Below are 52,638 nucleotides of genomic sequence, written 5' to 3' on the forward strand. Positions count from 1 at the left end.
AGGAAGCTATGGCTTTGCCCATCTCTCTCCCCTGTGTTGAAATGGAAACACTGAGGCTGAGCGGGTGGAGGTCATTTGCTCAAGGTCCTCAGCATAAAGCAGGAGCTAGGCTGGCGTGAACCCAGCTCTCTTTTCCCTGAGCCTCCCCTCTGTGAGACAAGGCTGGTCAGGGCTTGGTGTGAGGCAGAGGTACAGTCCCTCCTGATGGGATCCAGAACACGCTACACCAAAATCTGGCATCTTGGCATATGGAATATCTTTTTCTTAAATAAAGAGTAATTTTAATAGTGATAATAACAAAAAAAATATGGAATATCTTAAGCTTGAAGGAACTGAAGTAAATGGTAAGTGGGAAGGTTACTCTGATCTTCCCCCACCTCTCTTTCCTGAAAGCAGGAGATAAATCTCCCACCTGAAACGTCCCCTCCCTCTCACGGACCTGTAAACATTTAATAAAATGTGCACGCTTTTCTCCTGTTCATCTGTTTGTTGGCTTCATTTTCAGACCCAGCCAGGACCCTAAGAGACTTGATGAAAACCTTACCCCTCCTTTACTCCTCACCGCAAGAGTCTGCATGCCCTTCTCATCCCACACGTACCTTGACCTCTTTCTCCAGGTAGTCACACAGCAGAATCTGAGGGTCGATGAGATAGTCAGGGGGGTAAAGGGGCATCGAGTGTAGGGGCCGGCGACTCACACTGGTCCGAAAGGCAGCCCGGCGCGCGGCCTTGGGGAACACCAGCCTCCGGATGGGGGATACAAAGCCCTGGGAAAGGGGGTGGGGGGGTGGGGGACAGGGAGATGTGGGGGAAAACAACAGTAACCACTGCAACTGGCTTTCTCCGAACACTTCCCCACTGGACATTTGACTTCTTTACATAGTACCTAATTTAATTCTCATAGGCTCTGCAGAAGCGGTACCTTTGTGATCCCCCTTTTACAGATGGAGGAACTAAGCCTCAGAGAGGGAACTAGCTGATAAGGTCACCAGCTAGTGGTGGTAGAATCATGAGTGCAGTCTGGCTCTAAAACCTCCATTCTAAACACCCAGGGGAGGGTGGAGGGCCTAGTAAGGCCCACGTCCAGGCTGAAGGAGTGGGTCTAGGCTGGAGCAAGTAAGAAAAATATTAAGATGCAATGTGGCTGAGTGGCGAGTGCATAGATATTTGTCACGCTATTCTGTGTGCTTTCTGCCAAATTAGAAATGGCTAATAAGTACATTTCAGGAGAATCCACAGACACCTGCATAAAAAATGACCTATAGCAAGGCTCAAGAAGCCAGTTCTGGGCTCCAGCACAGCCCAATGGAATCTAAATCTCACAGTCAAGAGTGAGGCCCTCTTTAGAGCAGTTCTCAGTGAGTGTGGGTCCTGGATCAGCAGCAGCAGCACGAAGGAACTTAAGAGAAATGCACATTCTCCCATTCTATTCTAGATCTACTGGATCAGAGCTTGTGGGTGAGACCCAATGATCTATGTTTTAACAAGCGCTCTAGGTGATTCTGATACAGGCACAGCTCGTATCTTAAAACCAGTATCTTGGAGCCTAGATGAAGTATCTGGACGTTCTGAGAAATGAGAACCAATGATCTGGGAAAGGGCGTTCCAGGCGGAGGGCTTAGCATGTGTAAACCCCCGGGGCTGGCTGAGTGTGAGCCTGGAGATGTGTGAGGTCTATTGCAGCTGAATGAGGAGATGAGCGAACCCTTTAGACCAGCCTGATCTGGGTTTCTTGGAGGAAGAGGGCTGGGTGGGGGGTGGGAGTGGGAATCTGAGGGACCCCCTGAATGGCAAAGACAGCCAGGTGAGGCGCCCAGGGAACCAGACTAGAAAACTTCTGACAGTAAGGAGGGGTGAGGATCTAGAGGGTGAGGAGGAGGAGGACCCTCAGGCTGAGGCCTTCAGAACAGAGCTATCCTGACATAAAGAGGGGGAGGGGGCAGGCTAGGCTGGAACCCAGCAGGGGAGCAGGTAGGTATCTCAACCTCCATAGCCAGTCTGGTAGCACAGAATTGCCCTGGCTGAGGTCCTTCTGTTTGGGGAGGTGAGGAGCAGAGGAATGGGTCTGTTGGTCTGTTTCCTCGGTCTGAGGAAACCCCAGGAAAGCCCTGGAAGCAGGTTGGGAGTATTTCCCAACAATCTGGCTGGCTGGGTTTCCCTGGAAGGTATCTGTCTGTCTGTTCCAGGGAGGGCAGGCGCCACTTGAGAGTAGGGGAGACAGGGTAGGGAGCTTGAGCCCAAAGGTCCGACGGCCCAAGGGTTGGAAGGACAGTCTTTTCAGATGAGAAGAAAAGACTCTACCCATGCCAGTCCCTGCCCACCCCAGGCCTCCCACTTTACCAGCTCCAGGGGCATTTCTCTACCCTGCATCCCTCCCAAACTCCCACCTACCTTTTTCCCTTTCTTGACTTCATATTCCATGGCGAAGCGTCCCCTCCGATCTTGCCACCCTCCTGACCATCCCTTCCACCCCCAACCCCCCCCCCCGCCCCGCCCCATGAAGTTCCTTTGTTCTTTTTCCTGCCTGGTCGGAAACTCCACCAGCCCTGGAGTTCCTGCCCCTCCTGTCTGATAGTGAGCAGAGGTGGGGGGCCGGAGGCAGTGGGTGGAGGACTCCGGCTTGGGCCCCTCCAGCTGAAGAGTGGAAGGAAGCCCAGCCAGAGCAACTGACCAGGGAGAATGCCTCCAGCCTCCCTCCAGAAGGTTTGCTGTTGAAGGGGCTTGGGAATCTAGTAAGGCTGGGGAAGAATCCCCCAATTTGGAGTCCAAGAATCCCAAATTCCAACCCTACTTCTGCCACTGACCTTGTTGTGTGACCTTGGCAAGGCAAGGCAGTTCCCTCTTGCACCGTTTCGGTTGCCCCCTCCTCTCTATGAGGTAGAAATAAACATTGCCTCCCTCTCTGGCTGCTGTGGTGAGAGATAAATGCACAAGTGGAGAGGGAAATGCTTTCTAAACTATGGAATACTGTGTCCAGGCAAGTTAAGGACAGCAGTATAAATGGGCTTTGAGGATGAGCTGCCTGAGTTTGAATCCTGATTTTGTCACTTACTAGGGTGATGACCTTGGGCAAGTCCCTTATCCACTTGTTTCCCTATCTATAAAATGGGCATAATAGCAGTCTGACCTCATGGTAACCTTGTAAGGATTAAATGCACTTGGAAGAGCTCCTGACACACATGAAATGTTCAGTAAATATGAACTATTTAGCTATCTATGTGTCCTTGTGTCCTGGGCTGTTTTACTGTCTCTTGGGAGAATATTAGCAAGGCAAGTTTCTCTTTGTGTGCTGAGCACTTTACATACATACATACTTTCCATACCTCATCTCTCCCATTCCTTACAATATTGGGTATCCTTATACTATTATATAGATCGAAAAATCAGGCTCAGCTGCAGAGGCTGACCCAAAAAAAGTCATCAAGTTTATAAGAGGGGGACCTGGGATTTCTGGTCAGTCTGAATCTGAAGCCTGGTTCCCTACCTTTAGGGCCAGCATGCTCAGCAGGTCCCACCCAGGACAGTTGAGAAGTTCCCAAAGGACCCATCCACGCCTTGCCATGTACCTGGGTCCTGGAAGCCCCAGTTCTGGGCTGATTTGCTGTATGATCTAGGGCAGTTTGCTTATTTTAACCTCTTTGAGCCTCAACTTCCTCATCTTTCCAATGAGAACAATGATCCCAAATGCCCTGCCCTTTAGTCAGAGGTGTGGTGAGAAAGATACCAGACTGTGAATGAGAAAGCAGTTGGGAATCGGGAAGTGCAGGGGCCCAGGCACTGGATTGTTTTGAAAGTTTCTTCTGGGGGTGCCTGGGTGGCTCAGTGTGTTAAAGCCTTTGCCTTCGGCTCAGGTCATGATCCCAGGGTCTTGGGAGGGAGCTAGGGTCTTGGGATCAAGCCCCGCATTGGGCTCTCTGTTCAGCGGGGTGCCTGCTTCCTCCTCTCTCTCTGCCTGCCTGCCTACTTGTGATCTATCTGTCCAAAAAAAAAAAAAAAAAAAAAAAAAAAAACTTAAAAAAAATTTTTTTTAAAAAAGCAAATTTCTTCTGGGGTCGCCTGGGTGGCTAAGTCGTTAAGCATCTGCCTTCGGCTCAGTTCATGATCCCAGTGTCCTGGGATGGAGCCCCACATCTAGCTCCCTGCTCTGCAAGAGGCTGGCTTCTCCCTCTTCCATTCCCCCGCTTTGTTCCCTTCTCACTGTGTCTCTCTCTGTCAAATAAATAAATAAAATATTTTTTTTAAAAAAAGAAAGTTTCTTCTGAAATCATAAGTGTACAGAAAGAAGGAAGGAAGAAAGAAAAGAAGGAAGAAAGAGAGAAAGAAAGAATGAATGAAAGAAAGAGAGAGAGAGAAAGAAGCATAATTGTGCCAATTCAGTGCCCATTGGAGGGAGAAAGAGCTCCCCACTACCTCTGGGAGTGGGGGGCACTGGAACCTCCAACCACTTGCCTTCCCCCACTTGTCTTCCCCCTTCCCTCCCTCTGGGGGAGGGGAAATGATCCAAGCTGCTTAGCACTAGCTCACAGAGTCACTCCCTCCTGCTCCCCTGTATCCGGCTGGCTGTCCTGTCCCAACAGCAGGAAGTGAGCTCTCCACAGCCTGCTAGGCCAACAGGAAGAGACCCGGATGTGCAACCCAATTCCTGTCTGCTCCAGACACCAATACTCCCACTTAACTCCTTGAGCAAGTGCCAAAATCCTCAGTGTCCTTATCTGTAAAACAAGGACTTCTGTTCCTCCTGAACGAACTCCAGGTTCCCCGAAATGTTGGGAATATCAAATAGGACAAGAAGCATTCTGAATGCTGCTAGAAATAGCAAACTCTCTTTGCATAGCCTGCGATGCCCACACCAGGGCCACGAACAGGTCAAGCGCTTAGTAAATGTCGATGGAAGTTGGCACAGACAGGTGGACCTAGGTTCAAACGTGTATGACCTTGAACAGGTGATTTCTTGGAGCCCCAGAGTTTCATGTGTCAAAAGCAAGATGATGATGGTGCTTGTCTCATAAGGTTGCTGCAGGGATTAAATGGGAATAGAAGCATATATGATGGGAACATTGATGATTACAATTGGCTTGTGAGGATAAAGAAGAAGTTGTATATATGTGTATGTACATATGTATACACACAGACACACACAGTGGAATATTACTCAGCCATAAAAAAGGAACAAGCCCTTGCTGTTTGCAACAACGTGGGTGGAACTAGAGGGTATTGTGCTAAGTGAAATAAGTTAGTCAGAGAAAGGCAAATACCATATGCTTTCACTCGTGTGGAATTTCAGAAACAAAAGAGATGAACATAGGGGAAAGGAAAAAAGAGAGGGAGGCAAACCATAAGAGACTCCTTTCTTTTAAATATTTATTTGTTCAAGGGGTGCCTGGGCGGCTCAGTTGGTTAAACATCTGCCTTCAGCTCAGGACATGATCCCAGGGTGCTGAGATCGAGTCCCAGATCAGGCTCCTTGCTCGGTGGGAATCCTGCTTCTCCCTTTCCCACTCCTCTTAATTGTGTTTCCACGCTCGTCCCTCTCTCTGTCAAACAGTTATACAAAAATCTTCAAAAAAAAAAAAGATTTATTTGAGAGAGCATGTGCACTCATGCACGAGTGGGGTACGGGGCCGAGGGGGGAGAGATAATCCTGACTGGACTACCCACGGAGTGTGGAGTCAGAGGAAGGGTTTAATCCCATAGCCCACAACCTTGAGATCATGGTCTGAGCTGAAATCCAGAGTCAGATGCCTCATGGACTGAGCCACCGGGGCACTCCAAGAGACTCTTAACTATAGAGAACAAACTGAGGGTTGCTGGAGGGGAGTGGGAGGTGGTAGCCTAATGGTGGATGGGTATTAAGGAAGGCATTTGTGATGAGCACTGGGTGTTACATGTAAGTGACAAATCACTATATTCTACTCCTGAAACTAATATTACAAATGTGTTAACTAATTAGAATTTCAATAAAAACTTAAAAAATTAAAAAAAAATTAGAGGCACCTGGCTGTCTCAGTTGGGGGTGGGTGGGTGTGACTCTTGATCTCCAGGTTGTGGGTTCGAGCCTCACATTGTATGTGGAAATTACATAAAAATAAAATCTTAAAAAACTAACTTTTGAATCAAAAAAGATGAGTAAATCAAAATCTTTGCTCTCAAAGACTGAACAGTTGTGGCAAATAGGATTTCTTTCTTTGGAGCTTCATTCAGCGGATTGGCAGGGGCTGCCTACAGCTCTATGTAGAAGATTATAAAAACCAGATCTACTCTCAGCAGGAAAAAGGGATTGAGTATCAATGCCTGCCATGGGACTAGAGGCGGGAATGTGGCAGCAGGTGGACAGCATATATGCTGACCCCAATCAGGCTAGCGGGAAAGACACATAAGCAAAATCTTGGAGACAGGCCAAGTGACTTGTCTGGGGAAGGCAGAATCAGGAGCCATTCACCAAGCCCCGTTATATCCAAGCCAAGCCTTGAAGGACATATGGAAGGAAGGTCACTGTAGACAGAGGACGCAGCCTGAGCAAACACACAGTGCCTGGGTTTGATGCTTTTGGCTGCAGAGATTAGACTGCCCAATCAAAGGGCTTTGACCATAAGGAAAATACATTACCTCTCAAGACAAGAAGTCCAAAGGTAAGTGATTTCAGGGCTAGCTAACTGAGCAGCCCAAAATGGCATCAAGTCCCATACATTTAAAAAAAAAAAAAGATTTTATTTATTTATTTATTTGACAGAGAGGGAGAGAGATCATACGTAGTCAGAGAGGCAGGCAGAGAGAGAGGGGGAAGTAGGCATACTGCCTAGCAGAGAGCCAGATGTGGACCTTGATCCCAGGACCCTGAGATCATGGCCTGGGCCGAAGGCAGAGGCTTAACCCACTGAGCCACCCAGGCACCCGAGTCCCATACATTTTTTACTGTGCTGCTGTTATGGGCTAAATTATGTCCCCCTAATTTATAAGTTGAAACCCTAATACCTAGTACCTCAGAATGTGGCTGTTTTTGGAAATAAGGCCTTTAAAGTGGTAAATAAATTTTTTTTTTAAGATTTTTATTTATTTATTTGACAGAGAGAGATCACAAGTAGGCAGAGAGGCAGGCAGAGAGAGAGAGACAGAGAGAGAGGAGGAAACAGGCTCCCTGCTGAGCAGAGAGCCCGATGCAGGACTCGATCCCAAGACCCTGAGATCATGACCTGAGCCGAAGGCAGTGGCTTAACCCACTGAGCCACCCAGGCGCCCCAGTGGTAAATAAATTTAAATGAGACTGTCGAGTGGGCTCTAATCTAATCTGACCGGTATCCTGAGAAGAGGAAATTTGAACACACAGAGAGGTACCAGGGGCACATACACACAGAGGAAAACCCACACAAGGACAGAGTGAGAAGGCAGTCATCTACAAGCCAATGTGAGAAGCCTCAGGAGAAACCAACCCTGCCGACACCTTGATCTCAGCTTCTTGCCCCCAGAACAGTGAGAAAATACATTTCTGCTGTTTAAGTCCCCGGGCTGTGACATTTTGTTATGGGAGCCCTAACAAACATGATGTCATTCATCATTATCCTGCTTTTGATGCCATCAACCCTTGATGAGACTGAAGGGTTTCCCCGTCTTGAGTGTCTTTTTATTGTGAAGGAATGCCTGTTCCACAGATGCTTCAAAAGACTTCCCTTAGGAGTCTAGGAGCCAGATGTATTAGCCAGGATATATTTTGGGTGCAAAACAAAGACACAAATAACAGTGGCTTAAACATAATAGAAGTTTTTCTCTTCTAGTCCCCTAAGCGGTTCAGGGCAGCATACCTAGGACTGCTGGGTCTGGGATCCAGGGTCTTGTTGCTGTGCCACACTAGGATTTTGTTCTCACCTTCAACACAGCTACAGTCCAGCCAACAGGGTAAACCCAGCTGGGGAGAGCACAAACCCCACTCTCCCTTTAAAGGGATGATAGATAAGTAGTACAAAATTCTACTGCTCAAATCCCACTGACTGCCACTTGTTTCCTTGGCCACACCCAACTGCAAAGGAGGCTGGGAAATATAGTCTTCTATTCCAGGGGGCCACAGGGCACAGCTAAAACTTCCTTTAAGACAAAGGGAAGCATGGATACTGGGGACCATCAAAGCTGTCTTTGCCTCACAGAATTGAGTCACGTGCCCCTGCCCCCCACCAACCCTAGGTCAGAGAAATGATCTTGGACTAGTGGTTCTCAAACTTGAGTGAGCATCAGAGTCACTTGAAGGGCTTATAAAAATATGTGGCTCTCCACCTAATCCCACGGATGGCTGATAAGGTGGTCTGGGTCTGGCCTGAGAATCAACATTTCTAACCAAATTCCTGGTAATGTTGGTCTAGGGACCGCGTTTTGATAACCGAGGTCTTGGGCTAATTGTGACTTGGCTCCTGGAGCCAGGTGGGGGCTACATTCCCTGAGCACTTGGGATGGGGGTCCCTAGGAATGGGGCTCCACCTGCAGGAGAGACTAGTGAGAAAGGCTACTGGATGGCAGGCAGGAGAGGCTCACAAAAATGGGAAGATGAATGGTTTGGAGAAGCTAGGAGGGCCAGGTGGGGTAATGTTGAAGATAAGGACCAAGAAGTATTGGGGGGTCCAGGAGTGAAAAGCCAGCCTCACGCAAAGGTTTCAATCTTTATCCTGAAGGCCCTGGGGAACCATGGACATTCTAAAGCAAGGAACTGTCGTGATAGAATTTGTAAGTGGATAAAGATGCCTGAAAGCGGTGGCCCCCAAAGTGAGGTTCTCAAACCCCTTGTAGCAGAATGCCTTGGAGAACCTTTACAATGCAGGCTTCCAGGCACCACCTCTCTTCAGGAGATGGAAACCCCCTCTACTTCAAGTGATTCTGTGCACTTCGAAATTTGAGAACCACTGGATAAGAGGGTGGAAACCCTGGAGGCAAGGGAGATCTTTTAGGGGCAAAACTCACTAGAAATTAAGCTTTATGAGGGTGGGGATCATGCTTGTATTATTATTATTATTTTTAATTTAAAAATGATCCTATTTATTTATTTGACAGACAAGAAACTCAAGCAAGGGGAGTGGGAGAGGGAGAAGCAGATTCTCCTGCTGAGCGAGGAGCCCGATTTGGGGCTGGATCCTGGGACCCGGGGATCATGACCTGAGCTGAAGGCATTCAGATGCTTAACGACTGACGAGGCGCCAGCCATGCTTGTTTTATCTTTCCTGTTCACAGTACCTTGAAGAGGGCCTGGGACATAGTAGGTGCTGAACAAATATCTGGTTTAGTGCCGTTAGGTACTTCAGTCTGGGTTTGTCTCGGATTCATTCTGGGACCCCTGGCAAGTCTGCCCCCAGCCGCATCTTTTCCCCCCTTATCTGTAAAACGAAGAGATTGGAGATAGTCCCTAAAAACGTGGTGGGGAAGGACATTCTTGTTGATTGATTGAGGCACTGTCCAATCAACAGGGACTTCTGTGTATTCTCCTATTCTGGTCCCAACCAAATGCTTTGGTCTCTTTAGGGATTCTCCCTCCTTCCTCTAGCCCAGAGCAACCAAAGCAATAGAACACAAGCAGCACGTACTGAAATGACTTTTAATATCTCATGTCGCAGCAAAATTAAAAATATACAAAAAGTTTGTGGTGTACAAAAGAGTCTCAGTACAGAAGCCCCAGCTTGGGGTCTCCTCCCTCTCCTGGGGGAAGCGCGGAGGGGGGAGTGGGGGCGGGGGACTAAGGATGGCACAGATGTAGTAAATACCAGGAAGTGGGACCAGGAATGGGAAACAGGGGTGGGCAAGGTTGGGGGCCGGTTAGGGAGGAAAGAAAGAACCTGGAGGAGACAATCACCCGGAATTGTGCTGAGGGAGGGAAATCAGCCCCTCAGTCATGGCTAGTGGTTCCTGGAGTTGGAGTCAGAGTGGAAGGGGAAATTAGTGCTGGGAATGTTCTGGTGGGATCCCGAAGGACCCGGGCTCTGGTCCCACCCTGCCACCAACTGGCCCAGTGACTTTGGGCTGGCTACCTCTGTGGGTGTTCCCCCTTCAGTAAAACAGGACGCTGGATGAGTAAACCAGATTCCCAACTTGGGATCCCTAAGGATCAGTGAAGGCAGGCATGGGGGCCCAGGAGTGCTCTTGAAAACTGTGTATTAGACGCTCCAATATAATACAGATATCCCATCAACCTCAAGCCCTAAATCCTAACTTTAGGCCTTGGTAGCATTTATCTATGATCAGAAGCTCAGCTTGAGTTAATTTAATGTGGGAAGATGAATTATTCTTCAAGAAGTGAGGGCTTGTTTGGAAGAAAAGACTCCCAGACTACAGGATCCTCAGGGGTGAAAATCAGAAGAGGGCTCTGGGAATCATTCAGGTTCTTTCTAGCTATTTTACTAGTTTGCAAAACCTAGTTGGTTGGTTGGGGGTTGTGTTTATCTGAGCGCACCCTCCTTCCCCCTGCCGAGTTCGGTGGGTTAGCCCAGGAGAGACGGGCCTGGTTTGGGTTCTAGGATATTCCGGTGAGAGAAATGGGGGAATGTTCTCCACCCCCCACCTCCTGCCCTTCTCCTCTGCTTTTGTCTCAGGCTACGCTCCAAGGGCCTCCCCTGCTTCTGCCTGGCCTGCGGGTCCCCTTAACAATGATTGTGCATAGAAAAAAGGCCAGGATTGCTGGGGAGAGGGCAGCGCCTACCTTGCTATGATCAGGGAAGGGTGGATGGGGCCAGGCATTAGAGGACCAGCCTTCCCCCCACTGGGGAGTTTTCTGCCTCCAGGAACCAGGCCATTCCTGAAAGGGGTGTTCCTTTCCCACTGCAACTATTTCCTGCTCTTCTTCCCCTTGACCCAGGAATGTCCTAGCCCCTCCCACCCAGAATGGCACATTATAGTCCCTTGGCCCCACCCCAGGCCCAGGGTCTTGTTAGGGAGAAGGGGCTCAGTCACCATGCCCGCTGCTGCCCTGGTGGCTTGGTACTCATCCAGTCCCTTTCAATGAGACCTCAAAAGCATACCAATATGGAAATTTGTGGTTCCTCCTCCTGCAGGCCCTACCTCCAGCTTATGTGGGAGGGAGACAAGTGCCAAAGGGTGACAGGGGCCAGCATGTGATGGGCGCATCTGGGTCTCAGTTTTCCTTATCCCCGCCCTGGACTCCTCCTTCACACACCGCAGGTTCCTCCTGACTGGGGGCCACAAACCCTGGAGAAGACCCCGGCTTCTAAATTGCTCCCTTCATGCATGGAGGGGCCTCTAGGCCTTATCAGATGATGTTTCCCCAGGCAGGGACCCTGTGAAGGCCCAGGGCTTTCCACAAGGGTTTTCCCCCCCTTTCCACTTCTCAGGGGAAGGGGGAAGGACGGACAGCTCTCAGGGGGTCAGTTGGTGGGGGATTTAAAAATTCTCAGAGGGAGCCAGGGCCTCTGTCCTTGAGTTCCCCAGAGGGGTTATCAGACTCTGCGTGGTTTCCTAGAAACTTCTCAATATTTTGAACCAGAGATTTCAAACTGGTGGCCCGTGGGCCAAATCTGAGATTAGTTTGGCCAGCACAGCCTTCTTCAAAAATGTCAGTTTTAGGTCCTATCGGCAGGGGCAGGCACTGCCCTGTTTTCCAGAGTCCTCACCACTCCCTATGGCATATCGCTTGTTCTTCCTTCATTTTCATTACCTGAAGGCATTTGAACTTGAAACCCATACACCCCTGTCTAGGAAAACCTCCTCACTACCTAAGGTTTCTGTGAACTCCAAGCCCAAGTGAGTTCCAGGCCCTGAGGGACTTTAGGCCTTGGGCTGCAAGGTAAAAATCTTCCCTAGTACTTCCAGCCCGTTCGCCAGGTCTCGCCCTCTCCGGCCTCTGCTTTCCCTGACTCTTATGGTGACACACCTCTGTGGGACTCAGAGGGGCAGGGAGATGGCTGGGGGTAAGGCAGATCTGGGGGGAGTCACCAGGGTGGGACAGATGAGAGGAGGGGACCAAGAAAGCCTTCCTTGTTGGGGAACCCCTGCTGGGAGGGGTGGAGGTCTGTGCTGTCCAGTCGGGATGACAGTTACAAGGCACATGGTTTATCAGTGCATGGAGGTGTGATGAGGGGTGTGTGGTGCCTGGAGAGGTTTGGGGAGCACAGTCAACAAGTTGGGGGATCAGCTCAAGAAAACTGGGAGACAGAAGTCCACCCTGAAAACGGGGGAAATGTCCCCTGCGGGTAGAGACAGTGAGGGCAAATTTGTACTCAGTGTCCTGTTTTCTTCCTGGCAAAATTAAGACGGACCTAACTACTGCTCAGCGTAACTCTCCCACGGACTTTCTTTGTGATCTTGGCCAAGTCCCTGGCTCTCTCTGGGCCTCTGTTTCTCCTCTATAATAGATGGTGAGGGTAGGTAGCTTAGGGGACCTCAAGGGTCTGGAATATTCTCTCACTGCAAGGACTCTGTAGGTATTCTGGGAAGGACTAAGCAGCCAGGCTGGGGTGCAGGACAGAGAATGGGGGAGCAGGAGGCAGGGACCCAAGGGGTCCAATTCTGGCAGGGAGGAGAGGGATTGGCTGAGGTAGATTGTGTCACAGGAAAAAAAAAAAATGAAAAGAACCATGAATGAGATGGTGCCCCTTCTCCACTGTGACTCCTCTATCCCAGTGAAACAAAAGGATTGACAGGGACTAGATGAAATGGGTGACAGGCCAGCAGACTAAAAGGACAGGAACGGATGGAGTCCTGACGCACCTGGCCATATAGGAGTGGTGGGAGGGTGGTGGTCCTTGGAGGCTAAGCTCTTTCCTGGGAGTGAAAAGCAGGAGAAGGTGTCTGTGGCCTCTCTGAGGGCCCTTGACTGTGGCCCTTTCTAGGGCTCGGTTGTCCCCAGAAGGGACAGAGGCCCTGAAGGTGGGTTTTGTGGGAGAGAAATACAGAAGGTGGGGATGGAGGAAGGTCAAAAATGTGGCCCTGGTTCCTCTGAGAACCTTGTACCACATTTTGGCACTGCTGGCTCATTCCTATATCCTGGTTCTCGGGTGCCTTCTGGAGCTGTGAGGACTCCCAACTCCCAGACAGGGTATTTCTAACTTTTCCTTCTAGGATGCTGGCTAATGGTGCAGCCAGATGGGCCATTTGAGGATGCTGGGGAGTAAAATTTGCCCAGGCTGACCCTCATGTCACTTCTCTGAGCCTGTTTCCTCCTCTGTTCGCCGGATTGCTCAGAGCTCTCTTGTAGAGCTGTCACAAGCAGGACCGAGTTTAGGGGAGAAGCTGTCAGCCAGACCTCAGTCCACTTCTCCACTGTTGTCACATCTCGAAGGGCTTTAACGCCTAACGGGCCATGGAATTCAGTCTCTGGAGACAGACTTGAGCAGAAGACAAAGTGGCTGGGTGAACTCACCAGAGGAGGTCTAGGTCACCCCGGACCTTCTCCGCCACCCATTCCCTTAGGCCTGGTTTCTGAGGCTTCTTAGGGATTGGAGAAGTAGAAGTAGAAGTAGAAGAAAGCAATAAAAGCATTCTTTGTGTGTTGGCGGGAGGGACACACGCACCATCTGGGCCCACATGAATGTCTATGCAGTCGCCTGTGTGGCAGGGGGTGAGGTTACTTGTGTCACGGGTGTGATGTGTCCTTGTGTGTATGTGTATGTGTGTGTGTGGGCAGTCTTGGCCTCTCTGCCTTTGGGGTCGCCCAGCACCTTGTATTCTCAGTAAATTCACTATCACCCATTACTATCTGATGGGACAACAGGATTCTGGGACCCATGAGACTAGCAGCCACGCTGGGCCTCAGTTTTCCTATCTGTCACCCAAGGGAGGCTGAACCAGAAAGGGCAAAGTGCCTCTCTAATTTGCATAGTCTAGGATTCTCATGGGGCTCCTCACCCCCAGCAGAGGTCTGCAGCGGTCCTTAATACTACCCGCTGTGCCCTTGTAGTGAATGCAACTTGGTTGGCATGAGTGGGGTAATAGGGACATGGTGGGTGGTTCCAAGTTCTCTTTATAGGCTCTGTCCCCTCACCACAGAGGCAACTGCTTCTCTCCTCCTAACCTCCCCTCCGCCGCCAGACCCAGGACTCACTGTCCCAGATAGACAGGAGGGGCCATGGGTAAGTGGTCCCATGGGCACTCCACGATGTTCGGGAATAGACTACTGGTCCTAGGGATTTGTCGGATCGGAGACAAAACAAGCCAGTTTTCCAGCTGCTATCCCAGAGAGCTGCATCTGCACAGTGGCTGAGAGCCAAGATGTATGTCATGTCCCCAGAGTTAATTTTTTTCAGCTGGAAATTAGTTGGCAGTTGAAATGTCTCAAGGGTTAGGATGACAATTTCCTCTGGGGACGATAGCTGTGGACCAAGGTGGATGGGGCATATCTGAGAAATCTAGAACTGGAGTACCCATTTCTAGACTACTCCACTTACATGGGGCTCTAGAGCCCCCTCCCCCACCCCCACTGCCGGAGCTAGAACCTCCCAGAACAGAATAGCGGGGCTCCAGGGCCTTCACCTTCATCACAGAATCCAGATCAGAGGGACTCCCTAGGACATTTTATCAGCCAAGTGTTCCAAAACTTAATCCAGAGTTAAGAATGTCTCTCTGGAACAGTTTCTCTGTCAAATGTGCTAGAACCTCATGTATAATTGAGCCCAGAGTGGCTTCCTAGACATTTTATCTGTTGTATTCAAGACCTTTATCTAGAAGGAATGTTCTAGATTCTCATCTAGAACAAAGGATGGCTCCTAGAAACATTTCACTTCAATGAGGTGTCCGGAACCTCATTCATATTAGAGCCCACAACAAAAGGTGTCTCCTGAGGAGTTCACTTTGGGAACATTCTCTGTGCGGTGGATTGAGGGTACCCCTCCCCCAGACCTGCTAATCCCTTTGTGCGTCTGTTGGCCTTGACCCCTCAGTTGCCTCAGGGTTCTTCCTCCTCTCCAGCTACAGCACTGTCCGCTCCCACCCCAACTCCCCACCCGCCCCAACTCCCGCCTTTCATTCCCTTCTTGCCCAGGATCCGGCCCTCGGAGCTCGCAGGAACTGGTCCACCAGATGCCCCCACCTCCCTCACATCTTCCACGGCCTCCTTCATCCTTCTCAGAGATCTCCTCTCCCCAGAAAAGAAGCCCACCCCCCACGCCCCCTGAGGAGCACAGCGTCTAGGTCATGGGCCCCAGGCAGTTCCCTGTCTCTGGCAGGTCCACTGGGAGCGACACATGGGTGACTCCAGGCAGGGGAGAGTGTGGGGTGCCCCTGGCACCAGATGTGGTGTGGAGACCTTCATGAAAGTGGGGCAGCTAATGAGGATTGTAGCACCAGTTGGTGCCCTGGGCCCTAGGTCAGGGGAGTTTAGGAAATGGGCCACAGGGCTGAAAACAGGGCCTAGGGCTGAGGCCTCCACAAGGCTGTCCCCTCCCCTGAAAGTACCCAGGGGTGGGCCACTCTACCCTTGGACCAATGGATCTGTACCCCTTTAGCTGGGTGGCCCCGACATTCCGGGCTCAACACTGTGGTTGATGTGGGGTCAGCCAAGCCTGTCTCTCTTGGTGGGGGACATTGTGGCCTACACCGTGGTCTCATACTCCAGCAGCTCCTGGGAGGTCCCCACGCTCCGGTACTGTAACCGAGGCGTGGCAGGAGAGGAGTACTCCAGTGCCAGAATGGTCTTCCGGAGCCGGCGGTCAATAAAATGAGCATCCCAGGCAGGATACTTCTTCCGGGGCAAGTCAATCCTAATGACAGGCCCTTCTGTCCGCAAAGGACGAGCCACTGGGGTGGGAGGCAAGCCAGGCCGCACCTGGAAGACAGGTGGCGTGGGGGTTCCCGCACGCTCGCCCCCCACGGAGACCCCATCCCTCTCGGCACCTGTAGTCCTCGGCAGGGACCTTGGGGGACTTGTGACAGCGTCAGCTGGGGGGCCACAGGGTCCTGGGGTCTCCGGGCAGATGCAGCCAGGCATCTGGGGACCCAGCATGGGCCCATTGGGGTGCAGGAGGCAGTAGTACACACACATGAAGAAGATGCCCAGTGCGAAGCTGGAGGCCACCACGCAGACTAGGATGAGCGAGTGGAAGTCAGTGGAGAAGTTGCGGCTGGAGTACCAGAAGCCCGTGAGTGCGGCATTCTCCAGCAGCACAATGCAATAGTAGAGGGTCATGCGGCGGCGGCTGCGGCCCTCCTTGACATTGAACCAGCAGAAGATGTAGATGATGCCCACCACCATGTTGTAGATGATCTCTTCCCACTTGGACATGCAGAAGTCCGTCTCGCCCTGGATGACCCAGAAGGTCATGACGCACCAGTGGGCCACGATGAAGATGCCGAAGTAGAGCTTGTAGACGCTGGCGAAGAGTGCGAAGGCCAGGCTGCGGGCTGCGATGGTGAACAGGTGCCACAGCACCTGGGCCACAGCGCCCTTGTAGGAGAGCGGCCGCTTGTCATCCCGGGAGTCCCGCAGCACCTTCTGGTAGGAGGCCAGCGTCCAGGCCAGGGACACAAGTGAGGCAGAGGTGGACAGGGCTGCAGAGACAGGGTGAGGGTGGGGTGGGCTGGGTTAGGGGTGGGTCTGGGTTAGGGGCAGGGTGGGGGGGGGTCTGGGGAAAGGGGGAGGGTTCTGGGTCAGGAGCTGGGTTCTGAGGAGCTGTGAGGGAAGGGTCTATAAATCAGGGCTGTGGGGAGGGTCTTGGGGGGGCAGTCTTCCAGAGCAGTGATGGGAGCAGGGAGTGTGAATGGGGCTGGGGACTTCTGCAGGAGGAGGAGCATAAAGGAAGAAGGAAGGTGGGTGACTTTGGTCTTCATAAGGGTCAGGGCCAGGTCTCTAGAACAGGGATGTCGGGTTTCAGGGGTCTCGGTGAGAGGGTGGAAAATTAGGGTCCAGGATTCTGGGAGCAAGAAAGAAGGTGAAGAGTTGGGGGGTCATGATTAGGGTATTGAGGAGCCAGGAGGGGACAGTTAGTAGCTACAGGCCACCAGGATGAAGCTGGGTAGTGGAGAGGGGTATCCAAGCTGAGCACAGCTGAGGGCATGGGAAGACATCTGCTGTGGGAAGTTTTGACTGGAGCCCGGTATCCTGGGCAAGGGGTCCTGAAGGGCCTGAGAGGGGGTGATAGAATCTTTTGGGTCATCAAAGGTGGTATGGACCGTGTCTGGGTGGGAAGAGCTTGGAGGACTCCCGGGGGTGTGGTTTTTCTGACACAGAATGGGTTGGCCTGGTCTGTCAGAGTTAGGGGAGGGCCAAGTTTGGGGGTGAGAGCCGGGGACCCAGGCTAAACCTGGTTGGAGTCCTCAGGAAGTAAAAAGACCAGGAGAGGGTAGATAAACAGCCTCAGTCATGGAGGGTGACTGAGCAGATCTGTGAGTCAGGGGTGCCCCTGGTGGATGCAATCTGGGATCAGGACAGTTTGGGGAATGAAGGGCGGGGTCTGAGTTGTGGCGATGGGGTCAAGGGCCTCTTTGGACTTAGCAGAAATGGGGTCTTCTCTGCTCTGGCAAGGGGGAAGGGAGGAGGGGGAGAGCGGGAGCACCCAGCGGTCCCAAAGGGAGGCAAGGAGGTAGAGGGACCAGGCTCCTCCGGACATGGAGGGTAACTGGGCCACCGGAGGTGACATGGGGGTCTCCAGCGGCCTGGAGGGTGATGAGAGTAGCGGGAGGAGGGGCGCCTTCAAATCCCCGACGGCAAGTGGGCCGAAGTGGGGCTGGTAGGAAGAGTGGGCGGGTGCCCCTGCAGCGGACTGCGTTGGAGGAGCGAGCCCTGGGGCGAGGGCGGGCGCGAGGGCGGAGCTCACCGGGCAGCAGGTCCGGCTCGCCGCCGCGGTGCACCAGGAGGCTGAGCTGCAGCACGAGCTGCGGCGCGCTGCGCAGGAAGGTCTCCAGCAGGCGTAGCATGCTCACGTCTGCGCTCTCGAACAGCATCCGCCAGTAGAAGTGGCGCCGCAGCCGCTCCCCGCGCCAGCGGCTCTGCAGCCCCAGGTACATAGCGCGCAGGTACCTGCGGGAGGGACGCCGTGCTCAGGCCTCCGTGCGCTCGCGTCCCCCTTGCGGCTCTCAAGCCACCCCCGGCCCGCAGGCGAGCGCCGGGGGGAGGGGGGACAGGTGCGCAGGGTGGCGTCGCTCACTGCGCCCAGCAGAGCAGGTGTCCTCGGCTGTAAAATGGGCAGATCGGAACGATCCCCTCCGGGACTGTCGTCGAAGGAACTCCGAATGGGCTCATTATTAAAGCACCGGCACAAAGTAAGCCCTTAATTCAGGATTCTTTTCATCATTCTCGCAGGATTCCTGACACCTGACAGTGCACTGAGGTTCCACTAGACCCGCTATTGTCCTCACTTTACAGACGAGAAAACATTAGACCCAGAGAGGTATGCCACCTGTCGGAGGTCACCCAACTAGGAAGCAGTGGAACCAGGATTCAAACCCAGGCATTCAACCCCCAGCTTCCTGGCCTGTTCTCCAACCCCACCTCTAAGTGCCCAGTTCTTCACCATAGGACACAGGGAAGCTACTCATAGGTCCCCTGGCAGGTGAGACTTTGCTGCTCCCTCTTGAGCCAATTTCTCTCAACAAACTTTATGGCTCCAGCTGCTCTGCACAAGCCACAGACCTTGGCTCCCAATGTTCTCTCTTACCGCTCTGGAACCCCCTGCCCTGTCCTCCAGCCCCACTACAGCCGATTCCCGGTAACTCCTGCTTTTCTTCCAAGGCTCCAGCTTTTAAAGTCACCTTTTCCAGGAAACCTCTGCTGACCGCTTTCTACCTGGGGTAGGGACCTCTCAACACAGGCTCTCTCTAACCCACAGTGGACTGTGACTGCCTACTTCTCCATCCATCTCCCCCAGACTCTGAACTTTTTGAGGATGACAGGGCAGCTTGCTAACCGCTGTACCCTCAGTTCTTAGCACACCATGGGTGCTCAGTCAGTGTTGGCTCAAAGAGTGAACGCAGGCATGATTGCAAGTTTGTCTTCATTGAATGGAACTCTGGTCACCCAGCAGGGGGTATGGAAGGGATTCTGAAGTCCTGAGTTCAAGTGCCAACTTTGCTTCTAATTTACTGTGTGACCTTGAGCCAGACCCTCTCCGAGCCTTAGTGAAACCTCTCAAAGTGGCTGTAAGGATGAAATGGATTTGAAAATGCTTTGCACCTGGAAAGTGCAGTGCCCGTGTAGGATAAGAAGGGGCTGCCACCCAGGACTCCTCCGTGTCCTTGTTCTTTGCCCAGCAGCTCTGCCCTGGGCTGTTGCAGCCACAGATCCTGACCCCACAAACCCTGAGTTCTTTGATTCACGGGGCAGGCGCATCCTTTGCTGAAACTAGAGAGCACTCCTCCAGAAGTTATCTCCCCAGAAATCAGGGAGGAAAATCCCAACACAGGTTCAGTGATCCTGTTACTTGAATCTGAGATCCGAGAACCAGGTGTTTGGGGGTCTACTACAAGATGAGAAGTGCTGGCATTTTTAAGATGTTGTTTGGGAACCTGGGGGCCCACTATATTCAACTGTGTGTTGCCAGCCCCAAGAGAGGCATCAGGGTAGTCCCTGGAATTTGGGATCACCTGATACCCAGAGTTTCCCAGGAGGAGTATCCCAGTAATAGGAATGGCATAGCCCTCCCTGGGGCTCAGTTTCTCTATCTGCCAACAAGAAAGATGGGCTTGATGACTCTGGAGATCCTTTTAGAGCTACCATTCTGGGACTCAAACTCTCTTCCCCAAAATATGGCTAGAAACATCCTATTCAGGGCCCTCCTCCCCATCCCTGGGTCTTCTCGGCACGAATCAATGGTGTAGAAACACCTTCAACATGACACAGTGTGGGACTAGCAGCTGGGAAGGGGAAGAGGCCTGTTCCCTCAGAAGCAGAATCAACAAAAGCAAAGACCCCTTGGTCTAACTCTCCCATCCAATGCTAGAATTCCTTCGGCAAGTCCCAGCCCCGTGTGCTGGGACTTCTGCTTGTGTGCTCCCCAGGATGGGGAGTCCCCACCTCTTGGAGCTTCTGAGCACCTCCAAATCTGGATTGTGTTTCTTCTGATGCACAGAAATTTGTTTCCCTGTACTTTCCATTCTTAAGGCCCCTGAATCCCCCCCACCCAATAAGGATCCCTGAAGCATAGATTCATGTATCAAATATATTTTGATCGCTTGTTATATGCCAGGCCCTGTGCCCTTAAGTATCTCAGAGTCCCATGGGACAGAGACAAGGTAAGACCTGAAATAGATGCTCTAAGATGTTATGGAACCCAGCGAAGAGATGGGTAGCTTTAGCTGGAGCAGGGAGATCAGGGAAGACTGCCCAGAGGAAGAAACATTTGATCTCAGCTTTAAATCATGGGTAGGATTAGAAGGCAGGAAGGAGGGAGAAGGACATTCCAGGCAGAAGAACCAGCCAAGGCCAAGGCAGAGAGGCACGGCCTCTCCTCCTATGAGAGGGCACGGCCTTTTAGGGTAATGGCCAGTGGTTTGCAGGGCCTGGAGGGGTGGCTTTTCACAGGAAAGGCCATAGGAAGACTGGAATTGTGAAGGGCATCAAATTCTGGACTGAAGAGTTCATCTTTTATTTTAAATCTGAATTCTATCCCACAGTCAGGGGGATGTGATCAGCTTGCTGGCTTAGAAAGCTCGCTCTGGAGGCTGGCTTGGAGGAAAGCCAGGAGAGGCTGGAGTTCGGTCCAGGCCTGAGCTGACAGGCTGAGCTAAGGCAGGGCACCGAGGAGCGGCAGAGAGCAGAGGAGGGGATGGCCAAGGGGGGGGGGGTGGGCTACGAGAGAGACCAGGACGCTCTGTAGGGCTTCGGGGGAGCCCAGAACACAGACTACCTTTTCCAGCCTCTTTCTTCCCCCAGACCTATTCCCTTCTCTATTCCTGTGGCTCTGGCTTTGAACAGAAAGGAGAGACCAGCTGGTCCAACGTGAAGGGGCCTGGGGAGTTGGGGGGAGGGCGACACCCTGGAAGTTTCTCTCAGGCTGGAGGACCATCTGTTTCCTGGCCCGGGTCAGCATGAGGGAGGCCCTGGCCCGGCCAGCATCCATCACCACTTGACAGGCTGCCTGCCCACCTCCCCGCCCACTCCTGCCCCCTCCTCGGCTGGCTCCCAGGGCCCCTCGCCCCAGATAACCGCAGACAAAGGGCTCACCCAGCCCAAGGCTGCTGTGGGCTGAGTAGGGAAGGGGAGGGGAAGAAAGGAGGCCTCTGAATCCCAAAAACGTGGCATTGGGCAGTGTGGAAAGACCACGGCACAATCTGGGGATGAGAGGACCTGTGTTCAACCTCACTCTGCCTCTTTTGGCAACAGGACCCAAAACCGTGACTGTTCCTTCCAGCCGGCACTAAACGCTCATTGCCAAGGGCCTGCAAGGTTTTCACGGGCCTAGGAAACTGTTGGAGGCCTGGGAAAAAAATTGGCTCTAAAACACAGGGAAAAACTGCAGAATCAAAATTAATAAATGTTTAATTAAATGTCTGCAAAACAGAACATGATATCAGCCGGCCGACGCAATTTGGCTTTTATCTGGTTATATATAATTTACATTTGGTGTTTGATGTGGCTGCATTTTAATATGCCTGATAGATGTGGGGCCCACAAAGGTTTTAAAACAGCCCTGCCCAGGACATGTAACCTAGTTCCCTGTGCCTCAGTTTTACCTTCTTTAAGAAGGGGCCGGCACTCACCATCCTGCCTGTGTCACAGCCCCTGGGGTGAAAGGCAAGATGGTAAGACGCTGGGCTTGTGGATTTGCTTCCCAGCCCTGACCTGGATGCTGTGTGGCCTCAGGTGGTCTCTTTGCCTCTCTGAGCCTCATTTTCCTCTCTGTTGTGAGCATTGAATGAGGTGATGGGTTCGAAAATAATTTGTACACTAAAAAGGGTGTGTGCATAGGGAGAGGGAGCACATGGTAGGCAGAAGACTCTGGCTCCTGATCACCAAGCAGCCTCCCTTGAAACCTCCTCCAGGAAGCCCACCCTATTCCACTCTAGTTGAAGGGTAGTTGGAAGAAGTTGGTTTTCACCACAGATGGGACGAATATTACCCATAGAGAAGGATGCCTCATTTCAGAGAAAGGAATCCCACCTGGGGAGGGGGGCAGGTGCGTCTTGTTTCTAACAGTCCATCCATTCTCTCCATCCTGGTTCAGACCATCATCTTTTGCCTTCTTTGTGGGCTCCCTATATCCACTACTGCCCCCCTGTAGTCCATTCCCCATGTGGCAACAGCTGGGGTACTTGAAAAACCAGTCCGATCGCATCATTCCCCTTCTCAAAACCTTCCGTCACACTTGAAATAAAGTTCAAGGGTTTCCCTTGCTTGCAGGCCCTAAACCATCCAGCCCTGCTTGTTTTCCCATCTCAAGCCACTGCTTCTTTTGTCGCTGGCATTCCAGCTGCCCTGGAGGTTCCTCGAACCCAGTCTGATGTTCCTGACTCAGGACCTTTGCACTTGCTACTTGCTCTGCTTGGAACGCCCTTCCCCCAACATCCTCCTGCAGCTAGCTCCTTACTGGCTTCCATGTCACCATCTCAGAGCGGCCCCCCGGGTCACCCATCCCATGGGCGCCCCAGCCCTCACCAAACCCCTCTCATCTGTCTTATTGCCCCATCTGATCTTCTTCATAACATACGCTATCAAACAATCTTACTGATGTACACACTGATTTTCTGTTTTATCACTGCAGTTGTACGAGTGTAAGGACTCGGGTGGCCTTGGTCACTCCTGTCTCCCCAGCATCTGTATGTGTAGTAGGCATTCAATAAATATTTGTTGAATGAATAAAGAGAGAGTGTTTGCCTGTGTCTTTCTCCTGACCTTGCAGAGTTTGCTTACTGCCAGGACTCCTGCTGGGCAACTCCTGTCCTCACTGACTCATTTCTGTCCTTCCTCCTCCAGGAAGGCTTCCTTGGTATTTCTTCACCTGGTTGGGCCCCACACAGCACTGACTTCAACTGCCCGAGGCCAGTGTGAACCAGACTTAACAGACAGGTTTACCGTGTGGGAACAGGCGCTCAGGGGTCTATTTTGTGTCTAATTTGCTGACTGCCTATCATGTGCTCAGAGAAGCATGTCCTGGAGGAAATTGGAAGAGCAGATAAGTGTGTCCTGTTCAAGGTGGGGTTGGGGGCAAAAAAACACACAGCTCTAGGGAGAAGAGAAGGCAGCAGACAGTGTGTGAAATCTTATTCAGGATTCCGTAAAGCCACCCCGTTGCCTCTGAGAGCAGGCAAGAAACAGACGGAGCTCATTCCCTGCTTCCTGGGTCTGGTTATCTCTGTGACCCAGGAACCTCCCATCGTCCCCCAGACCTGGGCCAGTGATGGGGTTGGGGGGGGGGGGATGGGCTCCTCTCTAATGGGTAGAAGGAAGGAGGAAGGGCTTTCATGTCCCCGAGAAGCCAGGAAGCTTCTGGGCCCAGTGTCTGGGTCGCCCTGCTCTCTCCTGGTTTTGGTTCTTATGTCAGCTGGAGTCTCCAGTATCAGGCAGGATTTCTGGTCTGGGCCTTCGTCTCCATGCAGACGGCCAGCTTGGACCTGTCCTTTTGTCTGGCCTCACATCCTGGGTCTGGGCCACTCTCTCTGTCTGCCACTCCAATCAGCCCTTCAATGAGGGGTTAGCCTGTTTATTTTTCTGTTTATCTGTCAATCTGTCAGTCTTGCCCTGAGACCCTGAGTCAGTCCACCTGTCTGTCCCCTGTGCTAGAGGTCATGTTGTTACTCAAATACTAGTCAGACTGACCCTAGGGTCCTGGGTCAGCCTGTCTGTCTGCTCTTTGAGGCTGGGAACATCAGTCTGTCTGTCCATTGGATGTCAGGATAGCTTATCTATCCCTTTGGATACTGGGCCTGGTTTTTCGTCTGTCTGTCTGTCTCTAGAATTCTGGGCATGCCTATTGGTGCGTCTGTCTTTCAGTCTCTCGGCTGCTTGGTCTGTCTGGTGGTCTGTTGCTCATCTCGTGGCTTGGCATGACTGCCAGCTCTCCTGCCATCCGCCCCTGCCTGCTCCTCCTCTCCCAACTCTGGGTCTCTTTCTGTCTGTCTGCGTCTCTCACATCCTCAGCTCCTCCATCTGTCGGTCTCGGCGTCTCTGAGTGTGTGTTCTCGCCCCTTTCCACTCCCCCTCATGGCTCTGGGCCAAAAACACAGCAGCTTCCAGCGGCTCCCCCACTAGGGCTCCATCCAGGAACCACCTCCCTGCACGGCGAGCTCTCCTGTCTCCCACCCGGGCCAGGCCTGCAGACTCTGGAAGGTGAGCAGGCGGCACAGAGCCGGCAGGGCTGGTAGGAAGGAGCAGAGACCCCACGCGAGCTGAGCCCCTTACTGTTCTTCGGGTCTGTAGGGGGACAGTGTGCAGGTGTGAATAATAATGAAAATAGCTCACATTTACTGAGCACCAGCTGTATGTTAAGCCTTGTCATACAGATTGTCTGTTCCTCCCAGCCAATCTTTGAGGTGGGGCACTATTACCATCCTCACTTTACAGATGAAGAAACAGAGCCAGAAAGAGAGTGGAAGTTGTATAAAGCCCCACAGCAAATTAGCGTCAGACCTAGGACTCAGACTTGGTTCTCCATGGGCCCCTGCCTCGGAGAAGGTGGCTCGGTTCCCCGGAATGTGGGTGGCATGGCTGCCAGGGAAGATCGATGCTGGGCAGGGATGGACCTGAAAGCTTTGCCTGGAATGGCACGGGTTCAGAGAAAACAGGAGGAGAGGTGACCGTAGTCTCTGGAGTCAGGGGACCCAGGCTCAATCCTTCACTGGACTTTCTGCGAAAGTCCAGGTCCTCTGGGGGCCTCAGTCCCCCTCTGCAAAATGAGCCCTAGTAACAGGATTCTTGCCTAGGGAAAGGGATTTCCATAAGACCCCTCACCCCACCTGTCCAGTTCTGGTGATGGCAAATGTCTTGAACCCAAGTGCTTCCCTCCACCAGGGGGCATCACTCTGGGGCCGGCCACTGAACTCTGAGCCAGGGCGGCCTCCCTCCTCGCTGGTCTCCTTCCTTCCTTGCCCTCCTGGAGCTTAGTCTTAACACAGCTGCCTGAGGGATCCTGTAAAATCCTAGATCAGGCCACGCCATGCTTTACGGTACACCGTGACCTTGAGATCCAGGTTTGTCCACCTCTAGGACCTCAACTCCCTCCATCTTTCCCCTCTGAGTCCCCAGCTCTTTCCTGAATGCCCCAGGCCCATTCTGGCCTCTGGGCCTCTGCCTAGAAGGGACTTGAATTCTCATTCTTTTCATCTCACCTCCGTGTCACCTCCTCAGGGAGGCCTTCCTAGATCCATCCCCCCCCTCCACGAAGCACTTCTATCTGCCCCTCTGGCCGCTTTCTGCCCTGTCATCCTGTTTTCTTTTCTTAATTAACACATACGACCCCCCCAAAATGGCCTAATTTCTCGCTTCCGTATTTGTCATCTGTCTCTCCGATGGTGCAGGGACCCTGGTTGTCCTGTTTTCTGCTATACCCCCAGGGCCTGGCATCCAGTTAATGTTCAATATTTATTTGTTTCTTGAATGAGTGAATGTGTGAATGTACTTTATAAACTCTGCTTTGGAAGCTCCCCAAGGAAAGGCGGTCAAGGGCAGAGGGAAAGGACCCAAGCCCAGGGGAGACCTGTGTTCAGATTCCGGAGCATCATTTACTATCTGCGTAGTCTTGAGCAAGCTGCTTCCCACCCTGAGCCCCTCAGCTCAGTGCCCACTTTATGGGGTAGGTATGAAATCAGAAAATAGTGGTATGCATAAAATTTCCAGCCCAGTGGTGGGCGCTCGACCGGCGGGAGGTTCAAGAGGCTGGGAGACTCAGAGAACCCAGCAGGAAGAGGAGGCCTTTTAGTTTCCGGTTTAGTTCCTGGTAGACCTGAGATCTGCTCCCAGGCTGGCTTCCCCAGATGCTCATTGAATCTGTCCCCAGGAGGCAAAGGGTCAGAGAAGTCCCTTTGCGGGGAGTCCCTTTGGGGGTCTTTGTCCTTCCCCTGAAAACAACTGCCACTCTTTGGAAGGCCTTCTGAATGTACTTGGCTAAAATCCTCCCTGAAGCCCTGGGAGGTTTTGTGGGCACGATCCCCATTTTCTGGACCAAAAAGAGGAGGGTTATTTGACATCGACTCACCCAGCACTTTTAAAAACCTACCGTATGCCAAGACCTGTGCTAAAATGCTGGTGGACACGACAGTGAGCAAGACAGACCCAGCCCACCTGGTGTGACCCAAGTAGGAGAGCTGGACATTGTTTAAATCAGCGTGTGAACGGGGACAAACACTCCCTGGCTTCCAGACATTCTCCAAACAGGACTCTGGGCTCCAGCACTGAGGAAGACAGGGCCTGGTCCTGCTTGCAGGGGGTGTGGCCGTCAGGGAAAGCTTAGGCAGCAGGTGGGTACTGAGCTGTGATCGGAAGCAGGCACAGGAGTTAACTGGCTGAAGGAGGGAGGAAAGGGAATTTCTGGTGGAGGAACAACATGGGCAAAGGTCCTGAGTGGCCAGGAAGCAGTACATGGTCGGAAGCTGTAGCTTGGAGAAGGGGGTGAGAAAGTGAAGGGGGAAGGGGAACATGGTGAAGCATTTGGCCTTTATCGTAAGAGTAATGGGGAGCCACGGAGAGGTTTTAAACAAAGGAACGATGGTACAGCTAGCTCGTACCTCTGTCTTTTAGAGGGAGCATTCTGTGGGCAGCAGAGCAGGGGAGAGGCAAGGGAGGAAGGTGGGAGACGAGTTACAGCTGAGAGTTGAGTATGGCCCCCCACAGAAGGACATGGACTCCAGAAGCAAGCAGCAGGCACTTGGAGACGTGACTCGCCCAAGGTCAACAGCCAGAAGCATCAGAGCTGCATCTCAAATCAGGAATGGTGTCTCCCGCATTTCACCACCAGGTGCAAATCAAGCTGAGTCAGGCCCTGAGGACCCAGATGCAATCTGTGAGTCCTCTGGGACAAACTGGACCCCCTCCCCTTCCTTGCAATGGGGCCCAGAAAGCTCTTGTAGGGAATGGCCTGGAGGCTCCCTTCCCATCTGTCGATCCCTCAATGCTGAGCGCTCCTGTAAGGATGCAAAATGGGACCTTCCTGGGGTTGGCAGCCAAATGAGTCATAAATGTCAGAAAAGAATGTGATTTTACACGTTTGGCTCCTATTTCGTGCAGCGCTGAGAGCCGGGCTGTTTCCCTCCTCCTTAGCAGCCCTCTACGAAGTCACGGCACCTCTTTTTTTTGCTGGGCTAAGGCCAAACATTTCCCTGCCACTAATTTTAGGCTCTGGCTGAAAAGCTGAGACCCTCTCCTCTCCTACCCACTGCCATCAGGTCTTCTTTTCAGTCAGCAGGGAAGCAGGCAGTCCCCCTCCAGCAAAGCCTTTGGGACCAGGTTCCCACCTCTTTTGCCCTTCACTGTATGAATACAGCCAGATCTCTGCCTCTCTCTGGGTCTCACTTTCCCTACCTGTGAAATGGATGCAGAGCAGAGACTAAAGTCCAGTCCCCCATACTCTTGCCCAGGGCTCGTTGCTCCAAACCCTCCTACTTCTCTCTTTTTCTCATATCCCTGGGCAGAGTTGTCCCTGTGTGGCCAGGCATGAGCCAGTGGGGGAAGAGGGCTGGGTCCCGTCTCTTGGTGGCATCTGAAAGTAGTTGGAGACCCAGGAAGGCAAAAAGTACCACTTCTATCTGTCCCTGGCCCGAGAGCCCCTAGAAGGTAGAGAGGCCAAGCTGTTATTATGGGGGTACTCTGGGAAAAGAGAGCTGGGTGTCTTGTCTAGAAAGCAGAGCTGCTCTAGCTGATTCCTGCCCTGGGAGAACGTGAGCCCAGTAGATGGAATTTCAATTTTTTAGGAATAGGTGGATATGAGAATATTTGTGCTAAAAAAAAAAAAAATTCCAATTTGGAAATGTTGGCAACTGATTTTTAAAGACACTGTATGAATTTTTATTTATTTTTATTATTTTTTTAAGAGAGGGAGAGGCGATGGGGAAGGGGCAGAGAGGGAGGGAGACAGAAAGAGAGAATCCCAAGCTGCTTCCATGCCCAGCAAAGAGCCTGATTTGGGGCTTGAACTCACAATTCTGAGATCATGACATGAGCTGAAATCAAGAGTTGGATGCTTAACTGACTGAGCCACCCAGGCACCCCTACCATATGAATTTTTAAGAAATTATTAATCTTTTTTTAAGGTGTGATAATGGTATTATGTATTTTAGTTATACTTTTTATAAAAGTCTATCTTTTCATTTTTAAAAAAAAGATTTTATTTATATATTTGAGGGTGGGGGGGGAGGGCATGAGCAGGGGGAAGGGCAGAGGGAGAAGGAGACTCCTTACCAGCAGGGAACCCAAAGCGGGGCTCCATCCTAGGACTCTGGAATCATGACCTGAGCCAAAGGTAGACGCCCAACTGACTGAGCCACCCAGGCACCCAAAAGTCTAACTTTTTAGAAATGTACTGAAATATTTACAGATGCAGTGGCATGATGTCTGAGATTTGTTTCAGAATAACATGGAAGGGAAAAATTGGGGTAGGATCCAGACCTATAGGGTCCAACATCTAAGTGTCCTACTCTAGCCACATAAGGCTATTTAAGTTTAAATTAATCAAAATTAAATACAATTTAAAATTCAGCTTCTCAGTCCACTAGGCACCCTTCAAATGCTCAATAGTTATGCATGGCTAGTGGCTGCTGTATTGAACAGTGCAGGCATAGGGCATTTCCATCATGGCAGAAAGTTCTATTGGATGCCACTGGCCTAGATAAAGCAAGGTTGGCCAGGAGTTAATTGCTGAAGCAGGGCCGTAGCACGGGGGGCATCATTATCCTGTTCTCTCTACTTCTGTATATTTAAATTTTTTCCACAATGAAAGTTTTCATTAAGCAGTAGGGACACACGAACACATCCTTGGGCTGGATTTGCCCGCAGGCCCACAGGCCAATGATTTGCAACCAGTGGTGTGACAGCTAAGCCTCGTAAAGGCCCCAAGTTCGATCCACAGAGTCTTAAAACTGTAAGGGGCTTTGCAGATCATCTAGTTTACCCTCCAAACGGAGGGCAGTAGGCCCTGCTGTCACTTCCCTGCCAAAGTCAGCTGCTCCTGTCTGCATGCGGATGGCCCCGAGGAGTTCACGGCTTTGGGAACAGCCCCCTCTGTTCCTGGACAGCCTGATTGTCTGGATGTCTTGTTCCTATCCAGATTCTGCCTCTCTTGGACACTGGGTTATCATCTGTCTTCACACTATCTCTGGAACCACAGGAAAAAAGTGTCCTTCCTTGAAAGGCTGTCTGTGGATGAGGGTTAGAGAACGTTCAGACCCCTGAGGCCCCTCCTCCTCCCCCTATTTTGACTAAGTAAGTGAGGTGGGCTGCTACTTGGTCCAATAATAATAATTGATAACAGTAAATATTTCCTGAACATAGATATATGAAAGTCCCGTGCATTTATGTGATCCCAAGACATGTTTACAAGAACTTTAAGAGGCGGGTACTCTCACCATCCCCATTTCACAGATGAGAGTAGTGCTCTGGCTGCTGAGGCAACTTGCCCAGGGTCACACAATGAGGAAATCGTGGAGCCATGAGCCCACCAGCACTCCAAGCTCTCAGCTACCCTGCCCTCACATCTGAGCCCTAGGGAACTCACCCAGTGTTCTTGAGCCCCTGATTGGACTTGGCAGATGGTGCCACTGAATCCCAGGCAGGGAAGTGTCTTGTTCAAGATTCTGATTTCAAACATTCCATTCAGTTTACAAGAACATTTACTGAGCACCTACTGGATCCATCCTGAGCCAGCCATTCACCACACCAGCATCCTCCTGGGAACCTAGCCTCAGGACTGTTCCGACCACATCTTATACAAATATAACTTTGCTGCCCTTAGCCTGCATTTGTCCGCTGCAAATGTGGAAGGCTGCAGATGGAGGCCTGGAAGACCCCAGCAGTGCCCATAACTACGCCGGGGTCCCACACTGCCTTAGCACCCCCACATCAGCCATGGACACAAAGCCTGCTTCAACAGACTCACGTTCTAATAATTACTAGGGACCTTGCTGAAGCTGGCCAAGTGCAGGGTCCCCGAAAGCAACAGAGGCTCTGCTCTGGGCCAATCACCATGGGGACCAGGGAAAAGAAAGGACAAAGCCTCACCTTCCCAGAGGCTTGTCATCTGGTAGGAAAACCAGCTAGGTGGGCAGGTGATCACAACAGAATCTGATGGGGACTGTGGGACTGGAGAGGAATGAGTAATTGTGCCCAGAGGGCAAACTCTGAGAGGAAAAACCCAGCATGTTAACAATGGGTACTTTATAATCAAATCAAAATTTAAAAATATCTTTCTGATTTTTTTTTTCCCCTCTCCAAAGCAATACATGGTTGATTGTGTTATAAGAATACTCTTAACTAGCGGAGGGCAGGGTCGCATGGTGGTCACACATGTGGGTTTGGGAGCCTGACAGCCTCCCTTTAAGCCCAGGCTTTGCTACTTACAAACTGGGAAGCTGTTAGCACTTTGTACCGTATTTCCACAACTGTAGTATGGGCCAGTAAGTCTAGCTCACACTAATGGAACACTTATGCTGAGTCCTGGGCAAAGCAGGCTCCTTACATTTATCAATAAGCTTTCATTATGGCTACCCGTCTAGCCATGGGATGTTATCATCCCACCTCACAGATGAGGAAACTGAGAGGGGTTAAGTGATTTGCCCAAGGTCATACAGCTCACACGTGGCAGAGCCAGAGTTTGAGCTCCACAGCCCTCGTTCTTTGTCACCACACCCCCTACTTGACAGAATTGTGGTGAAGAGGAATGATCTCATTGAAGTTTCTAGAAAGGTAACTAAAATTTTCAGTAATATCTGGCTTTCTAAAAGCAGGTGAGTGTATACATGTATTTCTTAATTAATTAAAAACTGAAGGAAATCTTTAAGCAATACAAGAAACATCTAATTAGTAAGTGGAAATCTCCCATAACCCCACCTCTGTGCACCCCCCCCCCCCAAGATTTTGAGGGGAGAGGAGTCTTAGGACCTTTTCTGGGCCACCTGAGGTTTCAACAAGAGCCTACAGTTCCTTAATAAACAGACACGGCAAATAAACAATTTCCACTTTAGATTGAAAGCAACAATTTGGGGCACCTGGGTGGCTCAGTTGGTTAAGTGTCTGCCTTCGGCTTAGGTCATGATCCTGGGGTCCTGCATTGAGCTCTGCATCCCCGCTCAGTGGAGAGTCGGCTTCTCCCTCTGCCCCTCCGCACTGTTTATGCTCTCTCTCTGCTCTGTCTCATTCTCTCAAATAAATAAATAAATAAATAAATAAATAAATAAATAAATAAAAGCTTAAACAACAACAACTTGCCTGATTGAGGGAGTGGGAGGTGGGGTCTGAAGGGTTGAGGGCAGGATGGGTTTCTTCAGGGAAGGTTTCTGAGCTTGACTTTGAAGGATGCGCAGAATTTCACTGGGAGGAGAATGGGACAGGGTGTTGCTAGAAGGACCACGGGCAGCTGCTCAGAGGCATGAAGGGAAAAACTGTGTGGCTTGCTTTTTAGGGGTTCAGAGCAGTGAGGAGACAAAAGGCCAAGAGGCAAAAGGCTCTGACGCCAAGCTAAAGCATCCGGACCTGCTCGAGGGGCAGAGGGGACCCCGGGCTGGCCCTCTGGCTCTGGAGTAATGGCAATGTCCGAGCTGAGCATTTGAAATATCCTTCCGGCTGCAGGTGGAGGCGGGATGGGGTGGGGTGGGGTGGGGGGAACTGGAGGCTGATAGGATTTCCCAGGGGAGGAATTTCAAGACCCTAACAAAGGCAGGGTAGTGAATGGAGAGGCCAGAGTAGATCCCAACCCATCCTCCTTCTCTCCCTAGGGACCTTCGCCCCAGCTGCCTGGGTTCAAAGCCATTTCCTGGCAGCCCTCCATCCTCCCCACAGGGCTTCTCCTGTGTGGTCTTTATAGATCAAACAGGGGACGCTGGGCCCAACTGCCGCCGCTGTGTCTGTTAGGAGCAGCTCTAATGGCCTGTTGCAGCCGGATGAGCAGATAGAAGGGGATGGGGGGCGGGGGAGCACCTCCTGGAGAGGAGTATCCCAAGAGGTGGGTGGCAAGGCTGGCCTGGAAAAACCCTGCAAAGTCAGAACAGGGAGGAACCTTGTGGATAATCCTTGAATTGGGAGGTGGGGGCGCGGGGGCAGGGGGTTGGGAGCTTGTAAAATGTTTCAGCTGTGGTAGTCAAAACAAAATCCTAGAGAGGTAACCCAAATATCAGAAAAGAGAGACTCAGATTTCAGGTTGAAATGATGGTGTGAAGGCCGTGAAAGAGTCTGAAAACCACTGTGAAATCCAACCCCTGACCAGTTTAATAGAGAATAATACAAATAGTAAAAAACAAAACAAAACAAAATTTAAAAAGTAAAGACTGAAGAGATTTGCACACTTCCTGTGTTCCAGGTGCTGTGCTAAGCACTAGGTGTACATTATTTAATGTACATTATTTAATGGGAAAGGTACCATTATTAGAATGTCCATTTTGCAGATGAGAAAACCAAGGCACAGACAAGTTATGCCATTTGCCCCCATCACAGGAAGTGGCAGACACAGGATGTATGTGGCAGATTGCAGAGTGTGAGTTCTTAATCATTAACATTCTGGCCCCAGTGGGGAAAATGACAAAAGAGGGACAGATACTAAGAGGGACAGGCACCTTGTCCGCTGTGCCTGAAACAGACCCACCCCCCACCCCCCACCCCTGCCCCAGTTACTACCCTGGTCCAGCTCCCATCTTCCCTCACCGGGATCATGGAGCAGCCTCCTCCCAGGTCTCCAGACTTATCCTGGCCTCCCACCACTCTGTTTTCTGACAATCAGGGTGCACACTGTAAAACAGAAGTCAAGACCCGCTTCCTTCCCTGCTCAAATTCTCTGGGGCTCCCACTTCATTCGAGTGAAAGGCCTCGTCTTCCCATGGCCTATGGCGCCCTGCACGACCCAGCTCCAGCCAGCCTCTCCACCATCATCCCCTCCACTGTCCCGGACCCTCTGCTTCAGCCACTCGGGCCTTCTCCTTGCTCTTCTCTTTCCCTCTGCCTTGGGCATCCTTCCCTAGGCCTCCACCCAGCTCACCCTCACCTCATTCAGTCCTCTGTCCCTATGCCACCTCCTGGCAGGGGCCTGCCTGGACCACCTTCCCTCAAAGAGCCACAGCCTCCTCCCTGGGACGCTGTAGCCCCCTGAGCTGTTTCATTTCTTCCATAGCACTTATCAGAGGGAAGGCCTTACCATTAGATTTTGTATTATGTTTGTAATATATATCATATTTGATTTTATTTGTTTATTGGTTCCCCCATTAGAGTATTGATGGCCACAAGAGCAGAGACTTTGTCTTATTCCCAGCATGTAGCACAGTGCCTGGTATACAGTAGGTGCCCCATATATGTGTGGAATGAATGACTACAGATTAAATGAACAGGTACCTTTGAGGCCCTCTTGCCCTCCTGCCCCCTCCTTGGTCATGTGTGAAGTGAGCAAATCTTCCGCAGCGATGAAAGGGAGTAGTGATGTCACCACTCACCTCCAAGGGTCCTGAATACTTAACAATGGGACCAGCCCTTCTCTAAATCCTCAGCACGCATTATCAGATGAAACTAGAAACAACCCAGAAGGTGGTACTATGATGGGCCCTAGATGATAAAGGGGCAACTCAGGCACTGAGAGATTATATAGCTTGTCACCATCACATACAGGAAGTGAGCTGAGGACATTTGAATCCAGAATCTGGACTCTTAACCATTAAGCCAATAATATAGGTTTCCAGAGAGAAGGCCCAGAAGCTGACTTTCACACCCAGCTGGTCACTAATTCATTTCAGAACTTCTCTTGAGTGCAGGTGTGTGAGCAGGCAGAGGGAGGGAGCGGTGGTGGGCATAGAGGGAGTGTTTAGAGGTAAGGCCTTCCCTCTAAAGTCCGGCCTGCCTGCCTCCCTCCATCCCTCCCTCCGCATTTTGGGTCCCAGGTCCTGACAGCCTCAGAGGAATCCTATGCCAGATCATCTCCCACTAATTGGCTTAGCAAACTATGCTTATCTGGGCAAAGCTTGGGTCCAGTGAGTTCAAGATTAGGGAAAGCAGGATTCATGGTTTACTGCTCTGCTGCCCACGGGGTCAGAGAAGACAGGGTTAGGACTTTAATTGGCTTAACAACCCTGAGTGGCTTAACAACTCTGAGGGTTAGGGCTGGGGAGCCAGGGAGGGATGAAAACACAGGTTGCTGTCCAGCTGTCCAGCTCACTGCCAGCTTCATGTCCCACTGAAGGATCTGTGGTTGATTTTCTCAGGGAGTCATCTTTGTGTGAGTCCATGGCTCAGGGATCCTCCCATGCAGCCAGTGTGGGGGTGACAGAGATAGGACTTGGCCTTGGGAGTTGGAGAAAGCTGGGAAGCACCTCCCCTCCCCCCTACTTCCTCAGCTTGGACAAGTTACTTGACTTCTCTGAGCCTCATTTTCCTGTCTTATGGGGTATATCAATTGCCACCAGAGGGGAGGTTTCAGGGTAAGATGAGAGCTAGGGTCTGGAGCACCTCATAAAGGGCCTGTTGAGTATACAGGATCCATGAATTCCTTCCCTTCCTCTGCCTCCTCAGGGCCCCATTTTGTGTTTAAAATAATAATAATGCCCATTCCACAGGGTTGTTTGGGAACAGAATCCAGCCTAATCAGTTGAACCCATGTGCCGTCACAGGTCTGTGTTACCTGCCTCCTCAAAGTACACGGACTTTTGATTCAGCATTGTATAAGCTTCAGGAGTTGCAAGCAATTTTTATAATTCAAAGTATTTTATTCAGAATTGAGGGTGTGGGATCAGAAGGTGGACTGACCAGTCTCCCAGGTTGGATCCTGTAGGGCTCAGACATACCTCTCTTCCCTCATTACTCCAGGTTCTACCACTCAGAACATCTGCACCAAGGCCTGCCAAACAGTGAACATGTTCATTGTGGGAGCATTTCACGTGGTAAGCAAACATATGCCAGCATTGCTTAATTTCTAGGAATGCCAGCCCCAGTGGCTTCTCTCTATCTCGTCTGGGTTTTCCTCCATTAGCCAGACCCTCAGCCATTTTAGAATCCAGAGCTCTGGGGACAGGGGTCCAGAGGCTTTAGCTCTGATTACCAGTCCCAGTGTCAGAATTCCAGAAAGAGAAGGCTCCTAAGGTCATCAGATCTGATAGTCTCATTTTACATACAGGGAAATTGAGGCCCAGAGATGGGAAGAGTCTTACCCAAGGTCACCTAGCAAGCTAGTTATAAACCTCGGTGGAGCCACGGGCTTCCTGATCCTCGCTCCCAGTCCAGCATGATCCCCACAATACACTTTCTCCCCATCCTCGCCCACAATGTTCAAATCCCTCCCCCTCCTTTCACATTCTTATCTCAGTGCAGCAGAAGCTCTGACTTCTATCTCCTGGAATCTTGGGCTCTCAGACTCATAATTCTTTGAGCTTGGGGAACACTTTAGTGGCAGAACTGCAGAGCGGATAAATGGAACTTGGGCTTTGAAGACCGAGAGTCCTGAGTCCCAGCTCTTCTACTCCTTAGCTGTGTGACCTTGGGCAAGGATGCCCCCTTTCTGAGCCTCCATTCCCTCAGCTGTTACGTAGGAATGACAATATAACCACATCCCAGGACTATTAGGAGGGACACAGGAGATGAAACGGGTAAAATAATCAACCAACAGGCTTGACACAAAGTGAGTGCCTAATAAAATAATTGTTACAGAACTATAAGTTAAGGCTCTCATACTCCTAATGCCTAAGTGAAATGGTCCAGAGGTGATCAAAGGGAATGAAACTGGACAAACTGAAGCAAATATCCCCTGTCTAAGTTGCTACAGGCCTGATACTCCTAGATTCCTTTTTTTTTTTTTTCCCCAAGAGAAGCTAGAGCTCTGGATTTTTGAAATATTATACAAGCCAAACAAGACACTTCTATAAGCCATATTCAACCCCAGGATCATTAGTTTGTCATCCCTGCAAAATCATCTCATCCCAACCCCCTCACTTTACAAATGGGAGAGAGTAGAAATAGCTCTTGTATCTGAGAAGCCTTGGAGCTTGAGGGACCCTCAGCTGTCTTCAGCCACTCTCTTGAGACCTTCACCCCTACCCCCATGGTCATTTTTTGCCCTGTTTAAAGGAAACTCAGTTTATCTTCAAGAAAGAAGTATTTGTTTCTTGTAAGTAGATTCTGAACAAGGGGAGGAGGGGGTTTGAGGTAGCCAGTGAGTTGAGGGGCAGCTGGCCCACTTTAGGCTAAAGGGAAAGGGGGATGAAGTTTGGCTGCCAAGAATAGGAAGTTACCATTTCAGAATCTAAAAATATCTATCACCATCTGTCCACTCGGGCACAGAATGATAAATGCAGATTAGTTCCTGGATGTAGACATGAATATTTTTATGTGTCAAGCTAATAATAATAACACCACCTTGTGTGGATAGAGCTCCACCTCCGTATTCCCCCAGGGCAAGCCAAATGGAATATACACATCGTCTTAGCAAGCCATGGATGGGGAAACCAAGGCACAGAGAAACTCAGCAACACAACAAGGGTGACACAGCAAGTGAGCAGCTGGGACAAACCCTGGGAGTCCTGTTTCCAACCCTCAGCCCAGTACTGAATCTTCTGAGTTAGGCAGAATGTGTTAACAAGTAGCAGAATAAATATAACAACAGCATCTCTATAGTGACTTTGACTTTTTCTGTGCTTTCCCCACATCTGTGATCATGATAATCTATTACATTCCTAAAATACATTATAGTCTGCAAGGTTCGCATAGACCTCCTCTCACCTGATCATCCCAACAAGTAAGAAAAGGTGATGGTAGACCAGTGACATGAGACAAGGAGGGATTCTCCTTTGTTTCACAGGTGAGGAAACTAAGGCTTGGAGGGAGGTTTATCTAAGATCACATAGTGGGCAAGTTCATTCTCTCAGTGCACAGTAGAGCCTAAGTTACCAGAGCAATTTTGATTCAAGGGGAACCCCAGGTTCAGAATCCCCCCACCGGCCCCCGCCTCCCCCATCTACAATTAGCTCAGCTCAGCAGACAGACTGGAAGTGGGCTGTTTGTACAAAGCCTCAGTTTTGTTTTACTGCCCTGGGATTAAAGGACAGCTAGTGGCCATCTAATCTCAGATTGAAGATCCCAAATCCCCTTGGCCCTGTTGGGGTAGGGGAGAGAGTGGGGGACTCCTAGGAAACAGAAGAAGCCAGACTGCTTCTCAGCAGGGTCTGGCACACCCTTAACCAGAAGTCCAAAAAGTTTGGGCGGGATATTCATTTAGCTGCCTCAAATTCTGTTTCTCCCGGGAGGCTGGAAGTGGACTGCAATCCCAAACTGAGAACCCTTTGCGAGCAAGGAAGGACTTCTGAGTTCTTTCCTAAGCTGAGGCTTGGCACTCAGGCAGAGGAGTGGGCTGGAGGGAGCCCTGGGGCCCTGTTCCAAGCTTCACACATTCCCTTCAGCCCTTCTCATTCACACCCCTGAGGATCACTTTCTCTCTTCTTGTCCCATTCCTTCCTCCCTCAATGGCCAGATCAGAGAGGATGGCACTGGGGTTGGTCAGAGTTTGAGGGCAGAGGTCAGAGAGAAGCTGGCAGAGAAGAAATCAGAGCTGCAATAGGGTGGGGCGGGGCAGAGGTCAGGACGCAAAGGGGGCCTGGAGAGGTCAGAGTAGGGTTGGGGCGACAGGTAGACCCTCGCCACCCCCACTTCTCGAGCTCAGCTCCCTCCACCTGCGCTTCTCCTACCTCCAGACCTGGCCGAGCTGCAGGAGGTGGACGAGGGTCTGCAGCAGCCAGACGCAGAGGCGGCAGCAGCGGCGGCGGTAGGCGCTGGCGGAGGAGGGCGCGGGCCCAGGACCCAGCTGGGGGCTGCCTTCTTTGGTCCGGAAGGCGGCGGCGCTGTCCTTGGTGCTGATGGAGGCCCCGCCGGCCCCGCTGTCCTTGGTGCTGACGGCGGGTCCCGGGGCGCCCGCGGGTTCCGAGTAATCGTAGACGAACCAGCGGAAGCTGAGCAGCTGCACAACCAGCGAGGGCAGGAGCACGAATAACAACGTGAGGCCGAAGTAGGTGCGCTGACCCTGCAGGTAGTAGGAGGCCGCCAGCCACAGGTCCGTGGCGCCGTCGGAGAAGAACACGAGCAGCGCGCACAGCACCCAGCAGCAGTCCCGCAGCTCGTAGCGCGGCCCCGAGCCCCCCGCCCCGGTCACTACAGGACTCCCGGCCGCCACTGCCGCCGCCTCCCCGCGCCCGCCCGCACCACTCCGGGCTCCTCCGGCCGCCCCCTCCGGCCCCGGGCCGGCCGCGGCCGCCGCTCCATCCGACTTCGCGGCCATGTTGGCGGAGCAGGAGGCGGGGAGCGACTTCCGGGCGGCGGAGGGGGTGGGGTGCGGAGTGGGGAGGACCCTGTGCGGGAGGCTCCCGCCTCCTCCTCTTCCTCCTCTCCTCTTCTTCCTCCTCCCCTCTACTTCAATTATTCATTCCCCTCGGCGCTGCCCCCGTCCCTCCCCCACCCCGCCAGGGCTGCGGCCGGATGGGGGCAGCTCCCCAGGGAAGGGAGGGGGGAAGGGAGGGGAGAGCATCCCAGGTCACCCTCTCCTTCCTCCCTCAGAGGCGCGGGGCCCCAGCCACACGCTTTCTGCCTCTCACCTCCACCCCACTGCACTTCGTTATTTCCCTTTTCTTCACCGCCCCTCTCTCCAAACTCTTCTCTGCCATTTATCTTCTCTGTTTACCTCCAGTGGCCTAGGTCTGAGGAGGGTAGGGGATAGGGGACTTGGAAGCAAGGCGCTGCCTAGGCTGGCACCTCAGTAACTCTTTATCAATCACTGGATGCTAACTAGCCATTTCCTAGTTTCCAGAGTGTATGCATTTTGTTCCATCCCTTTCTTTGATCTTGAAGAGTCCCTTTTCCTATTGTCTTTTTCTTATTGGTTTGAATGAGAAAATTGCAGCTCTGAGAGCTGCTATCTCTTCCCCCAACTCTCCCCTTTCCTCCCTTGGGGACTGTTTTCTTCTGGCCATAGCCCTAGAAGAGTTTGGCAGGGAAGGAGCAACATCAGAGGGAATACCAGGTAGAGGGAAGAGCAAGTGAAAGGTCTGCAGGCCTAAGATTTAAGGGCATATTTTCAAGGAATTCTGAACCACACAGATCCAGGGAGGTGGGAAGCTGGGAAAGATGGGGCTGGATAGTTCTGAAGGATGAGATCCTAAATGTCCAAAAGATGTACTTTACCCAGGAAGCAATGGGAAACCACTGCAGAATTTGAGCAGGAGACAAATGTGATCAAGTCTGGATTTGGAAAGAAGCCCCTCTGCAGCCAGAGGAGAGAAATGCTCACTAGGAAACAGCTTGAGGGTGGAGAAGCCAGAGAGAGAATATAACAGGAATTTAGGAGAGGAGGTGGGGTTGCTTATACATCCTGGATACCCCAGCTCACCCTTAACCCCTATGCTCAGATTGGATGTGTCAGGGCATTTATTGCACAAACACTCATGTAGCAGTTTCTCTTTGCCTAGGTCCCTGGAGTCATTATGCAATTACTAACTCACTTTATCCTTCCAATTTGTGAAGTAGTTTCTGTTGTTTACCTCCCATTTTACAGATGAAGAAATTGAGTCACAGAGAAATTAATTCATTTGTTTGGAGCCCCACAGTTACTGAGTGCTTGAACCAAATTCAAGCCATCATGTGGCCCTAGAGTAGGCTTTGCTATCTCACAAAGGGAGGAGAGTTTGGTGAGAAGGGGAAGAAGTGAAGGGAGGCTTGAGGACCACCCTGCTTCAGAGTAACTGGGAAGGGAAGATGAAGGGCGACAGCTGCCCTGGGTCAGGAAGGAGCAGCCATCTGTAGTCCTGCAGCCTAGCATCCCTTTCATGTCCAGGGACTGTTTGGGTCCCAGCAATGCTCAGGAGGTTGGAAAACCAGCTGTGGCCCAAGGCTGAAAACAGAGTAGGAAGAGTTAGGGATTAAGGGAGTTTTCTAGGCTGGATTCAAAGCTAATAGTCTCTATCCGCAGGCATGTGTAGACTAGTGGGAGTTTTTGTGGGTTGGGCTGGAGGGGAGTCTGAATCCCAATGTAATTTACTTAGGAAGAGTATCTTTCCCCTTTTTTTTCTGTTCTACAGCCTTAAGCAGGGAGACTCATGGAGTGCAGAGTCGGGGAAGAGGGAAGCTCTGCCCTTGGACTTCCTAACAGCCCTGGGCCAGTTCTATACATGTCTGGATCAATGCCTTCTCACAGATGGGACCTGACAGTGAGGTTCTCACTTCTGGGCCCCACCCCAATGAAGGCAACTTCTCTCCCTCCCATGCCTATCCACATCCTAGGATCAACCTGTTCAAACAGGCAGTAGATGACATGCTTTTTTACCTCTGAGACTCTAGAATCAGGAAGCCTGGGTTCAAAACCTACTCACCTCTTCCTGACTCCATGACCTTGGGCAGTCACTCAATTTCTTTTAGCTTCAGGGAAAAAAGCAAAATGGGGAAAGGTAACCAATGCTTTCCTTTTGGGGTTGGGGTGAGGATAATTAATGCTAATTTCTATCTAGGGTGATGTCTTCCACTGAAAGCCCTCCTGGATCTCCCACAGAACTGTGCCCCACACCTTATCCCTCAGAGAAATCTCTTTGATACTCCCCTGTTATGAGCTTCCATGACATTTTAGTGTTTTCCTTCTTAACATAAGTACACTGGCAGTTTAATCTTTCACATGTGCCTGTTTGGAATTGCCTGGGAGCTCCATAGGAGTTGGGACATTTTATCTATTTTCTTCACCAACAATTGTCGAGTGCCCAGTGTTGTGTCTGGCACCCAATAGGCATCTTATAAACATCACTGAATGCATGAGTGAGTGATCAACTCTATGAAATAGTTTCTGTTGTTTTCCCCATTTTAGGTAACTGAGGGCAAGGGTGGTGACTCAAGGAACTATCAAGCCCTTGTGTGTGTTGGGAATTGTGCTAAGAACTTTATGCATATTACCACGGGTTACCTTCAAACCAGCCCCCCCCCCCTTTTTTTTAATCACAAGAAATCTTGAGACCCAGGCAGTGGCTGTCACTTGCCCAAAGCCATTGGTTAGGAACTAGCAGAGTTGGCTTTCAAGAATTCTACTTTAGGCAACTGGAGGGGTGACAGAAGAAGGATTTGATGGGCTGCCTGAAGTGTGGACCAGGTGGGAGTGACCTACCTATCAGTGGTACTGTAGAGGGGGGTAACCTGACCTCAATGGTTTGAAATGGTGAGTTCTGAATGGCCTGAGATCAAAGATTGGGGATTCAGACTAGGACCCATAAAGAGGCCAGCAATGGCATGTTAGTGGAAGCCATGGGGCGGGGGGCTCAGAACAGCTTGAGCAAAATCTGTGCAATAGAACTGAGTCAGGCTCATTTAGGGGCTGAAAAGAGGCTGGGTGTGACTAGAGTGGAAGGAGAGGGTGGCCAGCAGTTTAGATCTGGACAGGCCCTGAGATCTTATCCAGTTCCCCAAGGCCCTCTCACATTTTACAGATGGGAACACTGAGGCCCAGAGAGAAGTCCTACCTCTAGCAAGTGGCAGAAATCAATCTGGGAGTCTTTCCTTCATCTCCAAGGGAATGGCCTCTGAGCTTTGTTGGGAATCTTAGGAATCACTCTTGGAAGCAAATTCAATCCATGCTTACTGCACCCTCAACTAGGACCAGTTTCTAATAATATTCCTTTAGTTCTTGGGTAAACTCTGTACAAGATAATTGGCACAGCATTGTTTATAACTCTAAATATTAGGAATGACTCAAATGCCTATCGGTAGGGGACCAGCTAAATAAATCATGGACTTTCTGACAACAGAATGGCATATGGCAGTAAGGGAGGTCATGGAGCGCTCGGTCTCCTAATACAGAGAGGCCTCCATGGGGACAAGCAAGGGATAGAATGGGGGTGGGGTGGGGAGTGAAGCTGGGTGAAAGGGAGGATAAGAATCTATCTTTGTATTTGTTGTGTATGGACAAAGAAACTTTGGAAGTCTACATAAGAAAATGAGATTATCAAAGAAGACACTGGGCAGAAGGGAAACAGGATGGGAGAGGGAGACTTCATTATGTATCCATTTATAATTTTTTTTGGAATCATGGGAATGTATTTACCTATTAATAAAATAAAATAATAATGAGGACAGCTGCTACTCAGCTAAGGCTGAATGCTGTCATATGGGAATAAGCGGTCAGTATGGTCAGATTTTCTAATTACTCAAGAGAAGCCAGAAATCTGGATTTTATTGTACAATCTCTTGATTTTTAAATGTTGGCTCCATTTTTGCTCAGACATTTTTCAGGCCAAGTAAATAGGTCAGTGGGTCAGACATGGCCTGAGGGCCACCAGTTTCAGCTTCTAATGGCTTCCTGTTCCCAGGGCTGGAGTTCTCAACACCCCAGGGCCCCACCCCCATGTGGGCAGCAGAGGACAGAAAAGCGCCTTGTCCTGCCCCCATCTCCTGGCACCCTCAAACCCTTGCATCTTGGGGCTGTGACATTTGGGGCTTTTAACTCAAGATCTGGAAGGCAGAGAGGGGTTATGAACTCTCAGATAATTCCCTCCCCCGGGGCCCTGCAGGCTTCGAGGCCCAGCTGCCTCCCGCTGCCCACCCATCTGTCCCTGGGAGGTGGGGACTAGAGTGAGGCTGGTAATGATGGGGGTGGACAGGAGTCCCCGCTCCAAGCCTCGGATCACTGGGCTCTGTCCAGACGCAGAATCCAAAAGGAAAAGTCTAGAGACTGTGAGAAAAGGAAAACAGGCTTGGCTGTACCTCCTTGGTGTGTGCTGAGTTAATTCACCAAATAACCAAATGCCAGAACTGGAAAGGCCCTAGGGGACCATGTCATCCAACTCCTTCACTACACAGATTGGGAGACGGATCTCTGCTCCTCATTCACTGCCACAGGCTGTGGTCTTGTCACTTCTCTCCTGGACAACTGGACAGGACCAGCCTCCTCACTGGGCTCCCTGCAGCTCCTCTTTTTCTCCTAATGTTTAGTCTCCACCCTTAGCCAGAGGGATCTTTTTCAAAAAGAAATCTATCAGGTTCCCTGTCTGTTCAAAACCTTCTGAATACTTCCTACCCTACTTTGAGCCAAAGTCTTCAGCCCTGCCTACAATTTCCTGCTCTCCTCTCTAACCTCACCTCCCCCTGTCTTTCCTTCCTTCATTCTGTTCCAGTCACTGGCTCTTTGCTACTCTCTTACCATCCCAACCTAATCCCTCCTGCCTGGCTTTGCTCCCACAATTCCCCCAAGTATTCACAAGGCTCCATTTTACTCTTCTGTAAAGAGTAAAAGGGCTTTCCTGGTAACTCCCCACTGACACTCTATCCCCTCACCTGCCTTATTTTTATCCACAACATTTATTCACTTTATGATGTTATAATATGTATTTATTTGTTTCTTGCTTAGAATATAAGATCTGTGAAGGCAGCAATCATCCCTATGTCGTTTACCACTGTGTCCTCCACACTTAGTGCAACTTAGCATGTCCATGTGTAGGGATCCTGAGCCAGCTGTGACTTGAAAGGACACAAGTCTACAACTGAAGTATCAGCCAGTCCTGAGTCTGTCGTTACCTGTTTAGGTGACCTTGAGCAAGTCATCTCACTTCTCTTCTCTGGGCCTCAGTTTCCTCATTTGTAAAACAAGGGAGTCACTAAGATACCTTCAATTCAACGACCCTGGAAGGTCTTCCCTGTTCTGATGTCACTTTCCTCCCAATGGAATCTGAAAGTCCTTTAAACAAACAGTTGTGTTTATTTACTTACTTATTGAGTAGTTAACACAGTCACGTGGCTCAAAGTCCAGAGGTGCAAAGGGGACCCATTTGTCTGTCCTACCTTGTCCTCCAGCCATCACTCTCCTTTCTGGAGGCATTCAATGACAAGTTTCCTCTCTCAGTCTCTCTCTCTCTGATCTACTTATCTCTAAACCCTATTTCACCATTTTGAAACACACAGCTTAATTATACATGGTTCTGTCCTTTGTGGGTTTTTTTTTTAAGCTTTTTTCTTTATTTATCTGACAGAGATCACAAGTAGGCAGAGAGGCAGGCAGAGAGAGAGGAGGAAGCAGGCTCCCTGCAGTGCAGAGAGCCCGATGTGGGGCTCGATCCCAGGACCCCGGGATCATGACCTGAGCCGAAGGCAGCAGCTTAACCCACTGAGCCACCCAGGTGCCCCATTGTCCTTTGTGTTTTGTTCATGGAATAGCACTTTGGGAGGTCATTCCTCGTCAGTGCAGAGAGTGCCCTGGCTCTTTATCATGGCTTCACAGCATTCCCTTGAAAGGATGGTCCATATTCTACTTCGCCAACCCCCTAAATAATGGGTAGTTAAGTTGTCTCTGGTCTGTTACAACAATCCGTCACATGAATAATTTTGTGGACACACCATTTGGGGTATCTGTAGACTAAATCCATTTGCTGATGGACTGGTATGTGCATTGATAATTTAGAGAGACACCTCTCTAGAGACCATGCCAATGTGTCCCACACATACTGGCATTGAGTAAAAGTGCTTATAAAAGGGTTTTTTAAAATGGACTGCAATTCAGCCTCAAGACTCCTTGCAGATGGGGGGATCATGCCACATTGCTAAGCCTGGTTCTTCTTCAAAAAAAGTATCCTACTTCATGATGAGTGGTGGTAAGCATCAAAGGAGATAGTATGGGGAAAGTGCTCAGCACCTTTCCTGACACACATTAGGGCCTCTGTAAAGATTAGCCATTCCTCCCCTGCTTAATGTTATTATCTGCCCCAGACTGTGGGCTCTGTGGGAACAAGGACCTTGTCTGCCTTGTTCACTGCTGTAGCATAGCTAACAGAAGATGTCTAATAATTACTTATCTAGTGAATGAGTCCACTTCTCAATGTCACTTTGCCCACCAGGCCGTCCATTGTGACCTCGCTCCTGACTACCCATTCAACTTCAACTCCTATTCCTCTTTCCCCTTCTCCTTGGGTTCTAGCCACACTGGACTTCTCTAGGTTCCCTCCTGCCACAGTGTCTTTGCATGTGCTGTTCCCCCTGCTGGAAATAGTTTCTCTACCTCACCTTCACACATAGCTTCTCCATTTGCTTAGTTTCTTTTTTTTGTCATCCTTAGATCTTGGGTCAAAGGTCACTTTTTAAAGAAAGCCTCTTTTACTCCACTGCCTGATTAAAGGTAGGTTAAGATATATAATCTTATTGGACTCTGAGCTTTTCATTCGAACCTTATTGCAGTTAAGAATGGTACATGCGGGGTGCCTGGGTGGCTCGGTAGGTTAAAGCCTCTGCCTTCGGCTTGGGTTGTGATCCTGGGGTCCTGGGATCGAGCCCCACATCAGGCTCTCTGCTCGGTGAGGAGCCTGCTTCCCTTCCTATCTCTCTGTCTGCCTCTCTGCCTACCTGTGATCTCTGTCAAATAAATAAATAAAATCTTAAAAAAAAAAAAAAGAATGGTACATGCATAAATGTCAATCCTATCCTTGTGACTAAAAACCCACAGGACTCGGGACAGACTAGGCCTGTCCTATTTCCTAGTGGGTCCCCATGGCCTGGCATAGGCTAGACACTCAATAACCACTGCCTTGAGTGACTGAGTGAATACCAACCTCTATTTTACAGATGAGTTGAGCCTCTCCTCTTCACCCAAGCCAGGGGAAGTCTTGACTTCATGTTTCACCCTCTTTCCAGTGGAATGAGAGACTCCTCAAAGGTTCTAGTTGGTGAAGAAGAGGAGAGGGGTGAGCGAGACAGACTGGATCCTTAATTTCCTCCAACACATGATTAGGTCATGGGTACACTCAATCGTTCAGTAGACCTCTCCTGCAGGTCCTGGGGACCTGAAAGGAAGCCCATGGAACCTTTAGCCCCAGCGGGCTCCAAGGCCAGTGAGAAAGCCAAAACAGTGGCAAAAAACAAAAAACAAAAACAGGTAGCTAAAAACAAAAAAGTGACTGGTGTCAAAAGAAAAGAAGGACCAAATTTCCTGCGGAAGACCTGAGGGAGAGCTTCCTGGGGAGTTAGGGGTGTTGGGGGAGGGTGTCTTCTTAGGAGGAGAGGTCTTAGGGGAAGAGTAAGCACTTAAATGATTCCATTTGTATAAATGTCAAAAACAGACTCTTAGGGGAAGAGTAAGCACTTAACAAGAGGAGGAACGCGAAGAATATTCCAGGCAGAAGGCACATCCTGAGCAAAGACAGAGAGGTGAGAACCTTGGGATGTGTTGGGGGACGAGGGTTCAAGAAGTGTGGAGGAAGATGAGGCCAAGAAGAAGCTGAGCTCACAGACAAGCACCAGGAGACATGGCCCTAAAGGGTCATTGCAGCACTTCTAGTAAGACAGAAAACAACGTAAATGTCCTTTCATGAAAGAATTGTTTCATAACTATGATGCTTACCTCCACACTGACCAGCCAGAGACAGGTGACTAATGTCTAATGCCAGTGAGGATATGGATCACTGGTAGAGGAATAAATGAGCACAGCCATTCTGGAGATGAGTGTGGTAGTATTCAGGGAAAAGAAACATATTCACGCCTTATGACAAGGCAATAGCACGCTAGGATGATCAGGGTGGCTCTGTGTGGACTGACGGAGAGAAGAAAGGGAACTCAAGCATCCACAACCAATGGAAAGGACGAGTGAAATGAAGGGGAAAGGAGCTCGGGTTCTCTGGAGCTTCCAGGAGGAAGGACCTAGAGATACACAGAGTAGATGGACAGAGCTGAAAATATCAGATGGGAAAAAATAAAGGAGCAGGACATGAACATGGGCTGTATCACAATAATATTTATCTGGATTTAAAACACATATCCGGTTTATCCATTTCTATTAAAACTGGCTGAACCTAGCAACTCCACTCCTGGATAGAGACACAACAGCAAGGCTTGCGTACGTGTTTATACCCATAGACATACAACTGTTCCTATCTGCACTTTGTAACAGCCCCACGCTGGAAACCACCATATGTCACCCATGGCAGCAGAATGGCTTAATTGTGGTGTATTTCGACCAGTGGAATACTTTACGGCATTGAAAGTAAGTGATCCATCCCAACTACACACATAATAGAGATAAATCTCATGAACAAAATGATGAGCAAAGGAAGTCAGACACAAAAGAGCACACACTGCATGATGCCATTTGTATAAATGTCAAAAACACACAAAATCAATGGCTGGTGTTAGAAGTCAGGGTGGTGGTTAGTCTTAGGGCAGTGGCTGGGAGGCCTTGGAGGGGATCTCCTAGTTCTCTGGTTTGATCTGGTTATATAGGCGTGTTCCATTTTTGAAAGTTCATGAACTGTCGTATACTTACGATTTGTCCTCTTCTCTGTGTGTGTGTGATACCTTCATTAAATTTTTAAAAAATCCATAAGCACACAAAACAGCTATTGGGCATTTTGTAAGCAGTCTCAAATATTTAAGGATGTCTATCAAACACGGAGAGAGTTTTAGTGAGGTCAGACTTGAGGGGGTTGGGGAGGAAAAGGAGGAAATGGTACAAACAAGAGAGGACCCTTGCAGATTACCTCCTGACCCTGTGCTAAGAACCAAGTGGTGGGACCTATTCAAACCTTTGTACTTCAGTGCATAAGAAATAAATGTAAAATTTAATTTAGAAAGCTAGAGAAACAAATGAAATATAGTACTTCTACACCATAGAAAACATGGCAGCTGTCAGAAGGCAGGAGAGTGATTGAAATATATCAATCAAAAATGTCCAAGAGAGGGTGCCTGGGTGGCTCAGGTGGTTGAGTGTCTGTCTTCGGCTCAGGTCATGATCTCTGGGTCCTGGGATCGAGCCCTGCCTTGGGCTCCTGGTTCAATGGGAAGTCCGCTTCTGCCTCTCCCCCTGCTTGTGCTCTCTTTCTCTCAAATAAATAAATAAGTAAACCTTTATTTTTAAAAGTTTCTTTTTAAAAAAAGTCCAAGGGAACAGACTACCTAGGGATGCATTTGTGAGTGCTGCCCTCCATCTTTGCCCTGCCACCCACATGATGGTTGCCCCGATTTTCTTGGGGTTCCTAACTATGTCTTTAAATGAATATCACAGTTCTGAAAAGACGCACTCAAACGGGGACTCTACGGGGATCTGGGATGGGGGGAGGGGTGTCAAAAAGGAACTCGAGTCTTTTCTGTAACGTTTTCACTTTTGGTAAGAAGAATCTATTCCTGGAATTTAAAATGAATAGATTTAGTGTTCAAGGTAGTAGTAAAGTCCAGTGCAGGGAGACCTGGAATGTTCTGGCCTTGCCTTCTCTTTGAGGTCACTTAAGATTTTTCAAGTTGAGCCATGGGACCATCTGTTGCCTGACGAAATCGGGGTGAGGGAAGCTGGAAGACAGGTCCCCACCTGGCGTCCCCATCTGGCTGCATGACCTCAGCGGGGTCTCATCCCCTTTCCGGGCCTCAGTGTCTTCATCTGCCCTATGGGAATCAGGTTTCTGTGTTACTGGGGGGTGTGGGAGGATGAGGTGAGGGCACAGAGGAAGATCGTATGAATATAAGGATTATTCTCTGGGTCAGAGGAGGAGAAGGAGTGGAGCCCTCCCCTCCACCTGCCAAGCCCACGAGGGCGCAAAGGAAGCAGAGAGGGGCTGGGGACCACCCAGGAGAGCAAACAGTCCATCTGTGGGACAGGGGCACGTTGTCAGCAGCTGGGAGGCCTGGCCTGGACTACTCACAGGCCAGAGCCCATGAGGCAACCACCCAGGTTGCCTGGAGAATTGGGGTATTGAGCAGGCTTCTTGCTGCTCCCAGCCCCAGTGCAGCTACGGTCCAGCCAGAGAACGCTTTCACAAAGTAAACTCTGTCATGTTCCATACTCCCTCAAAACCTTCCAGTAGCCTCTCACGGATCTATGAACAAAATCCAATTCCCTTACCTTAGCCAAAATGTTCTGGCACGATCTGCCACTCCCACCGCCCACCTCCAGCATAGGGGTTAAGAGCCTGGCCTCAAAAGAGAATCTGCCCAGTTAGAGTTCTGGCTCTTTCCTTTCTCCATTCATTCAAAAATGTCTACTGACCACCTGCTATGCACTAGGCACTGTTCTAGGCATTTGGGAGACATCAGTGACAAATGAGACAAAGATGCCTGCTCTCGCGGAACTCCCTTTCTAGCAGAAGGAGACTAACAGTAAATACAAGTAAGTTAATTACATAACACACTGGGAAGTGACAAATGCTATGAGAAACAGGAGGAAAAGTGGAACAGAGGAAGTTGATCAGAGTACGGGGACAAGCGGGGTTTACAGTTTTAAACGCAGGCCAGTGGTCGGGGAAGGTCTCACTGAGAAGGTGAAATTTAAGCCAAGACTTGTACCAAGGGAAGGAGGGAGACATGCAACCATGAGGGCAGAGGGAAACAGTGGTGAGATAGGCGGGAAATGCCTCAGAGAGGCAGGGCTGGGTGACAGGGTCTCATGGGTCTGGGCAAGGAGTTTGGCTTCTATTGAGTAAGACGTGAGTTTTGGGGGGTTTTTGACCATAAGGGGTGGGGGAAGCAGGACAGGGAAGGAGCAGAAGCCCAGCAGACCTTGCAGGTGTCCTGTGAATGGCAACTTTAGCCTGATCCCATGGGGGGACTGTGGGATATAAGTCATACCTCTGAGTTATCCACCCACACAGGCACCAGCATCCCAGGCAAGGAAGGTAGGCTCTCATATCTCTGAAATAATGGGCTATAGCTTAGGCGGAAGATAAGTCACCCCAGGAGGCTTCAGCAGCCTGTGGGCAAGGGCTGGTCATTGAATGCATATCCAAAGAGGGTGCACAGTAAAAGGAGATCCTAGGGGGATGGGTACAGCATTAATTTTGTTGGCTCCAGTCCCCAAACACCAAAGTCCCTTCTGGCCTGGGCTTAGCGTGACTAAAGATCGGGGGTATGCCCAGTGTGACCAAGCAGGGTTTTTCTGGTTAGGGATCAGCACCCCCAGACCTCTGCCCACCCCTGAACCCCCACTCGAGCCTGCAGAGGGATTCATCTTCTGCAATATCCTGACCATGTGGCAGTCCAGGCTTCCTTCTGGGATTCGAACTAGTTACCCTTGGCTTAGTTCTGCCCATCTTTGAATATTGTGGATTTTAGAAAGTTCTGCTTCATGTTGTCTATTCTTTTATTACGTAAACGTTGGGTGAGCACCCACTGTGTGCAAGGCACTGTTCTAAGTTCTAAAGACACAGCAGAGAACAAGACAGATATGGTTTCTGCCCTCGAGCTTACAGCTGGACAGGCAGATGATTGGAGAAAATATAGTATTTAAGCACAGAGTTGGGGACACTGGGGAAGCTGTGTGAGTCTAGAGGAGACTCCAGACCCTTGGGAAGAGGTGACACCAAGCTGATTAGTGGAGGTGTACCTTGACACAGGTATAAAGATGGAGGAGAAAATTAATCCAGGCTAATGAGGAGTGAGTGCAAAGGCCCTGAGATGTACCCCCCCCATTGCCTGCTACCCCCACTGCTACTCCCTGAAGCAATGACCATCCTCACTTTCTTAGATGATTGTAGCAGCCTTCCTCTTGGGTTTCCCAAAGAGGGACAACGAAGCTGGGACATGCAGTCACTAACTCTTCTGTCTTCTTGGTTAAGGGTCACTCCTGTGGGCCTTCACTCACCAGCATTCCCCCAGTCAGTTCGCACCTGTGAGTGACAGAAGCCGGAAGCCACAGGCTTGTGCACCATCGTGTGCAGCTGACATCCAGGGAGGGTTTCTCTGGTTTGGGCAGGGCACCTACAGCCCCTTCTATAGAACCGTCTGCTCAGTGTCCCCTTTCAGACCTCATCTCCTATCTTCTTCCTCTTGCTCATTCTGTTCTACCTACACTGACCTTGCTAGCCTTCTAATTTGCCAAGCAAAGCCCATTCTCAGGGCCGTCACATTTGCTATTCCCTCCACCTGGAACATGTTTCCCGCAGAAATTCACACGGCTCGCCCCTCACCTATTCCACATCTCTGCTCCAGGACAACCTCATTAGAGAAGCCCTCCCTGACCACCTTGTTGCAGATAGCCCCTCCATCAGGTTTTCTCTATCTTGTCCTGAGCTGCTGTTTGCCATAGCACTTATCCACATGACATATATTTACTTGTTCCTGTGTTTATCATCTGTGTCTCCTGCCAGACTGGAATTTTTCTGAGGGCAAGGACCATGTCTGGTTTCTGCTCACCACAGAGGTCCTCTAATAGGGTCCAGGCAGTCAATAAATATTTGTGAAATAAATGGTTCCAAACACAAATGAAACATATGACTTCCCTCCCTAACACTTTCAGTGGCCAGAAGTGCTCTCTAAGGGACAGTCACAGTCAATCTGAGAGTCTACTTTAACCCTTCCCCATCCAGGCTCATTTGGCAGGGGTCAAGGGTCAGCCTGGTCTAGCCCTCTTGGGGCCCCAATGTCTTCAGAAGAGACCTGGTCCCGGGGTCTAGGCCCTAGGGATGCCTGGTAAGCCCTGTTTCTCCTTTGGCAAATCTTCCTCCTTCCTTCATAGGGCCTGTGCCTGCGTTTCTGAACCAGAAGGTGTTTACACAAAACATCTTGGGTTTGGCGACAAATTCACCCTCAGTGAGGAATCCTTAATGAAGCTCCTTCTTTCCCCAAGCAGGGCAGCTTTAGAGAAAATTAGCTCTGTCTCTGGCACTTGAAGGAAGCCAAGGCCAGGCAAGGAGGAGTTCCTATTGGAGTTTCTGGGGCGACAATCTGGGGGAGAGGTTTTTTTTTGTTTTGTTTTGTTTTCAGAGACAGCCATGGTATAGAGACCAGATTCTAGACACACATTTGCTCCTGACTTTCTGTGTGACAAAGCATTGCCTGTCTCTTGGCCTCAGTTTACACCTATGAAATGGGCAGTAATAACCCATCTCTACACAAATTGTGAAATTCAAACAATGCAAGGGATGTAAAAGGGCTTGGTTACAAGGGACTGAATGAGAGCATAAAAAGCTGGAATCAGGGAGGCAGGAGGTCAGAATTCTAGTCTCAGGTCTGCTGTTGACTTTGTAAGATCCTCACCTCACTCTGGACTTCAGCTATTTCACATGTATAATGAGGGGTTTAGGCATGAAGATCTCTAGGGAACCTTCTTGTTCTGAAGGACAGCCACATTCCACCTGCATGCCTCTTCTTGGAGGTCCTTCCATATCCCATGGCCCACACTGATTTGCTTTCTAGCACTTGTGGAACTTCTTTTCTGAGAAGACGCTTCATTGCTCACTGCACATGGTTTTCCAGCCCCTTCTTTGGGTCTAGGTCAACTGCTCTGGACATTGGGCCCAAGACGGGTTTAACAACTACTGGTGAAGGCTGGATTTTATTTATTTAAAGATTCTATTTATTTATTTCACAGAGAGAGAGGGAGAGATCACAAGTGGGCAGGCAGAGAGAGAGGGAGGAAGCAGGATCTCTGCTGAGCAGAGAGCCCGATATGGGGCTTGATCCCAGGACCCTGAGATCATGACCTGAGCTGAAGGCAGAAGCTTAACCCACTGAGCCACTCGAGCGCCCCCAAAGTTGAATTTTAAAAATGACCCCTGCCTCCTTCTGATCCTGCAGAGAGACAATGAGGGGGATTTGTATCACTCCATTTTATAAATTGGAAACTGAAGGTGTCACAAGTTAAATAGAAGTCATACTGATACACAGGCCTCGGTGTTCCTTAGGAGAAGAATGATTTGCATTATGCC

At 50.5% G+C, this 52,638-nt stretch overlaps 2 protein-coding genes across 4 annotated transcripts in view; both read right to left on the minus strand.

Annotated features, from left to right (window-relative positions):
* CCM2L (CCM2 like scaffold protein) overlaps positions 1-2,472 on the minus strand; it is a 16,202-nt gene extending 13,730 nt beyond the window's left edge. For all 3 annotated transcript variants that reach the window (XM_059133599.1, XM_059133598.1, XM_059133600.1), the window contains exons 1-2: positions 2,392-2,472; positions 600-767 (exon numbers count right to left, since the gene is read on the minus strand). In XM_059133599.1, coding sequence (XP_058989582.1) covers positions 600-767; positions 2,392-2,421 — 198 coding nt within the window. In that variant the 5' untranslated portion in view covers positions 2,422-2,472. The remainder of the gene's footprint in view (positions 1-599; positions 768-2,391) is intronic.
* A 7,082-nt stretch (positions 2,473-9,554) lies between these two features.
* On the minus strand, positions 9,555-38,297 carry XKR7 (XK related 7). Its single transcript, XM_059133812.1, has 3 exons — positions 37,696-38,297; positions 17,730-17,932; positions 9,555-16,464 (listed from the first exon to the last, which is right to left on the minus strand). The coding sequence occupies exons 1-3, from the start codon at positions 38,280-38,282 to the stop codon at positions 15,509-15,511; spliced, it is 1,746 nt and encodes a 581-aa protein (XP_058989795.1). The 5' UTR covers positions 38,283-38,297; the 3' UTR covers positions 9,555-15,508.
* Between the last annotated feature and the right edge of the window lie 14,341 nt (positions 38,298-52,638).

The sequence above is a fragment of the Mustela lutreola genome, chromosome 9, assembly GCF_030435805.1.
Source record: "Mustela lutreola isolate mMusLut2 chromosome 9, mMusLut2.pri, whole genome shotgun sequence".
NCBI classification, from domain to species: domain Eukaryota; kingdom Metazoa; phylum Chordata; class Mammalia; order Carnivora; family Mustelidae; genus Mustela; species Mustela lutreola.

Excerpts from the sequence above, each read along its gene's own strand:
- XKR7 (XM_059133812.1), bottom strand. The coding sequence starts at position 38,282 with ATGGCCGCGAAGTCGGATGGAGCGGCGGCCGCGGCCGGCCCGGGGCCG. Across the intron at positions 17,933-37,695 it reads CAGCTCGGCCAGGTCTGGAG|GTACCTGCGCGCTATGTACC; the intron begins GTAGGAGAAGCG and ends TCCCTCCCGCAG. Across the intron at positions 16,465-17,729 it reads CGAGCCGGACCTGCTGCCCG|CCCTGTCCACCTCTGCCTCA; the intron begins GTGAGCTCCGCC and ends CTGTCTCTGCAG.